Below are 72,089 nucleotides of genomic sequence, written 5' to 3'. Positions count from 1 at the left end.
CCTGCCTAACTGTCAGTTGATCCAGAGGAAGGCAAAAAACCACATCTGAAGTCTCTCCAATTTGTCTCAGAGGGGGAAAAATTCCTTCCTGACTCCAAAATGTAATGGGACCAGTCCCTGGATCAACTTGTACTATGAGCTCTCTCCCATATCCCTGTATTCCCTCACTTGCTAAACACCATCCAACCCCTTCTTATACCTATCTAATGTATCAGCCTGTACCCCTGATTCACTTCCCAGCTCTCCCTGTAACACCCCTTTCCCTCCTCTAATCTCATTGGCTCCCTCCTGTCTGCTGGGAGGAGCTACTGGTGAATAAAGCATCCGACCCTTCCTTGTACCTATCTAATGTATCAGCCTGTACCCCTGATTCACTTCCCAGCTCTCCCTGTAACACCCCTTTCCCTCCTCTAATCTCATTGGCTCCCTCCTGTCTGCTGGGAGGAGCTACTGTTGAATAAAGCATCCGACCCTTCCTTGTACCTATCTAATGTTTCAGCCTGTACCCCCGATTCACTTCCCAGCTCTCCCTGTAACACCCCTTTCCCTCCTCTAATCTCATTGGCTCCCTCCTGTCTGCTGGGAGGAGCTACTGGTGAATAAAGCATCCGACCCTTCCTTGTACCTATCTAATGTATCAGCCTGTACCCCTGATTCACTTCCCAGCTCTCCCTGTAACACCCCTTTCCACCTCCTCTAATCTCATTGGCTCCCTCCTGTCTGCTGGGAGGAGCTACTGGTGAATAAAGCATCCGACCCTTCCTTGTACCTATCTAATGTATCAGCCTGTACCCCTGATTCACTTCCCAGCTCTCCCTGTAACACCCCTTTCCACCTCCTCTAATCTCATTGGCTCCCTCCTGTCTGCTGGGAGGAGCTACTGGTGAATAAAGCATCCGACCCTTCCTTGTACCTATCTAATGTATCAGCCTGTACCCCTGATTCACTTCCCAGCTCTCCCTGTAACACCCCTTTCCCTCCTCTAATCTCATTGGCTCCCTCCTGTCTGCTGGGAGGAGCTACTGGTGAATAAAGCATCCGACCCTTCCTTGTACCTATCTAATGTATCAGCCTGTACCCCTGATTCACTTCCCAGCTCTCCCTGTAACACCCCTTTCCCTCCTCTAATCTCATTGGCTCCCTCCTGTCTGCTGGGAGGAGCTACTGGTGAATAAAGCATCCGACCCTTCCTTGTACCTATCTAATGTATCAGCCTGTAGCACTGATTCACTTCCCAGCTCTCCCTGTAACACCCCTTTCCCTCCTCTAATCTCATTGGCTCTCTCCTGTCTGCTGGGAGGAGCTACTGGTGAATAAATCATTAGAGAGATTATTATATGATACCCTTATATATTTATACATACAGCGCCGATTCGGACCTAAGCGCCGCCTGAGGCGGCTCCTGCAATGCCGCCCCCCCCTCGCCGACCGGAAATCCGGCTCTTAAAGGTGCAGGGGCGGCTTTTTGCCTCCCCTGGAAACCGCTTCGGCGTTGCCGCCTGAGGCGAGCGTCTCAGCTCGCCTCATTGGCGGCGCGCCCCTGTATACATAGTTATGATATCACCCCTTAAGCGCCTCTTCTCCAGAGTGAACATCCCCAATTTGGCCAGTCTTTCCTCATAGCTAAGATTTTCCCTTTACCAGCTTAGTTGCCCTTCTCTGTCCCCTCTCTAATACAATAATGTCCTGTTTGAGTGATGGAGACCAAAACTGTAGGGCATATTCTAGATGGGGCCTTACCAGTGCTCTATACAGTGGGACCCCCTCCTCCCGTGACTCTCTGCCCCATTTAATACAAGTCAAGACCTTATTTGCCCTTGATGCTGCTGACTGGCATTACTTGCTACAGACAAGTTTATTATCTACAAGGACTCCAAGCTCCGTCTCCATTATGGATTTGCCTAGTGCAGTCCCATTAAGGGTATAAGTGGATATTGTTACATCCCAGGTGCAGGACTTTACATTTATCAACATTGAATCTCATTTGCCACTTAGCTGCCCAGATTGCCAGTTAGTCAAGATCCTGTTGCAAGTGCCACATCCTGGATGGAATTAATAGGGCTGATAGTTTTGTCTCATCTGCAAATACTTTGGCAAAATCCAAATAGATCTACTGCCCCCCCACTGTCCAGAATCTTACTTACCTCATCATAAAATGCAATCAAATTAGTCTGACATGACCTATTCTCCATAAAGCCATACTGATTGCTGCTGGACAAAATTTTGAATGTGATCCCTTAATAAGCCTTCAAATAATTTGCCCACCACAGATGTCAGACTTACTGGCCTATAATTGCCAGGCTGAGATCGTAATCCCTTTTTAATATTGGAATAACATCAGCTTTTCTCCAATCCATAGGCACCATACCAGATGAAAGTGAATCTGAGAAAATCAGAAATAGGGGCTGGTCTAAAACTGAACTAAGCTCTCTTAGAACCCGGGGGTGTATGCCATCAGGCCCTGGAGCCTTGTTTACATTAATTTGTATTAAAGCTTTTTGAATCATATCCTGAGTCAGCCACTGACTAGATTGAGCTGAGCCATTAGTGCAGCTATAAAGTGAGCCTGGGAACTCACACTCCTCTATTGTATACACTGAAGAAAAGAACTGATTTAACACATTTGCCTTATCTGTATCTGTTACAACCATACTGGTACCATTTATTACAGTGTTTATATTCATTAAATGCAGCTTCTGTCCTCACAGATTTGTAGTTATTAAATTCCTTTCTCTTCTTTCCTATTAATTTCTTTACTTCTATATTAAGCCACAAAGGGTGATTCTTAGTTCTTCTACATTTACTCCTTAAAGGAATAGTTCAGTGTGAAAATAAAAACTGGGTAAATAAATAGTCTGTGTAAAATAAAAAATGTATCTAATATAGTTAGTTAGGTAAAAATGTAATGTATAAAGGCTGGAGTGACTGGATGTGTAACATAATAGCCAGAACACTACTTCCTGCTTTCCCCTAATAAAGGGGAAGTGACTAACGCGGGCAAAAATTCACCAGCGTGACGTCATTTCGGTACTTTGCTGATTTACTAACTGTCGCTGTTGTAACTTCGTTAGTGAAGGAGATAGACTCTAGCTGTACTTCGCTCCCTAACGCCTGGCGAATTTGCGCACTGCTGAATGGACGTAACTACGCAAATGCAGATTTTACTGAACGTTACCTCTTGCGCCAGACTTGCCTTCACCACCTCAGACCAGGCGAAGTGCAATAGAGTAAATGGGAGTTCCTAAAAAATTAGTTGAAAATTTTTCTAAGTCACAGAAAACGTTAGCGTCATTTCCTTTTTCAGAGTGATAGGCTGAAAAAGAGCGTACATTTTTTTGGGGTAACCGCTTCCCCCTACATTTCCTAACATATGGCACATAAACTATACACTGGGCACATGTGTAGGGCAATATAACAACTTTATTTTATTTTATTAAGGTTTCCCTGGGCTTGTGTAATGTAATGTATTTGCTGCAACATATACGTCCATTGAAATGTAACTTTCCCTTGTATGCAAATTAGCCAACGCTAGTGTAACTTCACTTGGTGCAGCGGGCAGACAATTACTGTCACTTTCCATTCAGCACTTCCTACATGTCACTGCTCTCCCCACATTCCCCCCAATCTCTTCACCATTTAATTGTGTAACCAGGACATGGGGATGGACATCAGGTCCCCCATTCTGGTGCACAAACAAGATTCTGAGATGATACAAGTCTTGTCTTAATAACAGTGTCCCACAATATGTCTCCTGCCTGCTTGTTATAATTATGAATTCCCAGACTGAAGGAAACAAGATTCATATAATTTATATAGTGTAATTAAAGTTCATTTGCTTGACTGATGTGATAAAAAATAGGATTATTAATCATTTTTTTGGGTGACGGGTCCCCTTTAAGGGAATAAATAGAGAACAGTAACAATTTAATATCATTTTAAATGACAACTATTTCTGTTCTGTGTTTTTAGATGAAAACATAATGATCCAATCTATGCCATTGAGAAATCAGCCCAGTTCTCCAAAAACCCAAAACCCTCCTCCCTACACCAATCTCTCAGCCATGTATTCATCTCCCTAAACTCCCGCTGTCTCCTTAGTGTTGCTCGTGGCTCAGGGAATATCTCAGAGAAAATTACCTTGGAAGTCCTCGACCTCAACTTCACACCTAGTTTTTCAAAATCGTTCTTGAGGACTTCACCCCCTCCTCTAACTTTGTCATTGGTACCTATGTGTACCCCAACTCCCAGGTCTCCCCCAGCCCCCCAATAATCTGTCCACTCGTTCCACCACATGCAGAACCGTAGCACCAGGCAAGCAGCAGACTGTTCCACCACATGCAGAACCCTAGCACCAGGCAAGCAGCAGACTGTTCCACCACATGCAGAACCCAGAATTTACCTGATTAACGCCTCCACCTTAATTAGCAGGCAGAGGGAAAGAGAGAATTTATTATTAACTTTAAAAAATGTTCCCCTTAGAAACTATATCCCAGACTAAATAAATGCACTAAATGTATATACCAGCTTACCCCAAAAAGAGAGGTAAGGTAGGACTATCTAATATGAAGACTATCTCCTGTAATAACTCACTCTAGGAGTGACAGATAGGATTAGGCAGGAGGTCTCAATAGGACAAGATAAATAAGGTAGGACTAATTAATGTGAGGGCTAGCTCCTGTAATAATTCACTCTAAGGGTTACAGATAGGATTTGGCAGGAGGTCTCAGTAGGAGAAGAAGATCAGTAAGGTAGGACTAGTTAATGTGAGGGCTAGCTCCTGTAATAACTCACTCTAGGAGTGACAGATAGAATTAGACAGGAGGTCTCAGTAGGAGAAGATCAGTAAGGCAGGACTAGCTAAAGTGAGGGCTAGCTCATGTAAAAAAAAAAATTCTTACCCTCTAAACAAAACAGGGATTGTTTGTCCATATATTGCAATATATGGACAAACAATCCCTGTGTTGTTTAAAGGGTAAGGTATTTTTCAGTAGCAGTAGCACAAAATGTCTCTGTCTTAAATATATTGATAATGGGTTGAGTGCAGAGGACTCTTGTATTTGACTATATGTATTTTGTGGTCACAACCTCATTGCACCCCCGCCTAATGGTTTTAAAAACTAGTGGTGAGCACAACTTTCCCTTGTTTGTTGTAGTTATACAGGAGCAGTGACCAGCTCCATGTTGTAGCTCCCACCCCTCCCAGCTATAGTCAGGTGATCCCACTGGTGTCTAATAAAAGGGCAGCCAAGTTTGGGAGTTTTACTTTGAAAGCAGCAAGTAAGTTGCAGGTAAAACTTAGTCCCTTTGTAAAATGTATAATAAAGCAATAGAATTCTTAATGAATCAGATGAAATTAAGCATAGGACTGGCCAGATATGGGATGAGTGTGACGTAGTTGTTCAGCTTAAATATATTGTAATATATGGACAAAGAATCCCTGTGTTGTTTAAAGGGTAAGTCATTTTTCAGTAGCAGTAGAACAAAATGTCTCTGTCTTAAATATATTGATAATGGGTTGAGTGCTGAGGATCTTGTATTTGTTCAGTAAGGTAGGACTAGTTAATGTGAGTGCTAGCTCCTGTAATAACTCACTCTAGGAGTGACAGATAGGATTGGGCCGGAGGTTTCAGTAGCAGAAGTTCAATAAGGTAAGACTAGTTAAATGAAAGTTAACTAGTTGACTAGTTAAAATGAATGTAGGAAGTCAAGACTCTGCCATTGATCTCCTTTCTGTGAGAAGTCCTGATCTCCCCAGCAGACACACCACCGCCTCAGGTTACTAGCAGTATAGGTATTCCCCTGTACTAAGCACAATTCAGCAGGAACAGTCCCCTAAGTTTGCTCATAGTCTGTACAGAGAGATCCCATAAAACTATGGCAGCATAGGTATTCCCTGTACTAAGCACAATTCAGCAGGAACAGTCCCCTAAGTTTGCTCATAGTCTGTACAGAGAGATCCCATAAAACTATGGCAGCATAGGTATTCCTCTGTACTAAGCACAATTCAGCAGGAACAGTCCCTAAATTTGCTCATAGCCTGTACAGAGAGATCCTATAAAACTATGGTATATAGGTATTCCCTTGTACTAAGCACAATTCAGCAGGAACAGTCCCTAAGTTTGCTCATAGTCTGTACAGAGAGATCCCATAAAACTATGGCAGCATAGGTATTCCTCTGTACTAAGCACAATTCAGCAGGAACAGTCCCCTAAGTTTGCTCATAGTCTGTACAGAGAGATCCCATAAAACTATGGCACAAAGGTATTCCTCTGTACTAAGCACAATTCAGCAGGAACAGTCCCCTAAGTTTGCTCATAGTCTGTACAGAGAGATCCCATAAAACTATGGCAGCATAGGTATTCCCTGTACTAAGCACAATTCAGCAGGAACAGTCCCCTAAGTTTGCTCATAGTCTGTACAGAGAGATCCCATAAAACTATGGCAGCATAGGTATTCCCTGTACTAAGCACAATTCAGCAGGAACAGTCCCCTAAGTTTGCTCATAGTCTGTACAGAGAGATCCCATAAAACTATGGCACATAGGTATTCCCCTGTACTAAGCACAATTCAGCAGGAACAGTCCCCTAAGTTTGCTCATAGTCTGTACAGAGAGATCCCATAAAACTATGGTACATAGGTATTCCCTGTACTAAGCACAATTCAGCAGGAACAGTCCCTAAGTTTGCTCATAGTCTGTACAGAGAGATCCCATAAAACTATGGCAGCATAGGTATTCCCTGTACTAAGCACAATTCAGCAGGAACAGTCCCCTAAGTTTGCTCATAGTCTGTACAGAGAGATCCCATAAAACTATGGCAGCATAGGTATTCCCTGTACTAAGCACAATTCAGCAGGAACAGTCCCCTAAGTTTGCTCATAGTCTGTACAGAGAGATCCCATAAAACTATGGCAGCATAGGTATTCCCTGTACTAAGCACAATTCAGCAGGAACAGTCCCCTAAGTTTGCTCATAGTCTGTACAGAGAGATCCCATAAAACTATGGCAGCATAGGTATTCTACTTCCCCGGTTTGAGGGTAGATTTTATAATGAGCATAAAAAGTTTGGCAAACCCCATTCAAAATACCACAGGGTCCTGCCTTCTCTGTCACTAAGGTCTCCTGTCTGCCCTTTATATTTATCCTCTTCCACAGTGAAGTGAGTGGAGTCCAAAAAGCAGGAACTCTGGGGTACCTTCCCTTTTACAGACTAAGGATTACCCATAACACCACTGGACCAATAGGAACACAGGGCATAGGTTATACTGCTCACAGTACAGGGAGATAATCCCAGTTCATAGACATGAATATATAATAACTCTGCCATTGGAAAGCTTTGAGCATTGTCCCTCACACACTGGCAGATTAGGGCAGAGAAAGGAACATTGGGGCTTGTCCAGGGGAACAATGGGCTGTGGCTGCACCTGAGATATAAAGGCCCAGGTTGACATTGTCTTTATCCCATTTTACTCATTTTATGTTAAAGTTACTTGCAGGGTCGGACTGGCCCGGCGGTAAACCGGGAAAAAACCCGGTGGGTCCCGACCCGTCATGGGCCCCCGCCGGGCCAGACCCCAATCGTGTTATTTAAAATAAAAAAAAAGCCGGAGCGCCGCGCCGTCTGCGCATGCGCACCAGCACCGCACAGAAGGAAGGGAGCGCACTGCACGGTAAGGTGCGCAGCAAGGGGGGCCCTGGACAGAAGTCCCGGTGGGACCTGGGCCCCCCAGTCCGACACTGGTTACTTGTGCCCAATGTGTAACCAACACACACTCAACTCTAATGAATTATTCTTTGTTTTGTTGTAGATGATAGGAATGGGACTTTTCATCTTGGCTCTCATTGTCTATTGGATGTGTAAGGAGTGCAGTAATAATTGCTGTAATGAATGCTGTAAGGAGGTCTGTAATCAGAAGGACGAACTACAGGATGACTTTCTTATAGAAGTTAAAGAGAAAATCTGGAAAAAGGCAAAGGAACAAAACAGAGAGTCTGCAAAGATATTTGTAAAGGAATTTTTACCTACGATGGGCAAAAATTATTTACACAGAGAAAGAGATTCATTCTTTTGTTTCTATTGCTGAAAGACGCTTTTACTAAAACATCCCCAACTAAAACCCCAGTGAATTCACCGACATCTGATCAACACAAGTCAACAATGACAATTATTTCACTGAAAAAATGTATATGTGCAGACCAACCAGATGATGGCTCCAATGAGAGTCTTATAGAGGAATCTGTTGAAGATTATGGTACGACCCAGTCAGTCAGTCAAATAGAAGCATGAAGAACACTGCAGAGTAACCATGTGGCTTTCTATTGGCAATTTCACTGTAATATCCCTGGAGAACAAAAGGTCTGTTCCAATGTCCCACAAAACTTTATCTCCAGCCCAAAGGGCAGTGAAACAGTAGATCTGATGTGTCTCTCTTCCCTCTCCTTGTGACTCTTTTTAATGCTTTTATAAGTCCCATCGCCATTCTCTGTAATTTCTCTATTTTAACAGAGAAGGGACCAAGTGATTACAGGACCTCAAATTCTTCCTTTGAATATTGTGCAAGGAATGTCTCTCAATAAGACTAGAAATTAGGGCCCATCTGATCTACTTGTCCAGCCAATTGTCTTGTGGGGCTGAGACTATAAAACATTATAAAAGGGGAGTCTAAAGTAAAGACTAAAGTTCAGTTTTGGGAAACAGATCTCTGTGTACAGGGACTATCTCTAAATAGGATTCTGCAGACCCCGAGACTCAAGTTAAATGATTGGGAAGTATCTCAGTGTCTCTTTGTCATTGATAATTGTTACTTGTCAGTGTGATTATATATATATATATATATGTAGGGGAAGTTACAGTTATTGCTTGTAATGAATTCTTGTAACCTTTGTTTGTGGTTAGAGTTTTACATCATTATTTGTCTTAATCTGTTGAATTCTTTGGCTACTCACTGCTCATAATCTGTGATCATCACTTTGAACTATACATTTGTCATTTACTTTTGCTTACATACATATGAGACGGTTCATTCTTTTTCTGAGTGTTTTTATTCCTGCATAATTAATATTATAATAAATACAGAGATTTAAACTTTATTTGCATGACCTCCATTTTAGAACCTACGATAATAATATTATTATAGACAAATATTAATGTTTAATTTTAATATTGATCCTAAAATATTTGAGCCCATCCATTCCCTTTATCAGCATAGTCGCTTCTCTATGTGATTTCTCTATTTCATTATGTGCTATAATGGGCATATTGCTGACACTCACACTGCATGCTGACATCACTCCTCTAAGGTTAACCCTTACACCAGTCATTCTTAAAAACAAATGAACCTCTTTATTGATAGAAAAGCTTCCCAATCTTTGGTAGGTGCTGAGTGGATGGTACAAACACAGTCACTTTACAGTTACTTCAGATTCTTTCATCCCCAGATGTTACTATTACTTTTCACAGAGGTAGAACTCACTGGCACAGCTCACCAGCAATCCCTGAGCCTGAGCCCTAGAGTCCCTATACTGGCAGCACTGACACTGCCTCTCATTCATACGCTGACTATTACAGATTTTCCTGACTTTATTTAATCAACTTCTACCTACATTTCTTCCTTACATAGTTACATAGTTACATACCCTGCTATTTGTCTATAATGTCCTCTAATGTACTTGTAAAGTCTAATCATGTCCCCTCACAAGCGCCTTTTTTCCCCCAGAGAAAACAACCCCAACCTTGACAGTCTCCCCTCATAATTTAACTCTTCCCTCCCTCTAACCAGTTTAGTTGCACTTAGTCTCTGCACTCTCTCCAGCTCATTTATATCCCTCTTAAGGACTGGAGTCCAAAACTGCCCCCATACTCCAGATGAGGCCTCACCAGGGACCTATAAAGAGACACAATTAGGTTTCATCCCTTGAGTTAATGCCCTTTTTTATACAAGAACTTTATTTGCTTTAGTAGCCACAGAATGACACTGCCCAGAATTAGACAACTTGTTATCTACAAAGACCCCAAGATCCTTCTCATTTAAGGAAACTCCCAACACACTGCCATTTAGTGTATAACTTGCATTTATATTATTTTTGCCAAAGTGCATAACCTGCATTTATCAACATTGAACTTCATTTTCCAGTTTGCTGCCCAGTTTTCCAGTTTAGACAAATCACTGTGCAAAGTGGCAGCATCCTGCATGGAACCTATAGTTCTGCACAATTTAGTCTCATCTGCACAAATAGAAACAGTACTTTCAATGGCCACCTCCAGGTCATTAATAAACAAGTTGAAAAGCAAGGGACCTAGTACAGAGCCCTGCGGTACTCCACTAACAACACTGGTCCAATTAGAAAATGTTCCATTTACCACCACTCTTTGTAGTCTATCTTTTAGCCAGTTCTCTATCCAGGTACAAATACTATGTTCCAGGCCAACATTCCTTGATTTAACCAGTAACCTTTTGTGTGGCACTGTATCAAATGCTTTAGCAAAGTCTAAGTAAATCACATCCACTGCCATCCCAGAATCAAGGTCCCTGCTCACCTTCTCATAAAAAGAAATTAAGTTAGTCTGGCAAGATCTATTACACATAAAACCATGCTGGCACAAACTCATAGTATTATGATTTGCTATGAAGTCCAGTATCTTATCCTTTATTAACCCTTCGAAAAGCTTTCCTACCACTGATGTCAGACTAACTGGCCTATAGTTTTAAGGCTGAGAATTTGATATCCAATATGAAACAATGCAAGATTCTGTATGCGACTCAATGTGGTGCTCTATCTGGAAACTCTGCTGCCTCCAGTCTCGACAATCCATGTATTTACAAAAAATCAGATGGCAGACACTCCAGCAATTGTGCTAAATCGTTTGTGTGGTTTATTTCAGATCTCCACACAGAGGTAGAACCTCCTTTCTCAAGTGATCTCACATGTGTAACTGAGCTCACAGGTATATTAGCATAAAGACATTGATCACTCCGACCCTCTAAGTGACATCACAACGTGCATATATATATATATATATTAGAGGCAATATTAAACAATATTACATCGATACCTGTGTACTGACTCAAAGTGCTTAATGATTATGTCCATTTGTGATTCAAATATTAAGATGAAAATAGTCTGTGTACTTCTGTAAGACAACAAGGCTTTTTTTGTGACTGTGAAACGAAAATAAAATGAAGTATTTATATTCCTGCAAAGGGTTAATAAAAAGTCACATATAAATTACATTAGAAAAAGGCATTACAAATTCAGAAGAAGCAGAAATAAGAAATAAGATGTTCATTCAGTCCCATAGGGGCCCTGGTGTTTAGTTTGTCAATCCACATCATTTCTTTCTGGAGTAACATTCAATTATAGTCACTGCCTCTAGAGGGCACACACACTATTTGTAGGACCAACCAAATCAATTGGTTACTATTATGACCCTGTTCTTGTAAATGGCTACTTACTGGAGTTACATTCTTTTGTTTATCCAAATCACAATTATTATTTGTCCTTTTATGTTCTCCCACCCTTACTCTAAGTTTACACTTAGTTTTAGCCACATCTGCATTTCCGCAAGGGCACTTTAGTATATAAATAACCCCTGTAGTGGTGCAAGTGGCACAATCTTTTAACTTCATGACATTTCCCTTATTAGAGGGGTGATTAAAACTTTCACCCACAGGACCAGCAAGGGAACGTTCCTACTCTTGGATTGCCAAATACACATTGGTGGCCTGCTTCTGGGTTGTAACAGATCAGCTTTCATTAAAACATCATTGCGAAATCTCTTGTATGAGAACAAGGGTATGTCAATGCCAAATTCCTCATTCTTTTGTAAAATTTCCCAATGGTTATACACAATGGATTTAATACGATTCAAGATGTTATAAGTAGTGACAAACGGGACCCTGCTTTTATTTCTGTTTAGTGTTTTATTCTTAAGTAGATTCCTCTCTGGTGATGGGCAAATAAATTTGCCTGGCACAAATTCTCATCGAATTTTCGCGTTTCGCCACCGGCGAACAAATTCGCAAATCTCCTGCAAAAATTCACCAGCAAAATTTTGCCAGTTTCAAAAATTCTGGCGTCAAAATCACCGCGCATCAACACTATTTGGACACCCATTGACTTTAACACCAAGGTCAAAATTGACGCAATCGACTTTTTCGGCAATTTCCGGTTTTCACTATTTTTTGGTGAAACTTTCTGATTTATACAATTATTCTGTGAATTTTTGCAATTTTGCGGGAAATTCACTCATTTTTCGGAGAAGCGAATAGGCAGAAATTTGCCCACCACTACTCCTCCCTTTTAATAGTCATTATTTTTCTCTCTGTGATCCTACCAGGGACTTATCATACCCCCTCTCCATAAAGAATTGAGCCATTTCTTTCAGTGCTACATAATTCATCATCAGATACAATCCTTTTCACTCTCGGTAGCTGACTATAGGGTAAACCTTTTTTAGTATTAACTGGATGAAAGCTACTATATAACAATAGATTGTTTTTATCAGTTGATTTCCTGTATAAATCTGATTTTAAGGTACCCTCCTGTTTAATTACCGTCACATCTAGAAATTGTATTCTAAGGGGATGATACTGCAGGGTAAATTTTAGGGATGCACTGAATCGAGGATTCGGTTCAGGATTCGGCCAGGATTCGGCCTTTTTCAGCAGGATTCGGATTTGGCTGAATCCAATGGCTAATTTACATATGCAAATTAGGCGTGGGGAGGAAAATCACGTGACTTTTTGTCACAAAACAAGGAAGTAAAAACTGTTTTCCCCTTCCCACCCCTAATTTGCATATGTAAATTAGGATTCAGATTCGGTTCGGTATTTGGCCAAATCTTTCACAAAGGATTTGGGGGTTCAGCTGAATCAAAAATAGTGGATTCGGTACATCCCTAGTAAATTTTAAGGTGGGGTGCAGCATGTTGACCAATTCACCCATTTCCAACAATTCCTGCTCGCTACCAGGCCACATAAAGAAAACATCATCCACATACCCAAAATAGTTCTTGATATGTTTAGAGAATGCCTGTTCAAAAAAAACTTGCTGTTCAATGGAGGAAACAAATATATTTGCATTGCTGGGAGCTACGTTACTTCCCATGCTTTTCTGTAAATAAAAATCTTTATAAAAATGATATAAATCATTTTTGTCAAACTCTTTTTTGTGGACAAAAAGATATTGATTTGTGGATGGGAATGTTGGCAACCAATCCGTCATTTCCATCCACTGCACATCCCGTACCAACCAAGCCCAATACATGCCGGGCATTTAACGAAATAGTGTACAAATGGCAGAACACATGTAGATACAATCACTCTCACTGTGCAGGGAATCACCAGCATTTTGTTGCGTCTGCAAATTCACCACAGGACTTAAGCCCAATGCCAAGGAACAGGTGGCAAAAAAGCAACAACACAAGTGAACTGGCAAAAAATGTTGCCTTGGCTAAAGACATATCCAAACAAACTGGAGACAGACCTAATAAGGTTCAGATTTCAGTATGGATTTTGGATCCCGACAGAAAATTTCAAGGTCTCACCATTAGGTGTAGTTCTGAAAAAGGAACCTGGATCATTTCGTTTGATACATCACTTGTCATTCCAACTTGTTAAATGAAGATATTGAGCTCAGTACAGTTTCTTATTCATCATTAGATGAGGCAGTAAAGCTACTTTGAGTATGTGGACAAGGAGCTTTAATGTCCAAATGTGACATCCAGTCAGCCTTTCTCCTTCTTCCTATACACCCTGATTGTTTTCATTTATAAGCCTTTCATTCTGATGGAATGTTTTATTTAGACAAGTGTCTGCACATTGGCTGCTCTCTTATATGTTTTTATTGTGAAGCTTTTTCTACTTTTATTAAATGGGCATTGAGATTTGAGTCTGGTTCCCATTTTGTCATTCATTATCTTGATGACTTTTTATTTTTGGGGCCTCAGGGAACTAACACCTGTAAAATACTTCTTAATACATTTTAATGGCTAACGCATCAGTTTGGAGTTCCATTGGCTCCAGAGAAAACAGTAAAGCCTACTAATATAATTCATTTCTGGGAATAGAGTTAGATTCAATGCTCATGGAATTCAGATCACCACCTGACAAAGTAGAACAATTGGGCCTATTGTCAGCTAATGCTTTATCAGCTTCAAGGTTAAAACTCAAACAATTGCAGAGGCTCTTGGGACATTTGGCCTTTGCCACAAGGATTGTTCCTATAGGTTGAGTTTTCTTGAGACGACTGTCCTCATTGACATCGAAACCAAATTGGCCCAATCATGTTACAGCAGCTCTCAAGGATTTGCTCATTTGGCACGACTTTTTGGAACATTACAATGGCAGAACTTGTTGGAAGTTGATAGTTGTTAGTGATATTTATTTTGGATTGTTTCCAGTCAGGACAAACAGTTAATACTATCAAAAAGAAGTTAGCTGGAATTCGATTTTGGGTGAAACTGCTGATACCAACGAATGTAACAGAAAACCTATTGGCACAGCAAATTGTAAAAGGTTTAGCCCTGACCCATGTCAAGCCAAACACTAGACCTATTCCAATAACTGTATTACACAACCTAATGACTGTGCTGCCACAGATCTGTTTGAATGATTATGAAACATTACTCTTTAGAGCAGCCTTTGTAATTATCAATTTTGCAGCATTGTAGTTAAGTGAAGCAGTGTCCCCAACCAAAATCAGACCTCAGAGGACATACAGCTCATAGGGGGTAGACTCCATATTACTATTTGGGCTTCTTAAAGAGACAAAGAAGCCAATGGAGGCCTAATTTGGATTGGTGAATGTAGAGATCCATGTCTATGTCCAGTGAATAACTACAACGTTTTTCTTAAGAGAAGGATTCCAAGGAAAGGGCCTCTTTTAATACACGAAAACTCGGAGTTTCCTTCAAAATTCCAATTCAATAGGGTTCTTAGTTTATGTTTGGATAAGCTCACAAACTGTATGTCAGACCTTCATTGGTTTCAAGTTAAGTTCTTATAATTTAATTCATTGTTTTACAGATGTTATTCAACACATTTGGATTGTAGGACACTCTTATGTACATTGGGCACAGAAAAGAGCAGAGATTCACAAAGGAAGGGTTAAATCTGTATCTCTCTGATAAGAAATATAAAGTGATTTGGGAAGGTAATATCATGAGATGGGATTGACTCATCTAGACTTTAACTTTAATGTTAACACATGGTTACCCCAAAGTGACTTGGGGGGTAATGATATAGGTTTCCAAAAAACAATTGATTTAATTAAATCTGTTAAACAGGATTTGTGTGAGATTTCTTTACTAATTCCTCATCTGCTATTGGTTTGCTCCGAGGTGATCCCGCGGCTGTGCTGCCAATCGGAGCAGTTCAAACCAATTCCATTTCCAAATTTGTAAAGCCATTGAACATTACTGTCTATAGACATTTCAATTTGGAAAGTTCTGACCAAGGTTTGTTCAGAGATGATAAAGTACATTTATCTCCAATAGGTTTTGGATGCGGTTGAGAAGACATTAGTTGTGTGGAGGGAGCCAAGCTCAAATTTAGGAGTTAACTGATCTTGACGTTGGCGAATGTTAAAGTTTAATGGGAATTCTGGTCGGTTCATGGCAGAACTTGCGCCTCTCAATGGTGGGCTCTGTGAATAAACACAACTCGACTATGAGCCTATAAGTTACAGGTATATATATGGATTTGAGAACATAGAATGTTTTATATATATGTAATATATCATTAAATATCGGCTGTGGCCTCTCTCCACACAATTGATGGTGTCGGTGGGTTTTATTTATGTAGTCATTTATAGAACTGTTAAGGTGTTTGTGGTTACCTGTCTCATGACCCCATTCTTGTTGGCATGGGATGGGGGCAGGACACCATTGTTTAAATTGCCCCCCTTAATCAGCGGCGGTATCAACTAGAGCGGTGGTATCCTCTCGCCCCCCGGGGAGGTTATAAATAGGTCCCGGTACCTGTTCTCGGTCAGTGCAGCCTGAGGAACTACGCGGAAAATTCTTCACGTGAAGAAACCGGCGCAATATGGCAGCTCCAGAGCTCAGGCTGCAGGAGAAGCAGCAACTGATGAGGAGCATTTGTTGTGGGAGTTGTAATGGCAGCCAATGAGAGAGGAGGCGGCAACTCCAGATTCTGAAGACACCCCTAGTGTAGAAGCAAACGTTGCGGGGGATTCCTCCATACATTAGTGGAGAAGGGGTAGGGAATGAGCGGATTTTAGGTCTGCCCTGTTAGTGGATAGGAATAAACTGATCAGGGACAGTGAAGTCCACAAACATAATGGGGTGAATTCCTCCACACAGTCTGTAACCCTTAGTATGGGATATAGTAGACAATTTGATTGAATAAAGGGGATACTTAACAAATACTTGCCAGTCCTGCATGCAGATAAGGAGTTTAAAGAGATTCTTGATTCTGGATACTGGATTGTAGCTGGGAAAGCACCAACAATAGAATCTATTTTGGCCCTGAGTTTTAACCATGGAGGATCTAAATCAGGAAGATGGTAGTACAGGTATAGGATCCCTTATCCAGAAACCTGATATCCAGAAAGCTCCGAATTACGGAATGGCTATATAAATAAATGATGATGAAATGATGATGATGGCTGTCTCCCATAGACTCCATTTTATCCAAATAATCCAAATTTTTAAAAATAATTTCCTTTTTCTGTGTAATAATAAAACAGTCGCTTGTACTGGATCCCAACTAAGATATAATTAATCCTTATTGGAAGCAAAACCAGCCTATTGGGTTTATTTCATGTTTATATGAATTTCTAGTAGACTTAAGGTATGAAGATCCAAATTATGGAAAGATCCATTATCCAGAACACCCCAGATCCCATACCTGTATCTCTATACAGGTATGGGATCTATTATCAGGAATTCTGTTATCCAGAAAAGCTCAGAAATACAGGATGGTCATCTCCCATAGACTCTATTATAATTAAATAATCCAGTTGTTAAAAATGATTTCCTTTTTCTGTGTAATAATAAAACAGTAACTTGTACTTGATCCCAACTAAGATATAATTAATCCTTATTGGAGGCAAAACCAGCCTATTGGCTTTATTTCATGTTTATATGATTTTCTACTAGACTTAGGGGCACATTTACTTAGCTCTAGTGATGGGCGAATTTATTCGCCAGGCGCGAATTTGCTGTGAATTTGCGCGATTCGCCGCCAGCGAATAAATTTCACAAATTCGCCCATCACTACTTAGCTCGAGTGAAGGATTAGAATGAAAAAAACTTCGAATTTCGACGGTTTTTTTTTGGCTACTTCGACCTTCAACTACGACTTTGACTTCAAATCGAACGATTCAAACTAAAAATCGAACGATTATTGGAGCATTCGATAGTCGAAGTACTGTCTCTTTAAAAAAAACTTCGACTACCTACTTCGCCAGCTAAAACCTACGGAGCACCAATGGGGACCTTCCCCATAAGCTTTCTAACTAATTTCTGATCGAAGGAAAATCGCTCGATCGATGGATTAAAATACTTTGATGGTCGAATATCGAGGGTTAATTAACTCTCAATATTCGACCCATAGTAAATGTGCCCCTTAAGGTATGAAGATCAAAATTACAGAAAGATCTGTTATCCGGAAAACCCCAGGTCCCGAACATTCTGGATAACAGGTCCCATACCTGTACAGAGCCAGGGCATGTTCAAGTGTGGCTCAAAAAGGTGCATCAAGTGTTCAGTGATCCAGATATCAAACAGCTTTGAGTGTCGCATAACAAGAAAGATTCAGGATTAATGAATTTATTAACTGTAACACAAAGTCAGTTGTTCATCTTTTAACATGAACAATTTGCTACAAACAATATGTTGGTTGCACCATTAGATCTTTAAAGGAGAGAGTGAGGGAGCACCTCAATCCGATTAAATCTGGGAGTGAGTCCACGGTGGTGTCGAGACAATTCAAAGAGTTTAATGACAGCAACATGGAGGCTCTTAAAGTTCAGGGAATTAAGCATGGAACTTTAGGACCGAGGGGTGAATACTAGTGATGGGCGAATTTGCACCGTTTAGTTTCGCCGAAAAATTTGCAAATTTGCAGCGAAATTCGCGAATCGGCAAAAAAAACGCGAAACGGCGCCGGCGTCTCCTTTTTGAATCACTCAAAATCGCGCCTGGCGAAAAAATTCGCCCATCACAAGTGGGAACCTACAATCAAAACTTTTAGGAGCAGAGGTTAAATGGATGTATAAATTATGGATGAGACAACCTCAAGGATTAAACTCTGTGTTTGACGTCAGCTGTTACTTTTAATGTTTAGCGAATGGAATAGGGATCACAATTAAAGGTTGGAATGAATAGTAGGGATGTCGCGGACTGTTCACCGGCGAACTTGTTCGCGCGAACATCGGCTGTTCGCGTCCGCCGCAAGTTCGCGAACGTCGCGCGACGTTCGCCATTTTGGGTTCGCCTTACCTGGCGCTTTTTTTTGACCTCTCACCCCAGACCAGCAGATACATGGCAGCCAATCAGGAAGCTCTCCCTCCTGGACCACCCCCACACCCCCTGGACCACTCCCCTTCCATATATAAACTGAAGCCCTGCAGCGTTTTTTCATTCTGCCTGTGTGTGCTTGGAAGAGCTAGTGTAGGGAGAGAGCTGCTAGTGATTTCACTGATTTGAGGGACAGTTGATAGTAAGTTTGCTGGCTAGTAATCTACTTGATACTGCTCTGTATTGGAGGGACAGAAGTCTGCAGGGATTTGAGGGACATTTTAGGGTAGCTGTGCTGGCTAGTAATCTACCTTCTACTGCAGTGCTCTGTATGTAGCTGCTGTGGGCACTGATCTCTTCTGATCTCATCTGCTGACTGCTGTAATAACCCAATAGTCCTTGTAAGGACTGCTTTTATTTTCTTTTTTGTTGTTTTACTTTGCTACTTTAACAGCCAAGTGCTATTAGTCTAGCAGTGTTGGGGAGTGGGACTGGTGTGCTACTGTGCTGCTCCTAGTAGTTCAGCAGCACCAACCCGAGAATATTTTTTTTTTTAATATACATATAATTTTTTTTTTTATTTTACTTATCTTACTGTTCTTTAAGGTGTCCAGTGCTGTTTGCTGTTCTTCATAGTAGTGCACCAATAGTAGTGAACTTGCAGGCATTATTTGCCCAGTGGCCATCTAGCTGTGTGAGCTTGTTCACATTCTGTCTAAATATCAATAATAATACCGTCTCCAGAAACACCACCTGAGTGACGTTTTTCAAGCAGCAATAATATATTCCGTATCCACCACTGCTGTAGTGTATACGTTGACCTTGTAGGCATTATTTGCCCAGTGTGTTCTTCATTTTCAAACCACTGCCACTTAGCTGTGTGAGCTTGTTCACATTCTGTCTAAATATCAATAATAATACCGTCTCCAGAAACACCACCTGAGTGACGTTTTTCAAGCAGCAATAATATATTCCGTATCCACCACTGCTGTAGTGTATACGTTGACCTTGTAGGCATTATTTGCCCAGTGTGTTCTTCATTTTCAAACCACTGCCACTTAGCTGTGTGAGCTTTTTCACATTCTGTCTAAATATCAATAATAATACCGTCTCCAGAAACACCACCTGAGTGACGTTTTTCAAGCAGCAATAATATATTCCGTATCCACCACTGCTGTAGTGTATACGTTGACCTTGTAGGCATTATTTGCCCAGTGTGTTCTTCATTTTCAAACCACTGCCACTTAGCTGTGTGAGCTTGTTCACATTCTGTCTAAATATCAATAATAATACCGTCTCCAGAAACACCACCTGAGTGACGTTTTTCAAGCAGCAATAATATATTCCGTATCCACCACTGCTGTAGTGTATACGTTGACCTTGTAGGCATTATTTGCCCAGTGTGTTCTTCATTTTCAAACCACTGCCACTTAGCTGTGTGAGCTTTTTCACATTCTGTCTAAATATCAATAATAATACCGTCTCCAGAAACACCACCTGAGTGACGTTTTTCAAGCAGCAATAATATATTCCGTATCCACCACTGCTGTAGTGTATACGTTGACCTTGTAGGCATTATTTGCCCAGTGTGTTCTTCATTTTCAAACCACTGCCACTTAGCTGTGTGAGCTTGTTCACATTCTGTCTAAATATCAATAATAATACCGTCTCCAGAAACACCACCTGAGTGACGTTTTTCAAGCAGCAATAATATATTCCGTATCCACCACTGCTGTAGTGTATACGTTGACCTTGTAGGCATTATTTGCCCAGTGTGTTCTTCATTTTCAAACCACTGCCACTTAGCTGTGTGAGCTTGTTCACATTCTGTCTAAATATCAATAATAATACCGTCTCCAGAAACACCACCTGAGTGACGTTTTTCAAGCAGCAATAATATATTCCGTATCCACCACTGCTGTAGTGTATACGTTGACCTTGTAGGCATTATTTGCCCAGTGTGTTCTTCATTTTCAAACCACTGCCACTTAGCTGTGTGAGCTTTTTCACATTCTGTCTAAATATCAATAATAATACCGTCTCCAGAAACACCACCTGAGTGACGTTTTTCAAGCAGCAATAATATATTCCGTATCCACTGCTGTAGTAGTGTATACGTTGACCTTGTAGGCCTTGTTTGCCCAGTGTGTTCTTCATCTTCATTTTCAAACAACTCCCATCTAGCTCTGTGAGCTTGTTCACATTCTGTCTAAATATCAATAATAATACCGTCTCCAGAAACACCACCCGAGTGACGTTTTTCAGGCAGCAATAATATATTCCGTATCCACTGCTGTAGTAGTGTATACGTTGACCTTGTAGGCCTTGTTTGCCCAGTGTGTTCTTCTTCTTCTTCATTTTCAAACAACTCCCATCTAGCTCTGTGAGCTTGTTCACATTCTGTCTAAATATCAATAATAATACCGTCTCCAGAAACACCACCTGAGTTGTTGTTGTTTTTGTTTTAAAAATAATGCCAGGCAAAGGCAGGCCGCCGAGCAGAGGCACTAGGGGCCGTGCTGCTATGCTATCCTGTGGCCCTAGGAAATTGCCCAGTTTTAAAAAGGCAATGACCCTGAACTCCCAAAATGCTGAAGAGGTAGTTGACTGGCTTACACAGCACACCCCATCCTCTACCGTTTCTAACTTTACCACAACATCCTCATCCTCCACTGCTATGGGCACCCCACGTAACACTTCCTCCACCACCGGCGCCCCTTCTTCACTGGAGTCAGAGGAGTTATTTTCACATGAGTTTCTTGAACTGAGTGATGCGCAACCATTATTGGCAGAATAAGATGAAGGAGATGAGGACGTTACACCAGATTTATTTCTGGCAGAGAACACAACAGAGATGGACATAATGAGTGATGACGAGGAGGTCCCCGCTGCTGCTTCCTTCTGTGAGCTGTTAGAAGAAATTGATGCATCTGAGGAGAATGATGATGAGGAGATTGATGTTTTGTGGGTGCCCAGTAGAAGAGAGCAAGAGGAGGATAGTTCAGATGGAGAGACGGAGAGTCAGAGAGGCAGGAGGAGAATAAGACTTAGAAGAAGCAGGGAGGACAGCTCGCAGGGAACAGTAGGGCAACAACATGTATCGGCACCTGTGGTCAGCCGGCCAACGCACCCGCCATTGCCGCCAACGCCGCCGACTTCTACTTTTACCCCCAGATTGCCAGCCTCAAAAAGGTCAGCAGTGTGGGATTTTTTTAATGTGTGTGCCTCTGACAAAAGCGTTGTAATTTGCAATGAGTGCAGTCAGAAACTGAGTCTTGGGAAGCCCAACAGCCACATAGGTACAACTTCTATGCGAAGGCACATGAACGGCAAGCACAAAGCACTTTGGGAGCAACACCTCAAAGGCAACAGGCAAACTAAAAGCCACCCTCCTTCTGGTCCAGCATCTTACTGCTCTACCTCTGCTGTCCTTGACCCGTCTGAACCACCCTCCACTCCGCCTTCCACCTTGACCACCAGTTCCCATTCCCAGTCATCTGCCCCCAGCCAAGTTTCTGTGAGGGCCATGTTTGAGCGTAAGAAGCCAATGTCTGCGAGTCACCCCCTTGCCCGACGTCTGACAGCTGGCTTGTCTGCACTCTTAGCCCGCCAGCTTTTACCATACCAGCTGGTGGACTCTGAGGCCTTCCGCAAATTTGTAGCAATTGGGACACCGCAGTGGAAGGTACCCAGCCGCAATTTTTTTCAAAAAAGGGAATACCACACCTGTACCACCATGTGCAGAGCCAAGTCACCGCATCTCTGTCACTTAGTGTTGGGCCAAAGGTCCATATGACTACTGACGCATGGTCCTCCAAGCATGGTCAGGGCAGGTATGTCACCTACACTGCCCACTGGGTGAACTTGGTCATGGCTGGGAAGCAGGAAATGTGTGGCTCAACAACGACAGTGGAGTTGGTGTCACCGCCACGGATTGCACGCGGTTCTGCCACCACCTCTACTCCTCCTTCGCTCTCTACCTCGTCTTCTTCCTCTTCTTCGTCCTCTGCTGCTGGGTCCTCCTCCTCCTCCACACCTGTGCACCCCCAGCTCCCCCTAGGCTATTCGACGTGCCAGGTACGCCGTTGTCATGCTGTCTTGGGGATGACGTGCCTGGAAAGCAAAAACCATACCGGATCTGTACTCCTGTCATCTCTGCAGTCACAGGCCGATCGGTGGCTGACCCCACACCAACTGAAGATCGGAAAAGTGGTGTGTGACAATGGAAGCAATCTGTTGGCAGCACTGAGACTGGGCAATTTAACACATGTGCCCTGCATGGCACATGTTCTGAATTTAATAGTACAACGTTTTGTCTCAAAGTACCCAGGATTCCAGGATGTTCTCAGGCAGTCCAGGAAGGTGTCGGCCCATTTCAGACGTTCCTATACAGCCATGGCACGCCTTGCTGACATTCAGCAGCGGTACAACATGCCAGTCAGGCGTTTGATTTGCGACAGCCAGACTCGCTGGAATTCAACGCTCCTCATGTTGGAACGTCTGCTGCAACAACAAAGAGCCGTCAACGAATACCTGTTTGAACTGGGTGGTAGGACTGGATCTGCAGAGCTGGGGATTTTTTTCCCCCGTTACTGGGTGCTTATGCGCGATGCCTGCAGGCTCATGCGACCTTTTGAAGAGGTTACAAATATGGTCAGTCGCACCGAAGGCACCATCAGCGACCTAATACCCTTTGCTTTCTTCCTGGAGCGTGCCGTGCGACGAGTGACAGATGAGGCTGTAGACCAGTGTGACGAGGAGCAGGAAGCGCACGATTTCTGGTCGGAATCACTAGAACGAGCCCAGGCACCTACTGCAACGCAGGGAGAGGTGTCAGAAGTGGAGTCAGAGGAGGAAGGTGGCTTTGTGGAGGAGGAGGACCAACAGGAGCAGGCTTCCCAGGGGGCTGGTGGTGACCTTTTGGGGACCCCTGGTCTTGTACGTGGCTGGGGGGAGGAGACCGTGGATGATGCAGTCCTTGATAACGAGGAAGCGGAGATGGATACCTCTGCATCCAACCTTGTGAGAATGGGGTCTTTCATGCTGTCATGCCTGTTGAAGGACCCCCGTATCAAGAGGCTTAAGGAGAAGGACCTGTACTGGGTCGCGACTCTACTAGACCCTCGGTACAAGCATAAAGTGGCAGAAATGTTACCAACATACCACAAGTCTGAAAGGATGCTGCATTTACAAACCAGCCTGCAAAACATGTTGTACAATGCTTTTAAGGGTGATGTCACTTCAGGAACTCATCAACATTCCAGGGGCAGAGGTGCCAGTAATCCTGCCACGAGCACACCTGCAAGGACAAAGCCCTTTGGCCAGTCTGTAACGTCAGACATGCAAATGTTTTTCTGTCCAAGGCAGCGCCACAACCCTTCTGGATCCACCCTCAAAGAACGCCTCGACCGGCAGGTAGCGGACTACCTGGCATTAACTGCAGATATCGACACTCTGAGGAGCGATGAACCCCTGGACTACTGGGTGCGCAGGCTTGATCTGTGGCCAGAGCTGTCACAATTTGCCATGAACCTCTTGTCTTGCCCCGCCTCAAGTGTCCTCTCAGAAAGGACCTTCAGTGCAGCAGGAGGGATTGTAACTGAGAAGAGAACTCGCCTAGGTCACAAAAGTGTGGATTACCTGACCTTTATTAAAATGAATGAGGGGTGGATCTCGGAGGGTTACTGCACGCCGGAAGACTTGTTCTGAGTTTCTGATTCTGACTCCCCATGCAGCTGTCCTTCTCTGCACGCCTCATGACTCCACATACAGCTGTCCTTTAGCGTCCTCCTCCCTCCACCACCGTTACAAACTAGGGTGCAAACCCTACTGGTTTAATTTGAATCCAGGTAAATCCTGAGTTTTTCTGGCCTCTGTGCTTCAGTGGCTGCGACCAAAAAAACAGAATATTTTCAGCATTTATATGGCATATTTTTTCTGGCCTCTGTGCTTCAGTGGCTGCGACTAAAAAAAACAGAATATTTTCAGCATTTATATGGCATATTTTTCCTGGCCTCTGTGCTTCAGTGGCTGCGACCAAAAAAATTGAATATTTTCAGCATTTATATGGCATATTTTTTCTGGCCTCTGTGCTTCAGTGGCTGCGACTAAAAAAAACAGAATATTTTCAGCATTTATATGGCATATTTTTCCTGGCCTCTGTGCTTCAGTGGCTGCGACCAAAAAAATTGAATATTTTCAGCATTTATATGGCATATTTTTTCTGGCCTCTGTGCTTCAGTGGCTGCGACCAAAAAAACAGAATATTTTCAGCATTTATATGGCATATTTTTCCTGGCCTCTGTGCTTCAGTGGCTGCGACCAAAAAAATTGAATATTTTCAGCATTTATATGGCATATTTTTTCTGGCCTCTGTGCTTTAGTGGCTGCGACAACAATAAATGAATATTTTCAGCATTTATATGGCATATTTTTTCTGGCCTCTGTGCTTCAGTGGCTGTGACAAAAAAATGAATATTTTCAGCATTTATATGGCATATTTTTTCTGGCCTCTGTGCTTCAGTGGCTGCGACTAAAAAAAACAGAATATTTTCAGCATTTATATGGCATATTTTTTCTGGCCTCTGTGCTGCAGTGGCTGCGACTAAAAAAAACAGAATATTTTCAGCATTTATATGGCATATTTTTCCTGGCCTCTGTGCTTCAGTGGCTGCGACCAAAAAAATTGAATATTTTCAGCATTTATATGGCATATTTTTTCTGGCCTCTGTGCTTCAGTGGCTGCGACCAAAAAAACTGAATATTTTCAGCATTTATATGGCATATTTTTCCTGGCCTCTGTGCTTCAGTGGCTGCGACCAAAAAAATTGAATATTTTCAGCATTTATATGGCATATTTTTTCTGGCCTCTGTGCTTCAGTGGCTGCGACAAAAATAAATGAATATTTTCAGCATTTATATGGCATATTTTTTCTGGCCTCTGTGCTTCAGTGGCTGTGACAAAAAAATGAATATTTTCAGCATTTATATGGCATATTTTTTCTGGCCTCTGTGCTTTAGTGGCTGCGACTAAAAAAAACAGAATATTTTCAGCATTTATATGGCATATTTTTTCTGGCCTCTGTGCTTCAGTGGCTGTGACAAAAAAATGAATATTTTCAGCATTTATATGGCATATTGTTTCTGGCCTCTGTGCTTCAGTGGCTGCGACTAAAAAAAACAGAATATTTTCAGCATTTATATGGCATATTTTTTCTGGCCTCTGTGCTGCAGTGGCTGCGACCAAAAAAAACAGAATATTTTAAGCATTTATATGGCATATTTTTTCTGGCCTCTGTGCTTCAGTGGCTGCGACTAAAAAAAACAGAATATTTTCAGCATTTATATGGCATATTTTTCCTGGCCTCTGTGCTTCAGTGGCTGCGACCAAAAAAATGGAATATTTTCAGCATTTATATGGCATATTTTTTTCTGGCCTCTGTGCTTCAGTGTCCGCGACAAAAAAAATTTATATTGTTAGCATTTATATGGCATATTTTTTCTGGCCTCTGTGCTGCAGTGGCTGCGACCAAAAAAAATTAATAATGTTTGCATTTACATGGCATATTTTTTCTGGCCTCTGTGCTGCAGTGGCTGCAACAAAAAAAAATTTATATTTTCAGCATTTATATGGCATATTGTTTCTGGACTTCTGGTTCAGTGGCTGCGACAAAAAAAACATAATTTTTCAGGAAAGTACACATGCCTAATTTTTCAGGGTTCTGCAACAGTGGCAAAATCGCATCTTTTATGGTCACCGCAGGTGATCAATAAAGTAGACCAAAACTGGGCCCACACTGCAGAATCAGTGTTTTTTGGTTCACTTCACTGTACATTGAATTACCTCTGCCTGACCGTGCACGTGCGCACAAGCACGGTGACTGCTAAACACACCACTACAGAAATATTGCCACCAACAGGACGAACATCCTGGAGGTGACAAGCAACTAGTAATTAAAAACTATTATTTGCTCACTTGACGGTATCATTCATTAAAGCTCTTTGCGTCTTTTTGCGTTGCAGTAAGCACCGCGTTTCGTCTTTGCGTGTGAACAGGCTGTAACTTTTACACGACTTGATTGGCATGTAGACGCCGGACGTTTTAAAGCATTTTATTACACAGGTTTAGAAATGTAGTGTGATTTCTGCCCTTTACAGCACAAAACGCAGCGCTGTGTCAACAATGGATTTTTTAGAAACATTTTTGCCCTTGATCCCCCTCTGGCATGCCACTGTCCAGGTCGTTGCACCCTTTAAACAACTTTAAAATCATTTTTCTGGCCAGAAATGTCTTTTCTAGCTTTTAAAATTCGCCTTCCCATTGAAGTCTATGGGGTTCGCGACGTTCGCGAACCGTTCGCATTTTTGACGCAAGTTCGCGAATATGTTCGCGAACTTTTTTTCCGACGTTCGCTACATCCCTAATGAATAGATATCAAGTTGTCTGTAACCGTCTTTGTACTTATTTATAGATCTACTGATTTAACTCAACTTTCTACCTACTGTTTCCAAATCAATTTGTAACATTATGAAACTATGGATTTAAAGCCTAATGAATTGAAATATTTTGTGTTTTATTGTAAATAATACAGTAGCAATTATAGCAACTGATAGAAAAGATTATATATATATATATATATATATATATATATATATATATATATATTTATTTCTCAAACTTCTTTGAAACTTCAAGATACATTTGATTAATTTGTTATCCTTTCCCTATTTTCCTTTTATTGTAATGTTTTGAGATGATCTGCTCACATGTTACTAATTAGTCTATTGAAGGGAATAACGAAACATGTAGGAACAGGGAGAGTTACTTCTATGGGTATAAATTGTGGGATTGAATAATGTTTGCACAGGTCTCAGAGGAAGTAAGTTGTTACGAAACGCGTCAGACCTTGGGCTGTTTTGTCCTTTTAATTGAATGTAACAAATAAAGACGGATGTTTTAACTTCACATTGAACTGAGTGATCTTTGGCCTTTTGAGTGCTCCGCAACCTTTGGTTCTTCTTTGCACAAGTTGCCTCCTGTAAGAAACTTACCCTGGTGGTCTAGTGGGTAGCGGGGTCCATGGCGCGTCCTTGGTGTGGACACCCGCTGCGCCGCTCCTGTCCTGCCCTTGCCGGCAACATCTGTGATTCCTAGGGCGCGCCTGCGCGTCTCTTAAAGGCGCAGGCGTAATTGCGCACATTTTGGCGCCAATTGGATCCCTATTTAAGGCCCATTCAGACCTGTAGCCAGTGCCCGTTATAGGATCTTATCCTGAGGTTTCCTGAGCTTTGTGCTACCTGTTCCTGAATTTGCTATTCTGACTGATTATCTGTGTTTGACTCCTGCCTGTTCCTGACTATTCTGCATTCTGTATCCTGACCCTTGCCTGCCTACGACAACTCTTCCTGCTTAACCCCTTGATTGACAACCCGGTTTGACCCTCGCCTGCCTGACGATTCTGTTATCCGCCTGCCTTGACCCAGCCTGTCCGACCAACCTTCTGCCTTATCCAGTCTGTCTGATTATCTGGTTTTGACCCCTTGCCTGACGATTCTGTTATCTGCCTGTCCAAAGACTCTTGCTATCCGCTCGTGCCCCTTCGCCAGCCAGAACATCTCGCCTTGTACCCCTCGTTAAGTCCAGGTGGCACCCAAGTAAGCTGAGGGCTCCTCCTCCCGAAGCCCAACGGTGGTCACACTACTGGTGAAGCCGAGCCGAGACCAGGGTGCTTGGCATTTGTTTTGGTATTGGGTGACGGCCGTGACACCTCCTTAGCGACACACTTGGGGCGGCAGCACCCAGGTCACACCAGGAAGCGGGTAAAAATTTCCATATATGACTGTTAATGGGAGATTAAAAATTGGGATAACATTTACCATGGATGGATTTGCCTAACATAATAAGAGCAGGATTTGGGCATAGTTCACCCGAACCACTTTGTTTAAATGGTGAGTGGACATTGAATTTAGAAAGCTCCCTAGCGATGTGGGTTGTGGTGATTAAGTATTTACTAGGAAACCCTGAAAAGTGTGCTGGACTTTTTTGTATGAAAAATAAAAGCACTTTTAAGCACTCAGCATTACAAAATACAGCTAGAATGAGAGTAAAGGGGAAGTTAAGGCTTTAGCCAGTAGAAGATTGTGGCCTCCTATGTGTCCCCCTATAGTCAGTAGCAGCAGAGCATTGCAGGAGGAGTTATCCCAGCAGCTAATATTGAGTCATTGTATATATATATATATATATATATATATATATATACATATATACGTGTTTTATTCTCTCCCTCACTGTCTCTACAGCAGGTACAGAGTGATACTGAGACACCACTAGAGGGCAGCACAAAACACCTATTCAGTAAGTGGGTAATGAAGCTGCAGCACATGAATTAGACACAATTAAAGTGGGTTTGGCATCATTATCAGGAATGGTTAATAAGTTCTTAAAGATAACGATGCTGCAAAAGAAAGTGTATTGTCAAATGCGGTGTCTGAGAGAAGCTTAAAAGATGTAATTACATGTGAATCTACTTTGGGTATACACTTATCATCAGCAGTTAAAGATAAGATAAGCAAAGGGGAACTTTCTTTACTACCTGCATATAAGGAATTTCCGAGAACAGATAAAAAAGGGGATGGTGAAGAAAGCTTTTCTTTTGGATCCCGACAGATAGAGTGAGAGCATCAATAACAGAACCAGATAAGTTGTGGTCTGTTTACAAACACCCACAAGTTGTTAGGGATAAATTTGCCAAAGAATTATCATTAAGTAGAGTTATGGGCCCGTTCCCCAAGTTCCCATATGAAAATTTCAAGGAATCACCATTAGGTGTAGTTCCGAAAAAGGAACCTGGATCATTTCGTTTGATACATCACTTGTCATTCCAACTCGTTAAATGAAGATATTGATGTTGATCTCAGTACAGTTTCTTATTCATCATTAGATGAGGCAGTAAAGCTGCTTTGAGTATGTGGACAAGGAGCTTTATGGGCCGATTTATCAAGGGTCGAATTTCAAGGGTTAATAAACCCTCAAATTCGACCCTCGAAGTAAAATCCTTCAAATTCGAATATCGAATTCAAAGGATTTTAGCGCAAATACTTTGATCGATTAAAAATCGTTCAAAGGATTTTAATCGATCAATCGAGCGATTTTTATTCGATCAAAAAAAACTTTTGTGCTGGGGAAGGTCCCCACAGGCTAACATTGAACCGCTGTAGGTTTAAACTGCCGAAGCATGTAGTCAAAGTATTTTTTAAAGAGACAGTACTTCGACTATCGAACGGTCGAACGAAAACAGTAGAGCCTACTAATATAATTCATTTCTGGGGAATAGAGTTAGATTCAATGCTCATGGAATTCAGATCACCACCTGACAAAGTAGAACAATTGGGCCTATTGTCAGCTAATGCTTTATCAGCTTCAAGGTTAAAACTCAAACAATTGCAGAGGCTTTTGGGACATTTGGCCTTTGCCACAAGGATTGTTCCTATAGGTCGAGTTTGAGACGACTGTCCTCATCGACAGCTTTTGTATGGGAACTAAATTGGCCAAACCAAATCGTGTTACAGCAGCTGTCAAGGAGCATTTGCTAATTTGGCATGAATTTTTGGAACATTGCAATGGCAGAACTTGTTGGCGGGAGGATTTTGTTGACAATGAGGCCTAACAGTTATATTCGGATGCTGCGGCATCGGCTGGTTTTGGTGCATTTTTCCAAAACCAGTGGTGTGCGGGTACATGGTGGGAACAGTGGATGGTGACAGGTCTCACAAAATATATGATTTTGCTGGAATTATTTCCCTATATTAGCATCTTTAGACATTTGGTGACCCATCCTACAGAACAAGAAGATCATGTTAAATTATGACAATTTAGGAGAGGTGCATGTTATAAACAATTTGACAACATCATCAACCCCCGTAGTGAACTTGTTACGGCAAAAGAGCTTTGAAATATAATATCGTCATATACCAGGTACAGCTGATCGAACTGCTGATTCTTTATCTCGTCTGCAGTTCGATATTTTCTGGAAAATAGAGGATCAAGGGAGCAGAGTGGGGATCCCTTGCCCAAGCTTTCTGGGGGACTTGATATACCCAGTCTAATGGCCATTTTACAAGGTGCAGTGACATGTAAAACATGGGTGAATTATAAATCAACATGGACGGAATGGCAGAAATTTAAAATGCACAATTGCCTTGATTTGGAAGATGATGACATGTTGGTGATATTTATTTTGGATTGTTTCCAGTCAGGACAAACAGTTAATACTATCAAAAAGAAGTTAGCTGGAATTTCATTTTGGGTCGAAACTGCTGTTACCAACGAATGTAACAGAAAACCTATTGGCACAGCAAATTGTAAAAGGTTTGGCCCTGACCCATGTCAAGCCAAACACTAGACCCATTCCAATAACTGTATTACACAACCTAATGACTGTTCTGCCACAGATCTGTTTGAATGATTATGAAACATTTCTTTATCTCCAATAGATTTAGACATATTTAATGTCGGCTTACAGAATACGGTTGAGAAAGGCATTTGTTGTGTGGAGGGAGCCAAGGTCAAATTTAGGAGTTAACTGATCTTGACGTGGCCGATGTTAAAGTTTAATGGGAATTCTGGTCGGTTCATGGCAGAACTTGCGCCTCTCAATGGTGGGCTCTGTGAATAAACACAACTCAACTATGAGCCTATAAGTTACAGGTTATATATATGGATTTGAGAAAATAGAATGTTTTATATATATGTAATATATCATTAAATATCGGCTGTGGCCTCTCTCCACACAATTGATGGTGTCAGTGGGTTTTATTTATGTAGTCATTTATAGAACTGTTAAGGTGTTTGTGGTTACCTGTCCCATGATAAATTCTGTGCTGCAAGTCCAGACTGTCAGTTAACCAGTCAAATAAATCCAAAACCTGCCCCTTTAATACCTTTACATTTAATAGATGTTCCCTTTGAGAGAGTGGGGGGTAGATCTTGTTGGCCCTTTAGCACCCTCTGCAAAAGACCAAAAGTTCATTTTAGTAGTAGTCAACTCACTATTCCCTTTGACAACAGCTTCTGCTAAGCAAGTGGCTGCTAAACTTTTTGAGCTGTTCTCAAGGGTGGGGCTCGCCAAAGAAATACTTACTGATCACGGGACCATTTTCTTGTCCAAACTTATGAAAGAGATCATGCAACTCCCAAAGGTACAGTCGGTATAAACCTCAGTGTATCACCCACAAACTGATGGGTTGGTTGAGCAGTTCAACTTGACTTTAAAGAGCACATTAAGAAAGTTTGTAGACTGTGAAAAGGAAAAGTGGGAAGGATTGCTCCCTTTTCTGCTCTTTGCAGTCTGGGAAGCCCCACGAGCCTCAACGGGCTTCTCTCCTTTTGAGCTATTATATGGGAGGCAGCCATATGGGATACTGGATTTGTTAAAGTAGTCTTGGGAAGAGCAACCCTGCACTTAAAAATACTGCGCAGTATGTCATGGATCTGAGAGATCGGTTAGATCTACTGGGTCATTTTGCCAGAGAAAATTTGAGGAAGGTATAACAAAGTCAGCACTTTAATATTAATGCTCATCTCTGAACATTTCAGCCAAGTGATAAAGTGTTGTTACTTCTCCCTTCTTCAGACAGTAAACTCTTAGCTAAATGGCAGGGTCTCTTTGAGGTATTGAGCAGAACATGGAAAGTGAATTACAAAATTTCTCACACAGATTCCAGAAAAGGTGAACACATATACCATTTTAATCTCTTAAAGCCTTGGAAAACTGAGGGCACCATGTTTATTCATCCTGTCCCCGATAGCCTGGAATAGGGACCACATCTACCCACTGATAAATGTGCTAGAAGTCCCCAGATACCCATGGGTCAGCAGCTCACGATAACTCAGAAACATGATCTGCTGTCACTAGTTTTGCAATTTACAGATGTATTCTCAGAACTCCCTGGTTAGACACATCTCATCACTCATAAAGTGGAAACAGACCCAGGGGTAAAAGTTAGGTCTCATCCTTATCGCCTCCCTCACAGTAGGAAAGGTCTTGTGAGGATGAAGCTGACATTAAGAAATGCTTAAGCTGGGGGTGATTGAGGAGTCTAGTAGTGACTGGTGCAGCCCCATAGTTATGGTTCCCAAGCCAGAAGGGTCAACAAGATTTTGTGTTGACCTCCTGAAGGTCAATGCAGTGTCTAAGTTTGATGCCTACCCAATGCCCGGGTTGATGAATTGCTAGACTTGGGTGAGGCATCTTATGTATCTACCTTAGACCTGATAAAGGGTTATTGGCAGATTCCCCTTGAAGAAAATTCTAAACCAAAAACTTCCTTTGTGGCTTCTTATGACTTATACCAATTCACCAAAATGCCATTTGGTCTACATGGGGCCCCTGCAACCATTCCAATGGCTTATTAATAAGGTGTTGCGCCCTCATGCTGGTTATGATGCAGCCTATTTGGATGAAGTGGTAATTTAAAACAAAATCTGGCAAGGCCATCTGGACTGCTTAAGGGCTGCCTTACACTCCCTAAGACTAGCTGGCTTGACATCAAATCCCAAGAAGTGATCATTGGGTAAAACTGAAACCAAGTACCCAGGATATATAGTGGGAAATTAGGCCTATAGTGGATAAGGTAGCAGCACTCAGACAGACCCCAGTACCAGTAAACTGATGTAAGGTCTTTTTTGGGGTTCACTGGATACTATCGCTGCTTTATTTCCCACTACTCTACAATTACATGTCCACTCACAGACTTGACAAAGAAAAATGCCTTATAAATGATTTGGCTGTCCCAGCTAACGTGAAAGCCTTAAAAGCACTTATTTTCTTAACCACCTCAACACCAACACTTCTATTGAACCAAAAAGGCTTTGCTTTGCAACGACATTCCTTTCTTACAAGGGGAATATACTGACATGTAGATTTATTATCACGCACCGTTAAAATGGCTTAATGCCATGAAAGACACAAACTCCAGGTTGATGCAGTGGTACATGGCCCTCCAACCCCTTTCCTTTAGGGTCAAACACAGGCCTGCAAAGGAAAATCAAAATACAGATTTCCTTTCTAGACAAGGGTTGGAGAGTCGGGCTTCAGCTGCAGAAGTCAGGGCCTTTCGGAAACAGGGGAGGTATGTAGCAGAGTGAGGTGCTACTGACTGGCCAGCTGGATCAGGTGGCTAATCAAGACCCCTTAAACCCCAGGCTGGTCAATCTCTAAAGATCTCTAACTGGAAAAGACAAATAGAGAGTGTCTGGGATTTTGACGCAAAGGATCCTATGTGCCAGTTCACACACAGTTATTATTACTTATACTGCTGCTGAAAGACATTTCTGTTGTTTTTTGAAAGATGGATGTTCATTCTTCCTGATGTTCTAATCTGAACTGCATTCCCTTGTAACCCCATCATTCCTCCCAGTCAGCAGATCCCTGTTTCTCCTGGTTCTTTATTATCATATGGAATGTCAACTAATTCAGTCTTTTTTATTCCAGATGATACAAAAATAAGAACTTTGATGAAGACATGCCAAAGAAATGTGTTGAGCAATTCAAAGAAAACTTATGGGAGATCTCTCAGGGTATCACAGTGAGTAGTACGACCAAGAGACTGGGTATATACTATGTTCTACATAACCATTTAACATGTGGGAATTGTGTCCATTATGTGTTCAGGTCCAAGTTTACTCCATCGACAGGTTATGCTCCAGACATCACTGGAAGTGGTGAGAAGTGATTTTGGGCATTTTGACTAAACTGTTTTTTAAAAGAGAAATATGTGTCATATCCACAATTATCAGCCTTCTCATCATTGGACAGCTCAGCAATTGCTCTGCTTTTAAGTGATGACCTGTGTGTCCCCTCCTGGTGCCTCTGCTCCATATTCTGGAAGAAAGTTCAGTTCTTGTTTCAGTTTGTGCAGCTTCTCAGCCAGGGAAACAATTTCTTTTTGGCTGGGCCAGACTGTATACCCTTGCTCATATCTCTTGCTCTTCATCAAGGACTTTAAAGTAGACATCTCTGCTTTCTTTTCTGTGTACCTCTGTTTTTCCTGGAATCCTGGGTCACTCGCCTGCAGATAAGGGTTAAATCTGACCTCCCGCTCTGAAGACTTCACATGGAAAACCTCTCCTATTGCAGAAGCACCCCAATTCCTAGAGTTACTGGTTTTAGCTATGGGTTACTAATTTATTGCATGGGTAAAAATGTGGGTGCCTCGATAAACCAAACACAACGGCAAGTGGGTCACTTTAAGTAAATTGCATCTAAATTTGATCCTTGTACTTTTTTTTCAATCATGATTCAGATTGAGAAGCCAGAAATAAGAAGAAGTTTATCAAGATGACCATTGATACATTTTCAGATATACCTCTATTATTTTCCTGGGAGGATGAGCGTCTTTGATGGTTTGTTTCAGTTGGTGGTAGACCTTGGCAATTGATATGGGTGGGAGGTAGTGGGATAGTCACTTGTGTAAAATGGCTTTCCTTGCTGCCACTGCTAGTCGTTCTGCTAAAGCTTTTTCTGGTCGTGAAATATTTGTGCTGGGAGAGGATTTACTAAATATGGCCCATGCCACAGTGACATGTATTGTTTTCTCGGCTAGGTCTGTCCAATATCTGGCAATTTACTCCCAAAATTTGTGGGCATAGCCATAGCCAATGTGACAGGTTTGCCCTAGGTGTTCCTCAACAGCTGTCTGAGATGGCCGTCCCTACATGAAATCTTTTCAGTGGTGTTATGTACAATTTGTAAAGCCATTTCTTGATATGTGCTTGTCAGTACATTTTTTTATGATGAGGGTGTGGTATTGAAGAATGTCTTTGTTTTCAGATTGTGAGATTATAGATGTCCATTTTGTAAGATTGCTAGTGGGTTCCTCTATGTCTGTTGTTGTTCTAATCTGTTTGTGAATTTGAGCGGTTGATCTGATTGCGTCATGCCGTAACCATAAAGAGTTAATGAGGTTGTTTTTGTCTCTATCCGTAAGTTTAGTTAATTGTTGTTTGATAAAGTGTGTTAGTTGGTTTAGGGAGAATTGATGGTTTAGTAAAAATGGGTATTTTTGTGGATAATTGTAATGTGCGTTTATCCGTAATCATGTCTCTTAGGTTTTGTAGACCTTGTGTTTGACACGTTTGAAAAATGGCGTTTGTTAAACCTGGGATAAAGTTTTTATTCCCTATCCATGTTAAGTGTATTGAGTTATAAGGAGTTAGATCTGCTTTCTTACTGGCTAAATGCCAAGCGTTTTATGTGTGGATGAATAGTGGGTGTTCTTGCATGTTTTTTGGAATATTATTTAATGGTGTATGCAGGAGGGAGTTTAATGATATTCCTTCTGTTAGTGTTTTGTCTAAGGATATTGTGGTATATTTGTCTCTGTGGTGGAGCCAATCTCCTGCGTATCTTAGAAGGGCTGCCTCATTGCTTTCTATGATGTTTGGGAGATTATGTCCACCTTCATGGTTTTTGTGTTGTAGCGTGATAGTGCTAATTCTAGAGCGTTTTTTGTTCCATATGAATGTTTTTAAAATATGTTGTAGTCTTTTACTGTCTTTTGTTGTGATGCAGTTTGGGAGCATTTGAGTTTTGTATAGTTGCTTTGGGAATAACAGTATTTTTATTAGGTGGATTCTTCCAGAGAATGTTAGATTTGTGTTGGACCATTTACAGGTTTCTTGTTCTATGTAATCAATAGAGTGTCTTATATTTAGTTTGTAAATGTCTTTATAGTGTTGTGATAGTTGGATTCTAAGATATTTGATATGTGTGTTGGCTTTCTTGATTTGTAAGGAATTCTTCCAGTCAGATGGGTTAGTGTGTTGTAATCGTAGTGCGTCTGACTTCCTTAAGTTGATTTTAAATCCTGCTATAGTACCACATTTTTCTATCTTATCTAGAATTATCTGCAACATTTTTATTTTGCCGCGACCCCCAACAGAGGGGGTCGTGGCACTAAGAAGCAGATCTGCCGGCCCAGTCCAACACTGCTTGGGTTTTGATGAAGTCGGGTTGGTCGTTGTAGCGTTTCAGTGCGTGGTCGGACAGGTTCAGGTCAGTCCGGGTCTGCGGCCTGCAATCTGTGTGCTGGCTTCTGGGGTCGCAGAATGAGGGAGAGTCGGAGTTCTCGGTTCCCTGTTTGCCCTCTGGTGTTCCGCTACTGATCCCACTCATTGTAATGTCTGCTGAGTGGACTTTATGCAGGTTCATTTGCAAAATGTCCCAACTGAGAGCGGAGCTCTGTTAAAATGCGTCCGTCTCTTCAGGCACACTCCCCGGACCTACCTTGTACTTTCTTCTGTACTTCTCTACTTATACTGTTCTGCCTTTTCTGCTGAACTATATGCTGGTTCCACTGTTGATGCAATTACACTGGAATTATTGCAGAAAATTCTGCATTGTGGGTAGAAATGGCAATTTGTATCAAAAAGTTAATTTTGCACATGAACTGTTTGTTCAATGTGACATCGTAGCGTTCTGTTTAGTTATTGATTTAATGACAGTTGGCTCCATTATGGCTTATAGATCATTAAAATAACAACATATGCAGCGCTATTTAAAGGAGAAGTAAATTGATTTTAAAATATTTTAATTTTTTAAATATTTATTTGATTTTACATAAACAAGAAAATCAACATGACAGCATATATCAAGCAGACTTGGAGAATGTGCTGCAAATAACATGATTTTAAAATCATAGTTCTCCAGCAGGATTCCCCTAAACTAAATACCCATCTGATCCCCATGTTCCTTTATGAAAGGGCTGCCATATTTGTTCAGGAAGAGTCCAATAGCATTAGAAACTCTGACAGTTTGAAATGGGACAGTGAGGTTGGCAGAACAGTCAGGTTTAGGAACTCCAATTAACAATTACAGATAAAAACCAACAACATGACCTATAGAGAACTTATAATGTACATTAACCTTTTGAAGAATATTTTTTTAGTGTCAATATCACTTTAAGCACAAACCAAAGGAAAGTTTTATCATCTTCAAACACAGACTTTGAACTCCCAAAATAAATAATATGCATGTATCAATAAAACAGGGCACATAATTCACACACACCTCTTCCACTAATGGGTTGGGCTTCTGAACAAATTCTCTCTTTAAAGGAACTTGCAAAAGTTGAAGGTCTCACAAACACATTGAGTTCTGTGGCTTTCCTCCAAGTACCATTGAGACATCACAAACTCCTCTCCGTGAGGAAGAAGAAAGATCCACTGAAGGTTACGGACACAGGTAATTGGGAAATGTTCTTTTCTAAAGACCGTGGGAAAGATTAAGAGATAAAGGGAGTTGGACATTTATTTACAGGTATATAAATCAATTTCCTTCCAATCTCCCACAGTCAACCCAAGTCAAATAAGCACTCACCCCAAATCTCCCCCTAACTGACCTTCAGACTGGGCCCCCTTAGCTCATAACAAGGTTACAGATATATAGAAACATTGGAGTATCACCCTGCTATAGTTCCAGGGGTACCCAGGGTACAAATAAGCACTCACCCCAAATCTCCCCCTAACTGACCTTCAGACTGGGCTCCCTTAACTCATAACAAGGTTACAGATATATAGAAACATTGGGGTGTCACCCTGCTATAGTTCCAGGGGTACCCAGGGTACAAATAAGCACTCACCCCAAATCTCCCCCTAACTGACCTTCAGACTGGGCCCCCTTAGCTCATAACAAGGTTGCAGATATATAGAAACATTGGGGTGTCACCCTGCTATAGTTCCAGGGGTACCCAGGGCACAAATAAGCACTCACCCCAAATCTCCCCCTAACTGACCTTCAGACTGGGCCCCCTTAGCTCATAACAAGGTTACAGATATATAGAAACATTGGGGTAACAGTCACCCTGCTATAGTTCCAGGGGTACCCAGGGTACAAATAAGCACTCACCCCAAATCTCCCCCTAACTGACCTTCAGACTGGGCTCCCTTAACTCATAACAAGGTTACAGATATATAGAAACATTGGGGTGTCACCCTGCTATAGTTCCAGGGGTACCCAGGGTACAAATAAGCACTCACCCCAAATCTCCCCCTAACTGACCTTCAGACTGGGCCCCCTTAGCTCATAACAAGGTTACAGATATATAGAAACATTGGGGTGTCACCCTGCTATAGTTCCAGGGGTACCCAGGGTACAAATAAACACTCACCCCAAATCTCCCCCTAACTGACCTTCAGACTGGGCCCCCTTAGCACATAACAAGGTTACCAATATATATAAACATTGGGGTAACATAGTTCCAGGGGTACCCAGGTCATTACATGCACAAGGCTATTCTGAGGGGAAATTGCACAATTAATACTGTGCAGGGAAATTGCCAATTGTATTGAATACACAGAAAGTGTTTGATTCAGGTTCCAATGACACTTCATATTATAAAAAAAAACATATTTTCCAACTCTTGATTTGGGAGGTTTGTGTTCATGTTACAGAGGGATCGTTATGAAGTTAATTCTAAGGAAGATCTTGGGGAGATCCTGGTGGTGCGACTCTACAAAGAATCATTTGGCAGTTTCCCAGAGAGCGCCTGGTTCTGCAACTCCATTAAAGTGACCTGCCCAAGTGGAGAAATATATGAATTTCCATTTCATTTGTGGATCTCAGGATATGGAACCTTTGAAATTCAGCAGGGAAAGGGTAAGTTCCACCTTGGACCTTAAAAGGAGCAAGTCGCCAACCCCCATCAGTTTACTTGATTTTCAAAAGAGCAACAATTATTGCAGACAAAATTATATAGGAAACACAATCCTTCTTTGGGTACACAGTAGATTATGTTTTAGGGGTTCAGGTACTACTGTTGGGGGTTTGTTTCCCCTATAATATTGCACAGAAGCCTGAATATAGATGTTGGTCGTCTGTGTCACATCTAGTAAAATTGTGTCCAGTGAGTTCTATGAAATTGTATAACTATTATAGTAACACACACACTAGTGGGTTTAAAAAACTACTTAACAACCAATTTTCAACCAATGTTCAACAACCATGTTCAGACTAGGGATGTAGCGAACGTCGGAAAAAAAGTTCGCGAACATATTCGCGAACTTGCGCAAAAATGCGAGCGGTTCGCGAACGGTTCGCGAACCCCATAGACTTCAATGGGAAGGCGAACTTTAACATCTAGAAAAGACATTTCTGGCCAGAAAAATGATTTTAAAGTTGTTTAAAGGGTGCAACGACCTGGACAGTGGCATGCCAGAGGGGGATCAAGGGCAAAAATGTATCTGAAAAATCTGCCTGTGTGTGCTTGGAAGAGATAGTGTAGGGGGAGAGCTGTTAGTGATTTCAGGGACAGATGATAGTAAGTTTGCTGGCTAGTAATCTGCTTGATACTGCTCTGTATTGGAGGGACAGAAGTCTGCAGGGATTTGAGGGACATTTTAGCTTAGGTAGCTTTGCTGGCTAGTAATCTACTGTTCTCTTTAAACAACTGCCATACGTTGACCTTGTAGGCATTGTTTGCCCAGTTTTTTTGGACGCAGCCACTGAAGCACAGTTGCCAGAAAAAATATGCCATATAAATGCTGAAAATAGTAATTTTTCGCCATACGTTGACCTTGTAGACATTGTTTGCCCAGTTTTTTTGGACGCAGCCACTGAAGCACAGTTGCCAGAAAAATTATGCCATATAAATGCTGAAAATATAAATTTTTTTGGTTGCAGCCACTGAAGCACAGAGGCCAGAAAAATTATGCCATATAAATGCAGAAAATATGCATTTTTTTGGTCGCAGCCACTGAAGCACAGTTGCCAGAAAAAATATGCCATATAAATGCTGAAAATAGTCATTTTTTGCCATATACGTTGAGTCAACGTATGGCAAAAAATTACTATTTTCAGCATTTATATGGCATATTTTTTCTGGCCTCTGTGCTTCAGTGGCTGCGGCCAAAAAAACTGGGCAAACAATGCCTACAAGGTCAACGTCGTTGACCTTGTAGGCATTGTTTGCCCAGTTTTTTTGGCCGCAGCCACTGAAGCACAGAGGCCAGAAAAAATATGCCATATAAATGCTGAAAATAGTAATTTTTTTGGTCGCAGCCACTGAAGCACAGTTGCCAGAAAAATTATGCCATATAAATGCTGAAAATATAAATTTTTTTGGTTGCAGCCACTGAAGCACAGAGGCCAGAAAAATTATGCCATATAAATGCTGAAAATATAAATTTTTTGGTTGCAGCCACTGAAGCACAGAGGCCAGAAAAATTATGCCATATAAATGCAGAAAATATGCATTTTTTTGGTCGCAGCCACTGAAGCACAGTTGCCAGAAAAATTATGCCATATAAATGCAGAAAATATGCATTTTTTTGGACGCAGCCACTGAAGCACAGTTGCCAGAAAAAATATGCCATATAAATGCTGAAAATAGTCATTTTTTGCCATACGTTGACCTTGTAGACATTGTTTGCCCAGTTTTTTTGGTTGCAGCCACTGAAGCACAGAGGCCAGAAAAAATTAAACCAGTAGGGTTTGCACCCTAGTTTGTAACGGTGGCGGAGGGAGGAGGAGGACGCTAAAGGACAGCTGTGTGTGGAGTCATGAGGCTTGAAGAGAAGGACAGCTGCATAGAAGTCAGAACAAGTCTTCCGGCGTGCAGTAACCCTCCGAGATCCACCCCTCATTCATTTTAATAAAGGTCAGGTAATCGACACTTTTGTGACCTAGGCGAGTTCTCTTCTCAGTTACAATCCCTCCTGCTGCACTGAAGGTCCTTTCTGAGAGCACACTTGAGGCTGGGCAAGACAAGAGGTTCATGGCAAATTGTGACAGCTCTGGCCACAGATCAAGCCTGCGCACCCAGTAGTCCAGGGGTTCATCGCTCCTCAGAGTGTCGATATCTGCAGTTAATGCCAGGTAGTCCGCTACCTGCCGGTCGAGGCGTTCTTTGAGGGTGGATCCAGAAGGGTTGTGGCGCTGCCTTGGACAGAAAAACATTTGCATGTCTGACGTTACAGACTGGCCAAAGGGCTTTGTCCTTGCAGGTGTGCTCGTGGCAGGATTACTGGCACCTCTGCCCCTGGAATGTTGATGAGTTCCTGAAGTGACATCACCCTTAAAAGCATTGTACAACATGTTTTGCAGGCTGGTTTGTAAATGCCGCATCTTTTCGGACTTGTGGTATGTTGGTAACATTTCTGACACTTTATGCTTGTACCGAGGGTCTAGTAGCGTTGCGACCCAGTACAGGTCCTTCTCCTTAAGCCTCTTGATACGGGGGTCCTTCAACAGGCATGACAGCATGAAAGACCCCATTCTCACAAGGTTGGATGCAGAGCTATCCATCTCCGCTTCCTCATTATCAAGGACTGCATCATCCACGGTCTCCTCCCCCCAGCCACGTACAAGACCAGGGGTCCCCAAAAGGTCACCACTAGCCCCCTGGGAAGCCTGCTCCTGTTGGTCCTCCTCCTCCTCCTCCACAAAGCCACCTTCCTCCTCTGACTCCACTTCTGGCACCTCTCCCTGCGTTGCAGCAGGTGCCTGGGTTCGTTCTGGTGATTCCGACCAGAAATCGTGCGCTTCCAGCTCCTCGTCACGCTGGTCTACAGCCTCATCTGTCACTCGTCGCACGGCACGCTCCAGGAAGAAAGCGAAGGGTATTAGGTCGCTGATGGTGCCTTCGGTGCGACTGACCATATTTGTCACCTCTTCAAAAGGTCGCATGAGCCTGCAGGCATCGCGCATAAGCACCCAGTAACGGGGGAAAAAAATCCCCAGCTGTGCAGATCCAGTCCTACCACCCAGTTCAAAAAGGTACTCGTTGACGGCCCTTTGTTGTTGCAGCAGACGTTCCAACATAAGGAGCGTTGAATTCCAGCGAGTCTGGCTGTCAGAAATCAAACGCCTGACTGGCATGTTGTAGCGCTGCTGAATGTCAGCAAGGCGTGCCATGGCTGTGTAGGAACGTCTGAAATGGGCCGACACCTTTCTGGACTGGGTGAGAACGTCCTGGAATCCTGGGTACTTGGAGACAAAACGTTGGACTATTAAATTTAACACATGTGCCATGCAGGGCACATGTGTTAAATTGCCTAGTCTCAACGCTGCCAACAGATTGCTTCCATTGTCACACACCACTTTTCCGATCTGCAGTTGGTGTGGGGTCAGCCACCGATCGGCCTGTGACTGCAGAGATGACAGGAGTACAGATCCGGTATGGTTTTTGCTTTCCAGGCACGTCATCCCCAAGACAGCGTGACAACGGCGTACCTGGCACGTCGAATAGCCTAGGGGGAGCTGGGGGTGCACAGGTGTGGAGGAGGAGAAGGAGGACCCAGCAGCAGAGTAAGAAGAAGAAGAAGACGAGGTAGAGAGCGATGGAGGAGTAGAGGTGGTGGCAGAACCGCGTGCAATCCGTGGCGGTGACACCAACTCCACTGTTGTTGTTGAGCTACCCATTCCCTGCTTCCCAGCCATTACCAAGTTCACCCAGTGGGCAGTGTAGGTGACATACCTGCCCTGACCATGCTTGGAGGACCATGCGTCAGTAGTCATATGGACCTTTGGCCCAACACTAAGTGACAGAGATGCGGTAACTTGGCTCTGCACATGTTGGTACAGGTGTGGTATTCCCTTTTTAGAAAAAAAATTGCGGCTGGGTACCTTCCACTGCGGTGTCCCAATTGCTACAAATTTGCGGAAGGCCTCAGAGTCCACCAGCTGGTATGGTAAAAGCTGGCGGGCTAAGAGTGCAGACAAGCCAGCTGTCAGACGCCGGGCAAGGGGGTGACAGTCAGACATTGGCTTCTTACGCTCAAACATGGCCTTCACAGAAACTTGGCTGGTGGCAGATGACTGGGAATGGGAACAGGTGGTCAAGGTGGAAGGCGGAGTGGAGGGTGGTTCAGACGGGTCAAGGAGAGCAGAGGTAGAGCAGTAAGATGCTGGACCAGAAGGAGTGTGGCTTTTAGTTTGCCTGTTGCCTTTGAGGTGTTGCTCCCAAAGTGCTTTGTGCTTGCCGCTCATGTGCCTTCGCATAGAAGTTGTACCTATGTGGCTGTTGGGCTTACCAAGGCTCAGTTTCTGACTGCACTCATTGCAAATTACAATGCTTTTGTCAGAGGCACACACATTAAAAAAATCCCACACTGCTGACTTTTTGGAAGTGTGCGATCTGGCGGTAACAGTAGAAGTTGGCGGAGTTGGCGGTATTGGCGGCAATGGCGGGTGCGTTGGCCGGCTGAACACAGGTGCCGATACATGTTGTTGCCCTGCTGATCCCTGCGGGCTGTCCTCCCTGCTTCTTCTAAGTCTTATTCTCCTACTGCCTCTCTGACTCTCCGTCTCTCCATCTGAACTACCCTCCTCTTGCTCTCTTCTACTAGGCACCCACAAAACATCAATCTCCTCATCATCATTCTCCTCAGATGCATCAATTTCTTCTGACACATCACAGAAGGAAGCAGCAGCGGGGACCTCCTCCTCATCACTCATTATGTCCATCTCTATCGTGTTCTCTGCCAGAATTAAATCTGGTGTAAGGTCCTCATCTCCTTCATCTTCTTCTGGCAATAATGGTTGCGCATTACTCAGTTCAAGAAACTCATTGGAAAATAACTCCTCTGACCCCAGTGAAGAAGGGGCACCGGTGGTGGAGGAAGTGTTACGTGGGGTGGCCATAGCAGTGGAGGATGAGGAGGATGTTGTGGTAAAGTTAGAAACGGTAGAGGATGGGGTGTGCTGTGTAAGCCAGTCAACTACCTCTTCAGCATTTTGGGAGTTCAGGGTCATTGGCTTTTTAAAACTGGGAAATTTGCTAGGGCCACAGGATTGCATAGCAGCACGGCCCCTAGCACGGCCTCTGCGTGGCGGCCTGCCTTTGCCTGGCATTATTTTTAAAAAACAACAACAACAACAAAAACTCAGTTGGTTTTTCTGGAAACGATAATACACACAGCTAGATGGCGGGTTGAAGAAAACACTGTGCAAATAATGCCTACAAAGTCAACGTATACACTACTACAGCGGTGGATACGGATTACGTAAAATATATGAATGCTGCTTGAAAAAAAGTAACTCAAGTGGTTTTTCTAGAGACGATAATATTATCAATATTTAGACAAAATGTGAACAAGGTCACACAGCTCGATGGCGGGTTGAAGAAAACAGTGTGCAAATAATGCCTACAAGGTCAACGTATACACTACTACAGCGGTGGATACGGATTACGTAAAATATATGAATGCTGCTTGAAAAAAAGTAACTCAAGTGGTTTTTCTAGAGACGATAATATTATCAATATTTAGACAAAATGTGAACAAGCTCACACAGCTCGATGGCGGGTTGAAGAAAACAGTGTGTAAATAATGCCTACAAGGTCAACGTATACACTACTACAGCGGTGGATACGGATTACGTAAAATATATGAATGCTGCTTGAAAAAAAGTAACTCAAGTGGTTTTTCTAGAGACGATAATATTATCAATATTTAGACAAAATGTGAACAAGCTCACACAGCTCGATGGCGGGTTGAAGAAAACACTGTGCAAATAATGCCTACAAGGTCAACGTATACACTACTACAGCGGTGGATACGGATTACGTAAAATATATGAATGCTGCTTGAAAAAAAGTAACTCAAGTGGTTTTTCTAGAGACGATAATATTATCAATATTTAGACAAAATGTGAACAAGCTCACACAGCTCGATGGCGGGTTGAAGAAAACAGTGTGCAAATAATGCCTACAAGGTCAACGTATACACTACTACAGCGGTGGATACGGATTACGTAAAATATATGAATGCTGCTTGAAAAAAAGTAACTCAAGTGGTTTTTCTAGAGACGATAATATTATCAATATTTAGACAAAATGTGAACAAGCTCACACAGCTCGATGGCGGGTTGAAGAAAACAGTGTGCAAATAATGCCTACAAGGTCAACGTATACACTACTACAGCGGTGGATACGGATTACGTAAAATATATGAATGCTGCTTGAAAAAAAGTAACTCAAGTGGTTTTTCTAGAGACGATAATATTATCAATATTTAGACAAAATGTGAACAAGCTCACACAGCTCGATGGCGGGTTGAAGAAAACACTGTGCAAATAATGCCTACAAGGCCAACGTATACACTACTACAGCGGTGGATACGGATTACGTAAAATATATGAATGCTGCTTGAAAAAAGTGACTCCGGTGTTTTTTCTGGAGACGGTAATATTATGGATATTTAGACAGAATGGGAACAAGGTCACACAGCTCGATGGCGGGTTGAAGAAAACAGTGTGCAAATAATGCCTACAAGGCCAACGTATACACTACTACAGCGGTGGATACGGATTACGTAAAATATATGAATGCTGCTTGAAAAAAGTGACTCCGGTGTTTTTTCTGGAGACGGTAATATTATGGATATTTAGACAGAATGGGAACAAGGTCACACAGCTCGATGGCGGGTTGAAGAAAACAGTGTGCAAATAATGCCTACAAGGCCAACGTATACACTACTACAGCGGTGGATACGGATTACGTAAAATATATGAATGCTGCTTGAAAAAAGTGACTCCGGTGTTTTTTCTGGAGACGGTAATATTATGGATATTTAGACAGAATGGGAACAAGGTCACACAGCTCGATGGCGGGTTGAAGAAAACAGTGTGCAAATAATGCCTACAAGGCCAACGTATACACTACTACAGCGGTGGATACGGATTACGTAAAATATATTATGGCTGCTTGAAAAAAGTGACTCCGGTGTTTTTTCTGGAGACGGTAATATTATGGATATTTAGACAGAATGTGAACAAGGTCACACAGCTCGATGGCGGGTTGAAGAAAACAGTGTGCAAATAATGCCTACAGGGCAAATAATGCCTAAAAGGTCAACTTATACACTACTACAGCGGTAGTAAAATAAAAAAAAGTAAAATAAAAAAAAAATGAATATTAAAAAAAAAAATTAAAGTTGGTGCTGCTGAACTACTAGGAGCAGCAGATTAGCACACCAGTCCCACTCCCCAACACTGCTAGACTAATAGCACTGGGCTCTTATAGTAGTAGTAGTAGTAGTAGTAGTAAAACAACAAAAAAATAAATAAAAGCAGTCCTTACAAGGACTACTGTTATTGCAGCAGTCAGCAGATGAGATCAGAAGCAGGACAGCTGCCCACTGCAGCTACATACAGAGCACTGCAGTAGAAGGTAGATTACTAGCCAGCAAAGCTACCTAAGCTTAAATGTCCCTCAAACCCCTGCAGACTTCTGTCCCTCCAATAACAGAGCAGTATCAAAACGATTACTAGCCAGCAAACTTTCAACTGTCCCTGAAATCACTAACAGGCAGCAGCTCTCTCCCTACACTATCTCTTCAGCACACACAGGCAGAGTGAAAAAACGCTGCAGGGCTTCGGTTTTTATAGGGAAGGGGAGTGGTCCAGGGGAGAGCTTCCTGATTGGCTGCCATGTACCTGCTGGTCTGGGGTGAGAGGGCAAAAAAAAGCGCCAACAATGGCGAACCCAAAATGGCGAACGTCGCGCGACGTTCGCGAACTTCCGGCGAGCGCGAACACCCGATGTTCGCGCGAACAAGTTCGCCGGCGAACAGTTCGCGACATCTCTAGTTCAGACCAATGGGCACAGGTACACACCAGGATTACACCAATGGGAGCATAAGTTCAAACCCATGCACACAAGTTTAAAACAATAAGCACAGGTACAATCTAATGGACACAAGTTCAGAGCAATGACAGATGGAGTGGAGCTTAGCTAGAAAACTGGCATAGGGAGGTTGGCAGTCAATAGGAGGCCATATTGGATGGAACCTCATTGCTAGCTGGCTGTGCTTGCTCCACCCGTATGCTTAGAGATTGGTCAGGGTCATCTGGGGTAAGTAGAGGATAGTAGGGTATAAAGTAAAAGAGGATGGTGCTCTCAAAGGCGACGGTGAGCTCTTCACCCAGAAGCAAACGGCAGTGAAGAGAAGACATTGGCGAATATCCTGCAGATATTAGGCAGGGACCTCAGATCACTTCTACTCAAGTGCCAGAAGACATTGGAGCACCCCAAAGAGATTTTGAGGGGGAGGAGTCAGAAGAGAGGGCCAGTCCACAGGGTGCCTCTAAGAAAGGCTGCTCCTCTCTCTCCATCAGCAGTGAAGAGGACAGTGACCAGAGCCATAAAGCTCAACATTAAAGAGCCACAGAAGAGAAGGACTAGTGAGGTCTTCTGGCCTGCTATGTCCCCACCAGGTTCAGACATTGCTCCAGTCACGGAGCAGTTGTCAGTAGTTATAAATAGGCTGACCCAAAAGGGCAGCCAAGTAAAAGACCTGTCAATCACTACAGGGACCAGTGCAGTCGGGACCAGGGCAGGAGAGCCCGGCAGCCAGAGAGAGAGCGAATAGCGCAGAGAATGAACAAAGTGACCAACTGCACTCTGCAGGTAGTATTCCTATTGCCTAATTTAAATACACTATTAAACACTCTGTCTAGATTTTTAAATAGAGAAACATCACACTCCTATAAGTATGGGGTACCACTACCTGAGCAATGTTTATAAGAGAACTGCTCCATTGGGGGTTTACCTGTCCGATTCCATTAAAGAAAAGATTTGGAGGGGGGAGAATGTGGACTTATTGTCGCTGACTCCTTCCTTTAAACAGAGAGACTCCAAAATGAAAATAGCGCTGGCTGCTTCAAAATCAAGGCATTTTTGCATTTTATGTGTGGGAAAAGCCACAAAAAGTAAGTTGCCCCCAGAAAATAATGTATATTTTGGAAATTGTGCATATTATGCCAAATTCAGAATTGCTATTTCTACCTCAGAATGCAAACCTTTTCTAAGGTTATAGTAGTTTATATTTTCTTATAATCACCTCAGATTTCCTCTCATTAACTACTAACTAAACTAACTTAAATTAACTAAAACATCATAAATAAGAATTCACGGGGTCATCTCAACAGGCTTATGCCCAAAATATGTGACATGCAGAGTCTAAAATTGACCTAAAAATTTGTGTTTTATCACCTTATCTCCCCACATCCCTATGGACAGAGACAGAACATCTTAAATACAAACACTACTTTGTAACGGTTTAATACTATGTAGGCTGTACAGACAATGAAATTCATGAACCCTATTTTTTATGGGCAAAAGTTAGTAATACAGAGCAAAGATATAAGAGAAATATTTTCAAAATAAAACCGATCAAAATAAGCCCACAGATTTTGCTCCAATGAAGGGAGACAGTGATTCTTGTATCAAATGACAGTTTATTAACAGAGAGCAGGAAAGAATTCTCAGTATTCCAGGGTCAGTGACACAACATAAATCATATTTTGTTCAGTTATACTCACACCCCACGGGTCTCCTAGTGTTTAAGGCTGCCTCAAGGTGTTACACACAGACTTAACTGGTTCCCTACACTTATGGTGAGTACCACCTGGGGAACTACTGACACTTGATCTTCTTGGTGGAGCCCATGGCTGCTCTTTCTACATACTATGTCTCTTCTAACAGGGAACTATTACAGGATCTGCTACTCACTGAACCTCATACACGGGGCCCTTTCTTCCCATTATACAGCCTTGTGAAAGGAACACCTCACTCTACTCTTGGGTCTCTGCCAGGACATATGTTACAACTACCGGCATTTCCTAAACCTACAGGGAAATTAATCCCATTACAACTCCTACATACGTGTTCTTTTCTATGTTACAGGTACAATACTAACAGAGAGTGTCAGTCCAGCCATAAAGAAGCAGAGAGAATCAGAACTGAACACAAAGAGACAGACACATGAGTAAGAGACTGTGAAAGAGACTCACAAACAAAACAATTATTTTTAAAAATCAGTTTTCTAGAATGATTATTTTTTCATTTAGGTGGAAAAGATATGCTAAAGGGGCCCCTCACTGTATCAGTGCCGAAGCTGTTACTGATCTGTCCCCAAACGATCGATTCTCTTACAAGAAAACAATCAGCTTTGGCTTCAATTTCTTGTCTAGGTATGTGTGTACCATGCAAGAAACCTTTTCAGAGACCAAAAATACATTGCACTTACCTATATGTATTGTATTTCTATACCATTACCTTATAACCTCTTCGGGGTAACAGTTTCATTCATGGGCAGGTAAACTTTATCAGTAAACACCTGCAAAAGAAAGTACAAGTTAGAAATACTGCATTTCAAACACATCAGTATTCTAGTCCATCAAATAGTCGAACCCACAGTCCTTTTCAAATGCACTTAGGAGGGTAAAGGGAAAAATTGGATGAACCTACCAACGGGCAGGTGTTAACTTAACAGTCCTTGGACCTAACTCCAAGAGGAGCAAAAGAAGAAAAATCCTTCCCTGAAGAAAGTTCAGTCACTTTAGAGGGACAGGAAAATGATACTGGAAACAAACTCCCAATGGAGCATCATCAGTGGAAAAACAAACCACCACCCACCAGTAGACTCAGATCATGTGAAGAAACCTGGCCTTGGTGTCTTCGTAGGGGATGTAGTATTTGGGATGGGGTTTGTCCACCCATTGTCCATCTCCCAAATAGACTTCCAAATTAAAGTACTTTGTAGGATTGTACTTCCCACAGCTCTTGACAGCATTTTGAAGAATGGTGTGGCCATACCACCACTCTTTCTCTATGGAGCGCAGGTACTGCCAATCCTGCTCACGCCTCACCTTGTCGGGGTTTGTGAGGCAACTGTGGTGAATCTTCTCCTTTCGTAGGATCTCGTCGATCAACCAGTTCTCGTAAGATGCAGCCACCTTTTCGTACACCCACAGAGGAGCATAGGGCATAAAGTAACCCCAAGTTCGGTGCACATGGAAATTTATCACTCTCTGTACTCTGGACACAGAGGTGAAGACGTTGGGATCTGCCCATCCTGGCAGCACACAGAAATCTTTTTCCTCCTCGGGGGCTATGATAGGAGGAGCAATAAAGCTGTGAGGCACTTCTGTAGGAGGGCCTGGACCATGCTCAGCTTCTGGAGTCTCCTCATATTCTTCCCATCCTGGAGCTGGTCCTAAGAGATTGTCTTCCTTAGGCTTGGGAATAGCAGCAAGTAAATTCTTTTCCCTCTCCAGGGATATCTTTCCCCACTCGTAGTGGTACAATTTGGCCACTTGAGTGCTCTCTCCTGGCTCACTAGGAGTTTGAGGCACAATCACTTTGGGGCATACAGATTTGGTTGGCTCACTCACCACAGACCTTTTACTTTGGCACCGAATCTGTGCTGGAACTTCCAGTATGGATTCATCAGCACTGTTCACACTGGAGGACATCAACTTCTCCAGCAGATCCTCATCATCCTCCAATATTGGAGGGTCTCGAATGGAGGGGGCTATGGGTGCAATCGGCCCCAATCGGTTAAATGAAAACTTTCTCCAATCCACATCATGGCCTAAGACCGGAGTTGGAGTAGGAACAGCAAGGGCTGTATATATGGTGACAGTCAAATCCCCACAAGGCTTTGAATCACTGAGCAACACTTTGCGGGATGAAGACTTTGCCTCCGAAGAATTAGACCTCACATGAGGAGCAGCATCTCCTGCAACAACCATAGGAGTTTTGGAAACTTGAGATTCAACCAACGGGTTCTCTGTTCCAGAAACATGCTGAAAGTATTCCTCCTCCGTGGATACAAGAACAGCGTCAGGCCTGCAGGCCGCATCAACTTCAGGCGCGTGCCACGCCCTTTCCAGACAGTCCTCTAGTAGCGGTTCTAGTGCAGGGACACAATAAACGGGGGCCCCTATAGCAGAAGGGGTACACACTTCTCCCCCTGGTGCATCCGACACTGTTGTAGATACAACCAAAGGTGTAGGCATCACGGCCGCCAAAACATCACACAAGCCCTCAGGCTTCAACGAAGGGGTAGTGGAGCACACATCTGCCATCCAGCCGGACGGGGTTGTTTCACTGGCCGCAGCCGCGGTCACGGGCACATCTCCCTCAAGCGGAGCCACTTCGTTTGGGGAGGCACAAGCTAAAGTTCAGCTATAGGTTCGTCACCACAACTCTCTGACTCAGCCGAGTCCAACAGCATGGAACGTCGCGCCATGGCTCGGGTAACACCTCCTTGGGATAACCTGGTACGCCCTTTTCTACTTTTTCGCACGTTTCCCTTCTTAACCCATGCAGGGCAGGGCATTGACACTGGAGGTTGCGCAACACAAAATTCCTTCACAGCAACTTTTCCTACACGAGGGGGTATAGGTGGCGGTGAAGGTGGTGGTGTCGCAGGGCAACTGTCCACAATGGTTCTATGTCCAGGGCCAAACCAACATGTTCCTTAGCTAGCAGGAAGTCATTAAAGTCTATGGCATCAGCAGCTAGGAATGGATTTAGCCCAGGGGTAGACATTTTAATTTCAGCGTAGTCTGAATCCTTGATGCTACAGTCCTTTTTCTCTTCCCATAACCTGGAGCGATAATAAGATTCATCTACCATTGGATCCTCACACTCAGAAGTCAGACTAAGCAATGATATAGGAGGACTGCACATGAGCTGGGCAGACTTAGGCAGGCTCTGATACCGGCACGGACACCCCTCTGCAGAGACTCCCCTAGGGTATACCTTGGAAGGCCATGTATCACTGTGAGGTACAGCAGGGACCCAATACAAGAACCGGACAAGTCCTTTCTCATCGGAAGGTTCTTGCGCAACATACTCAAAAGCATTAAACAGGGGGTTGCCCATTAAGGAGTGATTCACAACATCTATGGGGCACCCCTCTGGGACATTATCCACTACAAACGTGTAGTCAGGATCCGCTCCCATTTCTAAGGACCAGTCCCACAATGCCGCTTCAGACAGTGGAGCCATTATGCTTTTGCTGTGACCAAAATGTGTGAGAGATACACGCTCACAATATAATCAGTAGGCACACCGCTCGGGAAATAAGAACTACAGACTTTCCCCGCCTAGGTGCCTTTTTCCTACTGAGTCCACACACGCAGCGCCTGTCACACTAGGCCGCGTGCGATGTTACAGTTAAACCCTTAAAGGGCCCCACGTTGGGCACCAAAATGTAGCGCTATAGTAAACTGACTTGTGCTAGGGCAGTTTAAGCTACTTTCCTTGGTGGGCTGAGACCACACATGAACTCTCTTTCTCAGGGGTAAGCCCTCGCAATGGTGTGGAGGCAGGGTGTAGTGTAACTGTAACCTGGTGCGATAGCACAATGATGGGCGCCAGTAGTTCTTTAACAGTTGAACATAGAACAGTATTTATTGAACAATAGCACATAGATCATTCAGCACATTGATCCACAATGGGGTATAGAACATACACAGCAGCATAAAGGAAGCATATACTCACAGCACGTATAGGCTGAATCCCCACAGGCTAGGGAATATACAGCAGAGAGTAAGTTGACAGCATGTGATGGGTATTGCCCAGTTTTCAGGATATCTTCCAGTGGCAGACTAGGGGAACTCCTGACATCCCTATCTCAACACTTGGTTCCTTACTCTGGGTCAGTAATACCCTGGGATCTTAATCCCTCTAATCTCCTCGGCGGAGCCTTGAGCTGCTCAACTAAACAACCTCTCTATCACTCCTAGAGCGATCTATAAAACGAGTATAGCTGTCTAATTACAAGGGCCAAGGCGCCTAGGGTCAGCACTACCCATTCCCTTCCAACCTGCTTGGTTGGGCTAAAGCAATGGACCCAGAGCACATGGTTCCTAAACATTTTATACTCTGGCACAGTGCCATCTGGTGTACACTGTGTGAACTACAGGGGTTACATAAGCACAAGGTCCCCATAAGGACCCTGTAAGAGACTTACCCAGGGGACAGCAGGGACGCCTGCCGCCCCCTCGACGGGGACGCCCGTCTCGCCCGTCTCGCACCGCCGATGCGGTTAGGCCCCAGGCGCCAGCTCCTATGGAGCGCGCGGCGGCGTCCAATGGCGCCAAATTCAAATGTTTAAAGGGCCATCAGTCCTTTTGTGCTTTGCCCAACGTAGGTTCTCTATATGGTTCCTGGGTGTGATTTATTCTGTGATTCTTGTTGGGACCTTGACTATCCCTGATTCCTGTTTGATTTCCGCCTGCCCTGACCCTTTGGCTTGTTCCTGACTACTCTTTGGATTCCTTGCTGACCCGGCTTGTGACCTCGATTACTCTGCTGCTTGCCGATTTTGTACTGCATTCCCGATTGGTTTTGACTCGGCCCGTTCCTGGACTTTGATAAACTTTACGTTACGTTCCCTTGCTCGCCCAGAGTTCTTCCCTCAGTCTCCTCACTATTAAGTCCTGGCGGCATCCAAGTAGCGGAGGGCTCCTCCCGACGTGAAAGGCGGCGGTTATAGGCCGAAGCGTGAGCCGAGCCCGGGACATTGGGGTTTACTCTGGGTTGTGGGATACTGTACGTTACATTACGTTGGGCCCAAAAAAACTAAGAAGATGGAGCCAGCTGAAGCTACTGCTTCCACCACTCCTTCGGAAGCGATTCTGGCGAATCTTCTACAGAGGCTTGGTGAACAAAAGGACTGATGGCCCTTTAAACATTTGAATTTGGCGCCATTGGACGCTGGCGAATCAGCGCCAGCACCTGTGCAAACACGCCAACGCAATTGCGTCAGCGTGCCTGCGCCTTTAATTGTCGCGCAGTAGTGAGACTCCAGTAGTGAGTAGGACAGAGGGGTATCAGTTGTATCTCCTGTATAGACTCCAGAAGTGAGTGGGACAGAGTGGTATCAGTTGTATCTCCTGTATAGACTCCAGCAGTGAGTAGGACAGAGGGGTATCAGTTGTATCTCCTGTACAGACTCCAGCAGTGAGTAGGACAGAGTAGTATCAGCTGTATCTCCTGTATAGACTCCAGCAGTGAGTGGGACAGAGGGGTATCTGTTGTATCTCCTGTATAGACTCCAGCAGTGAGTAGGACAGAGGGGTATCAGTTGTATCTCCTGTATAGACTCCAGCAGTGAGTGGGACAGAGGGGTATCTGTTGTATCTCCTGTATAGACTCCAGCAGTGAGTAGGACAGAGGGGTATCAGTTGTATCTCCTGTATAGACTCCAGCAGTGAGTAGGACAGAGGGGTATCTGTTGTATCTCCTGTATAGACTCCAGCAGTGAGTAGGACAGAGGGGTATCAGTTGTATCTCCTGTATAGACTCCAGCAGTGAGTAGGACAGAGGGGTATCAGTTGTATCTCCTGTATAGACTCCAGTAGTGAGTAGGACAGAGGGGTATCAGTTGTATCTCCTGTATAGACTCCAGCAGTGAGTGGGACAGAGGGGTATCTGTTGTATCTCCTGTATAGACTCCAGAAGTGAGTAGGACAGAGGGGTATCAGTTGTATCTCCTGTATAGACTCCAGTAGTGAGTAGGACAGAGGGGTATCAGTTGTATCTCCTGTATAGACTCCAGCAGTGAGTAGGACAGAGGGGTATCAGTTGTATCTCCTGTATAGACTCCAGAAGTGAGTAGGACAGAGGGGTATCAGTTGTATCTCCTGTATAGACTCCAGCAGTGAGTGGGACAGAGGGGTATCTGTTGTATCTCCTGTATAGACTCCAGCAGTGAGTAGGACAGAGGGGTATCAGTTGTATCTCCTGTATAGACTCCAGCAGTGAGTAGGACAGAGGGGTATCTGTTGTATCTCCTGTATAGACTCCAGCAGTGAGTAGGACAGAGGGGTATCAGTTGTATCTCCTGTATAGACTCCAGCAGTGAGTAGGACAGAGGGGTATCAGTTGTATCTCCTGTATAGACTCCAGTAGTGAGTAGGACAGAGGGGTATCAGTTGTATCTCCTGTATAATTCAGGACATGCAGTAACTTACTTGGGCTTCTCAGTATAAATATAAATGTCCTTACCCTCTGTTTCTCTCTCAGTTCTCTCGGACCTGTGTTGAAAGGTTTCCTACTGAACTGCAACTCCTGGAAAGATCTCAATGACATCAAGAAAGTCTTTTCTATTCAATGGACAAAAATTTCAGGTTTGCTGCTCATTGTTTTGGAATCAGCGAATAAACAGAATCATGAATCCCCCCCCTCTCTATCAGCCCCTGTAGCAGGAATTATCCCCAGTCCAGCAAGATTAACCCCCAGTCCCACATCTGTCCCTCTTTATCAGTCTCTGCAGCAGGAATTTTATTTGGTTCTTGTGGAGTTTTTATCAGCTGGAAGAACTGTGCTGAATTTTATTACTTTAATGTTTTGTCATTTTTTGGTGTTACTGTTCCTTTATTCCTCACCACACTCATCGCTTTCCCAACTATTACCACCTCACTCCACCCCTCCATCGCTTATTCTATCACTAGTGCAAAATAATTTCCCACTTGCTGATGTACTAATGTCTGAACCTGCATGAGGCCAGATCTTGGGGTAATTAGGTACATGTCTAGTGCCCCCCTAACCGTAATTCCCTAAGCACATGCCTCTTTTGCATAACGCTGGTCCCAAATTAAGTATCTGTTGGTAAATCAGCAGATCCCTTTCTGAAAGGATGTATTCTAGGCTGAAGATAAAGAGAATATTGCTGATTTTTCTCTAGATCTGGTGTCTGAGCTGTGGAACGAGGACACTTTCTTTGGGTACCAGTATCTAAATGGGTTAAACCCATTGATGATCCAGAAATGTCTCAGGATTCCTGATAATTTCCCTGTTGATGATGTGACAGTGTCTACAACTCTAGGGACATCCACAACCCTCCAGAAGGAACTACAGGTAGGTGCCTCCTCCTTCACTGCTCTGATCTGCCTTTCTATTGCTAGCTGCATCTGAGCAACCTGCACTGATTCCTACCTGCTCTCCTCTCAACTTGCTCCCTACACTGATCTCCTGGTTGCTTGAACATTGGGGTGCAGTGCCCTCTGGTACAATGGTGATCTGTTCTTACCCTCAGTATTAAAACCAGAGCAAGTACGGGGCTCCACTTGCACATTGCACCAGCGTATCTTTGATGTTGCACCAGTTGCATTGCATGTGTTTGAGGGCCTTGTAAATGCAAGCCTAAATCCCACTAGAGTTGCCCCTGCAGTATCAGATGAAAAATGTTATTCTTGCCTACTATGAGTGCTCTAACCCTATCCCCTAACTTGAGTAGACTCACCCAGACTTGCACTTTGACCCTTTAAGGCTGCACCCACTGGCCATATTCCTGGTGACTCCTCACAGACTGACAGGGTCACTGTTAAAGGACATTTTGTCTTGTGGGGATTAAAATGCCAACTCGTTGACCAAAAAATGAAGTACAATCACCATTATACATTGTAGTGCAAAATTTAACCTAGAAATTTCCCAGACTTGGTGTAACCCTTTTATAAATATAGTCTTCCTGCCCCACACTCTTTATATATATGGGCTAAAGGGATAAATGGGAAAAGTGCTGCTCTCAAGCTGATTTAAATTGGTCTTGTTTGTGCTGACGACATGAAACCAGAGCACAGGGGTCGTTTCTCAAGCTTTGGGCCAGGTGCAAAGTGCAAAAATAGTCTCAAAAGTGTTATAGTTTTATGTATAGTAATAAGTCAAATCAACTGGACTTGTGTATTTTCTTTTTCCTTGAAGACGTTTTGCTGTTCATCCAACTGGTTTCCTGGGACTTCAGGCTTTGATGCCAGGAGTGCTCCAAGCTCTAAGACCAGGGAGGATTCCATGATCTGATGCTAGAGAGACTCCAGACACTGTTACTAGGGGAACTTCAGGTTCTGATACCAGTGGGAATCCAAGCTCTGATACCTGGGGCGATTTAGGTTCTGATACCAGGAGCATTTCAGGTAAGTGTGCATGATATTTGTGTCATTATAAAGTAATCTAAAGTCTCAGATTCAGGGAAATGGGACACTGACCATATTCAATATATATTTGCTGTTTGTCTTATCCATGCCGCTGGCTATTCTTTTACTGATTGTTCCCCAAAGTGCCTAATCCCCAATAAAGTGAATGCAAACATTATGGCATCTCTCATTTGTGCACTAATCTTACTCTAGGATTCTCTGTGTTCTATAATGGATGAGCCAATGTATATATTTATTATCTGTGGTCCAATGTTTCCCCTGTGCTGTTCCTTAAATCTTTAATATGGGGTACAGCTCAGCCTTGAAAGTGTCCATAACTACTTCTGGCCTGTATAGATGAGACTCCTGAAAGAATATCCATCCTGTCTAGATACTAAGGGGCAGATTTATCAACGATCGAATTGAAAATTTGAATTTGAAATTCGAATTTTAATTTTTTTATTGTCAAAACTATCATATTAGACTAGGGAGTTATTCAAATTCGATTCGCGTTTTTCAAAAAATTCAAATTCGATTTTTGAAATTTATCCTTTAAGAACTCGAATTCGACTATTTGCCACCTAAAAACTGTTTAAGTCAATGAGAGAAGTCCTGGGATCAATTTGAAGTTGTTTGCAGCCATCCTGACATTCGAGTTTTTTTGGAGAAAAAAACTCGAATTGAGTTTTTAAAATTCGAATCGAATTTGATTTTTATAATAAATTTCAATTTATTAGATATTGTTTGCTCTGCTCCAGCCAAAACGTCTAATCTCTCCCACTATCCTCCGCTAGCGACTCTATAGAGTGTCAGTATAAGACTTTGTATTTGCTGCACTCACTGATGTTCCTGGATTTGTATTGTAATTCTAAATGAATCATTTATACCTATATAACTTGTATATATATAACCAGCTGGAAAACCTATGCAGAAGGGGCCCCTCGCTGTATCAACGTAGACTCTACTGCAGAGCTGCCTCCCGATGAACAATTCTCCTTCATGAAAGACTGCAGTTTTTACTTTTCTGCCATTTGTGGGTAGGTATATTCCTAACGTTCCTATAACGTTAGGCTTTATAAGAATAGAGATGTGCCTCTTGGGTTTTCTCATCTTTAGTGCAATGCTGTCTAAATGTTTTCCAAGCAGTAGGCCGATCAGAACCAAAACATGCTTTGGAGGAATGTATCCAACCAATGGACCTACAAGTAGTGCCAGACTGGTTTAATTTAATGGGAAAGGAACCACTCCCAGTCCTTTGTATTAAGTGTCCTAACCTGTTCTTGGTTTTTTTTCTTTGATAGAATGGTTGGGGTGAATTTCCTTGGGCTCTTGGACTGCACAGAATCTTGGAAAGACCTAAATGATATCAAGAAAGTCTTTTTCTTTGAAAGAACAGAAAATTCAGGTTTGTGTCCATGCCAATATGGGTGTCACATGGGCTTGGCTTGGACCTACCAACAGGCCTGCTGGCTGATATCTGTCCATAAAGCATCCACTTATCACTTGGGCAGGTTTTAAAATCCCCTCAGACAATGACCTCATCTCTACAGGAACCTCTGTTTGATGACCAATTTGGCACGGCATTTGCATAGCAAAATCTGACCAGATGCATTCATTTGGTGATCTTACCAAGTGAGCAGATCATGCTGTGATTTGCTTTACAGAAATACTAATTGTTTTCTGCAGATTTGGCATCTCAACTGTGGATGGAGGACACATTCTTTGGTTACCAGTTTTTAAATGGATTAAACCCCGTCATGATCAAGAAATGTCTCAGAATTCCTGATAATTTTCCTGTTGATGATGTCACTGTGTCTATGACCCTAGGGCCATCAACCAATCTCCAGACAGAACTGCAGGTAGGTGCCTCCTTGTTTCAGTATCTCACCAATGTAAAGCTCCATTTGCAGCTCTGAAACGTATCTCCTTACTACCATCTGCTTGTCATATTCTTTGTTCTCTGTTCCAACAGAATGGAAACATCTACCTGGCAGATTACAAGATCCTTGAGGGAATCCCTTCAAATGTTATTAATGGAGAACCCCAATATCTTGCTGCCCCAATGTGTCTGCTCTGGAAATCCCCTCAGGATAAAATTGTCCCTATAGCAATTCAGGTAATGTTTGCTGAGCTGGAGGTGGCAGACTCTCTAAATGGGGGGGGGGATCTAAGTGTCTCTGCAGATATTCTATATACTAGTCACCACAAACAGCAGCATTTAGCTGGAAAATTAGCTGGAAAACAGGCAGTGGAATGGCTTCTTTATGTAAAATATTTTTCAGGAAAACACTATACTATATGCATTCAATAGTAGGTAGGTATTCTGAAGTGGAGCCCCTGTGCATATGGACCCTCAGAAATAAGCTGTTTGGCACATTGGATGGACTCCTAAGCGATTTAAATGCATCAACGATATATTTGTATAGTAGTTTTCACCAGAGATCTCTTACACCTTCTGATAATTTCTATCACAGCTAAATCAAACTCCAGGGGAGGAGAACCCAATATTTCTGCCCAATGACCCAGAGTGGGACTGGCATTTGGCCAAGATCTGGGTGTGCAACTCTGAATGTCATGTTCATCAGATTGTAGTACATTTTCTCTCCACTCATCTTTTCGCTGAGGTCTTCAACATCGCAACCAACCGGCAACTCCCAATGGGTCACCCCATCTACAAGGTAAGCATTGACCCAGCCTGTTCAAAGAAACTTCTACACTTCTGACTGGGACAATTTTATGTCAATATTGTGTTGACTTGAGAAAATCAAGTACTCAATATTGTTGATGGAGATCTTTAAGGTTTATGGTGACATAACAGGGGAAATAGAAATGGTTACTGGAAATTCCAGGCCATTAAATGGGTGGCTCACCTTTAACTTAACTTTTACTATGTTATAGATTAGCTAATTCTGAGCAACTTTTCAATTGTCCTTTATTATTTAATTTTAAAGTTAATTTGCCTTTTTCTACTGACTCTTTTCAGCTTTCAAAAGGTGGTCACTGACCCATCTAATAAACAAATGCTTTGTAAGGCCACAAATGTATTGTGATCATTTTTCTATTCAGATCCTCTCCTATTCATATTCCAGTCTTTTATGTAAATCAATGCATAGTTGCTCTGGTAATTTGGTCCCTAGCAACCAGATTGCTGAACTGAAAAATGGAGAGCTGCTGAATAAAGAGCTAAATAAGTCAAAAACCACAAATTATAAAAATCGAAAACCAATTGCAAGTTGTCTCAGAATTTCACTCTCTACATCATACTAAAAGTGCATTTTTAGTTGAACAACCTCTTTAAAGAAGATCACCCACAATTTTTTCTGTACCGATTGCTACAGGTAGCTGCACTGGCATGGCTGATGATTAAAGTACTGATGATTAAAATAAGTCAAAGACTTTCACTTACATACTGTATATCACCTCATCATTTAGCTAGGTCAGCAAGTTACCCACATTCTATAAGAAACAGTAGCTGTGGAAAGTCAGTGTGGATGGGAATTATGTCTATAACATCAGTCTTTCTCGTTTCCAGCTCCTTCTCCCACATCTTCGTTTCACATTGGAGATCAATACACTCGCCAGGGCCAACCTAATTGGTCCAGGAGGTCACTTTGATCAGGTGAGAACCTACATCTTAAGGCTGTTGGGGAAGATCCATGGACTGGCTGAGTCTCTCTTGTTAACCAAACCAAAGTAACAGCGGTCTAAAACAGAACTGCCCAACTACAGGCCTAAGTGCAACAAATATCCCTCAAAGCATTTATGGTGCCCAGGCTAAATAACTGTCAGACAAAATAACTAGTACCAACATTTTTTGCCAGGTACCTTGTTGTGTACTCTAAACAAACAAATCAGCTAATAGGTAGGTAGGTTTTGCTAGGACAAAATGTTCATGGAAAAAGTAAATGGATCCCAATAGAAACATGTGACTCTATAATAACCAGTCATTCCCACTGCTGGAAAGTTCATGTAGGAGAGACTCATATCATTCAGTAAATAGATCCCAATAGAAACATGTGACTCTATAATAACCAGTCCATTCCCACTGCTGGGAAGTTCATGTAGGAGACTCATATCATTCAGTAAATAGATCCCAATAGAAACATGTGACTCTATAATAACCAGTCCATTCCCACTGCTGGGAAGTTCATGTAGGAGAGACTCATATCATTCAGTAAATAGATCCCAATAGAAATATGTGACTCTATAATAACCAGTCCATTCCCACTGCTGGGAAGTTCATGTAGGAGACTCATATCATTCAGTAAATAGATTCCAATAGAAACATGTGACTCTATAATAACCAGTCATTCCCACTGCTGGAAAGTTCATGTAGGAGAGACTCATATCATTCAGTAAATAGATCCCAATAGAAACATGTGACTCTATAATAACCAGTCATTCCCACTGCTGGAAAGTTCATGTAGGAGAGACTCATATCATTCAGTAAATAGATCCCAATAGAAACATGTGACTCTATAATAACCAGTCCATTCCCACTGCTGGGAAGTTCATGTAGGAGACTCATATCATTCAGTAAATAGATTCCAATAGAAACATGTGACTCTATAATAACCAGTCATTCCCACTGCTGGAAAGTTCATGTAGGAGACTCATATCATTCAGTAAATAGATCCCAATAGAAACATGTGACTCTATAATAACCAGTCATTCCCACTGCTGGAAAGTTCATGTAGGAGACTCATATCATTCAGTAAATAGATCCCAATAGAAACATGTGACTCTATAATAACCAGTCATTCCCACTGCTGGAAAGTTCATGTAGGAGAGACTCATATCATTCAGTAAATAGATCCCAATAGAAACATGTGACTCTATAATAACCAGTCATTCCCACTGCTGGAAAGTTCATGTAGGAGACTCATATCATTCAGTAAATAGATCCCAATAGAAACATGTGACTCTATAATAACCAGTCATTCCCACTGCTGGAAAGTTCATGTAGGAGACTCATATCATTCAGTAAATAGATCCCAATAGAAACATGTGACTCTATAATAACCAGTCATTCCCACTGCTGGAAAGTTCATGTAGGAGAGACTCATATCATTTAGTAAATAGATCCCAATAGAAACATGTGACTCTATAATAACCAGTTATTCCCACTGCTGGAAAGTTCATGTAGGAGACTCATATCATTCAGTAAATAGATCCCAATAGAAACATGTGACTCTATAATAACCAGTCATTCCCACTGCTGGAAAGTTCATGTAGGAGAGACTCATATCATTCAGTAAATAGATCCCAATAGAAACATGTGACTCTAGTCATTCCCACTGCTGGAAAGTTCATGTAGGGGAGACTCATTTCATTCAGTAAATAGATCCCAATAGAAACATGTGACTCTATAATAACCAGTCATTCCCACTGCTGGAAAGTTCATGTAGGAGACTCATATCATTCAGTAAATAGATCCCAATAGAAACATGTGACTCTATAATAACCAGTCATTCCCACTGCTGGAAAGTTCATGTAGGAGACTCATATCATTCAGTAAATAGATCCCAATAGAAACATGTGACTCTATAATAACCAGTCATTCCCACTGCTGGAAAGTTCATGTAGGAGAGACTCATATCATTCAGTAAATAGATCCCAATAGAAACATGTGACTCTATAATAACCAGTCATTCCCACTGCTGGAAAGTTCATGTAGGAGAGACTCATATCATTTAGTAAATAGATCCCAATAGAAGCATGTGACTCTATAATAACCAGTTATTCCCACTGCTGGAAAGTTCATGTAGGAGACTCATATCATTCAGTAAATAGATCCCAATAGAAACATGTGACTCTATAATAACCAGTCATTCCCACTGCTGGAAAGTTCATGTAGGAGAGACTCATATCATTCAGTAAATAGATCCCAATAGAAACATGTGACTCTAGTCATTCCCACTGCTGGAAAGTTCATGTAGGGGAGACTCATTTCATTCAGTAAATAGATCCCAATAGAAACATGTGACTCTATAATAACCAGTCATTCCCACTGCTGGAAAGTTCATGTAGGAGACTCATATCATTCAGTAAATAGATCCCAATAGAAACATTTGACTCTATAATAACCAGTCATTCTCACTGCTGGAAAGTTCATGTAGGGGAGACTCATATCATTCAGTAAATAGATCCCAATAGAAACATGTGACTCTATAATAACCAGTCATTCCCACTGCTGGAAAGTTCATGTAGGAGAGACTCATATCATTTAGTAAATAGATCCCAATAGAAACATGTGACTCTATAATAACCAGTCATTCCCACTGCTGGAAAGTTCATGTAGGAGAGACTCATATCATTCAGTAAATAGATCCCAATAGAAACATGTGACTCTATAATAACCAGTCATTCCCACTGCTGGAAAGTTCATGTAGGAGAGACTCATATCATTCAGTAAATAGATCCCAATAGAAACATGTGACTCTATAATAACCAGTCATTCCCACTGCTGGAAAGTTCATGTAGGAGAGACTCATATCATTCAGTAAATAGATCCCAATAGAAACATGTGACTCTATAATAACCAGTCATTCCCACTGCTGGAAAGTTCATGTAGGAGAGACTCATCTCATTCAGTAAATAGATCCCAATAGAAACATGTGACTCTATAATAACCAGTCATTCCCACTGCTGGAAAGTTCATGTAGGAGACTCATATCATTCAGTAAATAGATCCCAATAGAAACAGCTGTTGTGACTTTATAATAAGCAGTTCATATAAGTAGATAAAATGGTGAATTCATGTGCTAAGAATTCAGTCAGTTCATTTTGGATTGATGGACTTTGCTGCTGGCCCTTCTCACTATATTCTATATTCTATATTCTCACTGTATTGTCATTGCCTTCTTTATAAGACTCTTTGGTGTCTATTCACAGTACATACGTATTTAGGAAGTTACTTAAACTGCATAAGCTTTAACTAAACTTTATACATAACTTACACAATTTACTCACTAATGGAATTAGCATCACAGCATCACCCGGCAGTGCATTCCCCAACCTCACTGTGCTCCGAACCGCCTACTCTATTCCTTTAGATTAAATTCGAAAAAAGACATCCACTATCTGTCTATAATGTCCTCTAATGTACATATAAAGGGCAATCATGTCCCCTCACAAGCGTCTTGTCTCCAGAGAAAACAACCCCAGTTTAGTTGCACTTAGTCTCTGCACTCTCTCCAGCTCATAATTAAGGACTGGAGTCCAAAACCAGATGAGGCCTCACCAGGGACCTATAAAGGGGAAAAATTCTCTTGAGTTAATGTCATTTTTTATACAAGACAGAACTTTATTTGCTTTAGTGGCCACAGAATGGCACTGCCTAGAGACGCAAAGTCTTTTGTCCACAAATACCTCAAAAAACATTTTGATTTTCAATTAATAAGGTTTTTTCTATGTTTGGGAGCAGTTTATTGTGACTGGAAAAGGGGGAGTCCCACTGGTCATTGCAAAAGCCATGAAGATCTTGACCTACAGTTCCCTCTGCCTCCCTGATAATATAGAAAGCCGAGGAGTGGAATCCCTTCCCAATTACTTCTACCGAGATGATGGGATGAAGATTTGGCAGGCAATAGAGAGGTACAAATGATTGGAGTAGAGATGGGATATGGTCTTGAACATGCTGCTGAACAACAGAATCTTTACCTTATTGATGTGTACAGCCATCAGACTCTTGTCTTTTTCTATTTTTCTAATGGGGCTAATACAGTTTTAAGGGGAAGACACACAGAACTACTAGTAGCAGCTACAGTACTTGTTGTGGCTACAAAATACCCTGGATAGACAATACTGAGAATTGCTTCTGCTAAAACGCATCTTAGTATATCTTAGCAAAGGCAATTATCACTATTGTCTATTTTGTGACGGTGACAAGTAGCTGCTACTTGTTGATCTGTGTGTCTTCACCCTTAGGTAAGTAGCCCAATCTTGTATCTTCCTGAAATCACAGCTTTGATTTGTGTTTATATTGTTTGGGATTTTTGTGGCATTCAGTCAGGCTGTGCCGCTCATTATATTGTAAATCCAAGAATATTGTTTTATACATGCGACTTTGTAATGTAATTCTTGTAAAGATTCTTGCAAAATGGGCAGTTTTCTGTCGGTTATCTTTTGTATAACTATTGTATGTGGATCTGTTGAATGATTTTGCTTATTTTGTTATGTTATTTCTTAAACATTTGTTGTATTAGGATGCAAGAAGTCAATAAATAAGAATCTGCCCGGTACTAAGCACAATTCAGCAGGAACATTCACTGCAAATGTATCATTAACGTTTAAATAAACTGGAAGTTATGGGGCAGAGTGTGTAGAGAAAGGCAGAATGTTGCATCTGATGAGGGTTGATAAAGGTTCTGTATAATTGGAATTGAGGGGAATGGGTTTAAAGATGTTGATTTATGTTAATACCCCACTCATATATTGATACATTTTGTTCCCCAGCTTTGTGTCTAACATTGTCCATTACTATTACCCAAGTGATGAATCTGTCTATAAGGACCCAGAACTTCAGGCTTGGGTGGCAGAGATATATAAGGAAGGGTTCCTCTCTATCCAATCCTCAGGTAGGACCGATAACTTGCTGCACTCTACAGAGGGAAAATTGGGGGGACCCTGACAGCAATATATTCTCTCATTCTATGCAGACTGATTGTAAACAAACCTTGTATACAATGGCGTAACTAGGGGACCACGCAAAAACTGCTCCTGGCACCCCAAGTCTGCCCCCCAACACACAACACAGAAACTCTCTTACCAAATGATCTCAATCACTCCGGCGGGTCCTACTGGGGTACAGTCCCAGGTGCTTTCCTGTTAGTTACCCAAAAACTTGTATGTGCAAAGCTATAAGACAGGTCCAACCCAACAGTGAATTAAGAGTAATGAGTAATGGGGTGCAAAATAACTAATGAACCCATTAGAGAATACACCATCATTACAAGGAATAGACGAGTAGTTGAACACTTAGGGGGAAATGTCATTCACAAAGAGAACAAATTTGCACACAGATAAGTAAAACAATTCGCATTTCAATGTAATGTTCTTCGTTAATTTAATTGCAAATGCAAATGTAACAACTTTTTCATGAAGAAGTTTTATTACATACACTGCGCACTGGCGCAAATTATAAAATTCCCAAACTGTCCTGTGAGGGGATAAGTGTTTGCAAAATGATCGTTACATTTCGGCAAAATTGTTCACAATGTGAATATTGATCCTCTGAGTCCCCAGAGTGGTGCACATGCATTAGTTACTAGTCACTAGTCACTAGTGAAGCTTCTCCAGTTGTTCATACAAATTCTAATAATACTATTGTAATCTGAGAGTTAAATGGAAATGCTGAGCTCTAGAAATCATCAGTTTGGTCAATGACACTCAATGACATTATAAAAAATCACTCCCGTAGGTGACAAATGTCCATCCCCATGTATAGGTCCTGCAAGTGGAATCTAGGCAGAATACCTTTGCCCCTAAATTTGTAGACTTGAGCCCCTACTCTGCAAGTAGCACAGCCAGAACTGCTACTCCTACTACTTTCCTTGTCAAAAGTTCAGGCTTCTCACTCGTTACCCCAATCTTAACCCTCATTCTGGATTGATCTGTCACAGATCTAGCCTCATGCCTAATATTACATACTATTCTGTCCTATTCATCTGTCTCCTCATCTAGGAATCCCATCATCCTTTGCAACCCGGGCTGAACTCATCAAATACCTGACCATGGTGATTTTCACATGTTCTGCTCAGCATGCGGCTGTCAATAGTGGCCAGGTGAGTACCATTTAGTACTCTTTCTATCTCATGTATTATAAGGGATATTGTACCCCCTACTGTAAATGATAAGGATATTAGAAGTCACTGAGGGGTTGTTCTGTGACCATATAAAGACACAAGGCTGCAGGATGAGTTATACAGGGAACTCTGAGTATCACTCATGTATTATAAGGGATAATGTACCCCCTACTGTAAATGATAAGGATATTAGAAGTCACTGAGGGGTTGTTCTGTGACCATATAAAGACACAAGGCTGCAGGCTGAGTTATACAGGGAACTCTGAGTATCACTCATGTATTATAAGAGATAATGTACCCCCTACTGTAAATGATAAGGATATTAGAAGTCACTGAGGGGTTGTTCTGTGACCATATAAAGGCACAAGGCTGCAGGCTGAGTTATACAGGGAACTCTGAGTATCACTCATGTATTATAAGGGATAATATACCCCCTACTGTAAATGATAAGGATATTAGAAGTCACTGAGGGGTTGTTCTGTGACCATATAAAGGCACAAGGCTGCAGGCTGAGTTATACAGGGAACTCTGAGTATCACTCATGTATTATAAGGGATAATGTACCCCCTACTGTAAATGATAAGGATATTAGAAGTCACTGAGGGGTTGTTCTGTGACCATATAAAGGCACAAGGCTGCAGGCTGAGTTATACAGGGAACTCTGAGTATCACTCATGTATTATAAGGGATAATGTACCCCCTACTGTAAATGATAAGGAAATTAGACGTCACTGAGGGGTTGTTCTGTGACCATATAAAGGCACAAGGCTGCAGGCTGAGTTATACAGGGAACTCTGAGTATCACTCATGTATTATAAGGGATAATGTACCCCTACTGTAAATGATAAGGATATTAGAAGTCACTGAGGGGTTGTTCTGTGACCATATAAAGGCACAAGGCTGCAGGCTGAGTTATACAGGGAACTCTGAGTATCACTCATGTATTATAAGGGATAATGTACCCCCTACTGTAAATGATAAGGATATTAGACGTCACTGAGGGGTTGTTCTGTGACCATATAAAGGCACAAGGCTGCAGGCTGAGTTATACAGGGAACTCTGAGTATCACTCATGTATTATAAGGGATAATGTACCCCCTACTGTAAATGATAAGGATATTAGAAGTCACTGAGGGGTTGTTCTGTGACCATATAAAGGCACAAGGCTGCAGGCTGAGTTATACAGGGAACTCTGAGTATCACTCATGTATTATAAGGGATAATGTACCCCCTACTGTAAATGATAAGGATATTAGAAGTCACTGAGGGGTTGTTCTGTGACCATATAAAGGCACAAGGCTGCAGGCTGAGTTATACAGGGAACTCTGAGTATCACTCATGTATTATAAGGGATAATGTACCCCCTACTGTAAATGATAAGGATATTAGAAGTCACTGAGGGGTTGTTCTGTGACCATATAAAGACACAAGGCTGCAGGCTGAGTTATACAGGGAACTCTGAGTATCACTCATGTATTATAAGGGATAATGTACCCCCTACTGTAAATGATAAGGATATTAGAAGTCACTGAGGGGTTGTTCTGTGACCATATAAAGGCACAAGGCTGCAGGCTGAGTTATACAGGGAACTCTGAGTATCACTCATGTATTATAAGGGATAATGTACCCCCTACTGTAAATGATAAGGATATTAGAAGTCACTGAGGGGTTGTTCTGTGACCATATAAAGACACAAGTCTGCAGGCTGAGTTATACAGGGAACTCTGAGTATCACTCATGTATTATAAGAGATAATGTACCCCCTACTGTAAATGATAAGGATATTAGAAGTCACTGAGACGATCTATGACCTTATCAAAGCACAAGTTTGAGTGACGACTGTAGTATAAGGGATAATAACCTCCCGCACACACTCCACTTGCTCTGAGCACTAATGTGCCTGTCCAGTTTGCTGTAGTGAATAGAGAAAAGTGTGTCTCGTGACTAGGGATTGTTTCCCAGCCTGTTTCAGAAGGATTCAACTAAATCAAAGTGCTTGGCCAAATCATGTGACTGTTGTTACAGGAATAAGAACAACACAATTCTTATTGCATGCACAGCATGTGGTCCTTTTTAACCCATTCCTTGTCCCTACTTGCATATGCAAATTAGTGTTTGGATTCAGCTTGGCATTCCATTAAATCATTCATGAAAGAAACGATGGAATCATCTCCACCCTAAACATGATGGTAAGTCATAATAATCCCAAGAGACTTGTGCCAAGCTCTTCTTATCTGACCTCTTGTCTCGACACACTCATAACTCAGGGAACAGTGTTGTGCCAGTGTGTGTGTGTGAGAAACCAAAGTGTTGCACCAAGTTCTCTGCAATTCTGTGACAATAACACAACACAGTCTGGTATTTGAGGTTTCAGAGACACACACGAGCCTGGTGATATTTCGTTTCTATGTCATTGGTATGGGACCCTCTAGCAGTGTTTATCCTTACTGCCATGACACAGGGGGTCACCATCTCTTTTATTTGTCTGTTTTGCAGTTTGATTTCTTCTCTTGGATGCCCAATGGTCCAGCCTCCATGAGGAAACCTCCCCCTACCAGAAAGGGAACCACCACCTACCAGAGTATCCTGGAGACTTTACCAACTATTAACTCAACTGCCTTAGCTGCATCTGTTGTGCGTTTGCTCAGCACAGAACCACTTGACCGAGTGAGTATCAGTGCTCATGTGAGTGGATACTTCTATATCCGTAGCTACATGTAAATCAGTAATTGTACAACTCCAGAATACCCAGTACAAATTAAATTCCATAATACTCCTTATTGCCACAAGTTCCCATGCACCTGCCTGCCCACCATCTCATTCCCAAACCAAGTTGTCCCTCCCTCAGATCATTGCTTTTGTTTTCTAACTTATAGATGGCTGTTTAAATCTAATTGCTGACTGGTTACTATGGGCAACATCTCCAGAAATCTCTCCAGATCTTTATCTCCAATGTTAGTAAACATGTCCCATTGTTGTTAGCATTTGCTTGCAGCCACTGGGGAGTCTCAAAACTCATGCTGCCTGCCCTGCCTGCCCTGCATAGAGCCCTGACCTCAACTCAACTGGATGTCATGGGATGAGCAGGAACCCCAACTGTGAGCCTGATCCCCAACATCAGTACCAACCTCCCTAATGCTCTTGAGTCTGAATGGAAACAACTCCCAGCTACAATGTTCCAATATCTAGAGGGAACCTTCCCAGATGAGTAGGGGCAGTTATAGCATCAAGGAGGTGTTAGTCAGGCAGGTGTTAAGGCTCTTTTAGCCATACCATGTATTAAGGTAACTGCAAGAGACCTTACAGACATATTGGAAGAGTTTTTGTGGCTCTGACACTGAGTTCATGAATTGATGGTGTCTCCAAACAATGTGGAACATGTCCTCTAATGTGATCTTGTTTGTGTCCATTACAGAGACCATTGGGAACGTACCCAGATGAGCACTTTACTGAAGAAATGCCAAGGAAGTTCATCAAGGAATTCCAGGAAAAACTGGTGGAGATTTCCAAGGATATCAAGGAAAGGAACCTGCGCACTTTTGAATGATCCACCATTGGTGGATGGACACTAATTGACTTTATTTGCATATCTAATGCTTTATATTCACCTTTTGCACTGTGTTCCTCATGCTTGAGAAAGGGGCTTAACCCCGAAATGTTGCATTTCGCAATAAACACGCAAGGCAGCTTACTTGCATTGACCCTGTGCCTTTGGATTCTTTCTGCTAAGACTGTTTGTGAGGCGGCCGATCCTCTACCTTTGTGCACCAGGTATCGTTCTACTAATTAACAGAGGGTGTGCGGGAGCCAAAGTTGAATTAGAAGAGATTTTTCACCACATTTCGCTAGATGATGATGATGATGATGATGAGAGAAATCAGATCAGAGTCACTATAACTGAATTTCTGTGAAAATAACACTAACTTGCCCTTTACATAACGATGATCTTGTTGCCATTGTATTTTGTTTGTGGGAAAAACGTTTCCAGTTTACAATTAACTTCTTTTGTTTTCTGATACAAACTACTAACACTACTGCTACTCTCCCATACCCAGAAATCTCCCCCTAACTCGTTGTGCGACTTTCCTTTCCACCTTGTAATGATCCCCAATGCTGAACTGTGTTAGTGTTTCTTCCCTCACATAATCGAGGGGTGACTTGGAGAATGAATATATAAGGGAGAGGAGACAAATACACAAGTACAGGGCTTGGTAATGGGCGGAAGAGAGAAACCATCTGCAGTACTTGTATATGTGATAAAAAAAGTTTGGAAACTGAAGCACATTTAGTTAAAAGTATTATATTATAAATATTATATTCTTAATTAAACAGGTCGGCACTATCCTCTATAATCCATAGAATTAAACCTACAGAAGACCAATGTAAAGTGAATGGGGTTTCATGCACAGTTTATTATAGGGAGACAATGCTTTAGTCACTTTGTTTATGCAAAACAGTCCATCTGGGAAGGAATTTCCCCACTGCAAAAGTTCCTCTAAATGTAATATAATTATCTCCATGAAGTCGGACTTCATCAAAATTCTTGGAGTGGGATTTAGTGGTGAGGGCGCTGCCCTGAGGTGCTGGGATGAAAGACTTGCAAAGGTTTGACAGAAAATTGGCCTCTGGAGCCTCAGAAACCTCACCATAGAAGGGAAAACACTTTGCTGCGGAACGAGATTCTTCCAGTCCTGCAATACATGGCCCAGGCATGGCCACCTCTGTCTATTGTCTGCAGGGTCATCACAAGGACAGTGTTTCACTCCATCTGGGGCTCCAAGATGGACAGAGTAAAGTGGGCAATTATGTACAAGGAGCCCTGCAAAGGTAGAAAAGTTGTTCCAAATATCTGCACCCTGCTGAGGAGCTTCTTCATGTGCAACTGCATCTGAAAGACAATTACATGCAAAGACAAGGACCCTGCTGACAGCTCCATATCCCGCTTCTTTCTTTTACCACTGTGGCACGTGCTGGGGTGGAACAAATGGGACAGTTCCTACCCTTACAACTGGAACAACCCTTGGTTTTACCTGGATGTCACAAAGTTTGGGAACACCAACTGGAGGGAGTCAAGCCCGACTTGAGGAAACCTAAAA

At 42.4% G+C, this 72,089-nt stretch overlaps 2 protein-coding genes across 2 annotated transcripts in view; both read left to right on the top strand.

Annotated features, from left to right (window-relative positions):
• The window catches only part of LOC121399687, a 10,390-nt gene extending 2,075 nt beyond the window's left edge, over positions 1-8,315 (top strand). Inside the window, exon 2 of the mRNA XM_041581220.1 lies at positions 7,807-8,315. Within this exon, the coding sequence (XP_041437154.1) occupies positions 7,807-8,082 (276 nt within the window). The 3' untranslated portion in view covers positions 8,083-8,315. The remainder of the gene's footprint in view (positions 1-7,806) is intronic.
• Positions 8,316-37,635: 29,320 nt separating this feature from the next.
• On the top strand, positions 37,636-70,701 carry LOC108707611 (hydroperoxide isomerase ALOXE3). Its single transcript, XM_041582882.1, has 16 exons — positions 37,636-37,723; positions 38,932-39,136; positions 55,302-55,405; positions 55,963-56,135; positions 56,979-57,187; positions 58,102-58,224; positions 58,489-58,592; positions 58,874-59,046; positions 59,160-59,303; positions 59,662-59,865; positions 60,720-60,806; positions 64,614-64,783; positions 65,645-65,766; positions 66,872-66,972; positions 69,490-69,660; positions 70,409-70,701. Exons 6-16 carry the CDS (start codon positions 58,187-58,189, stop codon positions 70,538-70,540), a joined length of 1,446 nt encoding a protein of 481 aa, XP_041438816.1. The 5' UTR covers positions 37,636-37,723; positions 38,932-39,136; positions 55,302-55,405; positions 55,963-56,135; positions 56,979-57,187; positions 58,102-58,186; the 3' UTR covers positions 70,541-70,701.
• Positions 70,702-72,089: the final 1,388 nt, after the last annotated feature.

This window comes from Xenopus laevis, chromosome 2L (assembly GCF_017654675.1).
Source record: "Xenopus laevis strain J_2021 chromosome 2L, Xenopus_laevis_v10.1, whole genome shotgun sequence".
Taxonomy (NCBI): Eukaryota; Metazoa; Chordata; class Amphibia; order Anura; family Pipidae; genus Xenopus; species Xenopus laevis.
Note: the sequence above shows the minus strand (reverse complement) of the source record. Positions and strands in the feature narration are given on the sequence as shown.

What these genes read in the sequence shown, in the direction of transcription:
- LOC108707611 (XM_041582882.1), top strand. Translation starts at nt 58,187, where the DNA reads ATGAAAGACTGCAGTTTTTACTTTTCTGCCATTTGTGG. An exon ending in TGAAAGAACAGAAAATTCAG is followed by an intron (nt 58,593 to 58,873) that starts GTTTGTGTCCAT and finishes TGTTTTCTGCAG; the next exon opens with ATTTGGCATCTCAACTGTGG. An exon ending in CCTCTCTATCCAATCCTCAG is followed by an intron (nt 65,767 to 66,871) that starts GTAGGACCGATA and finishes CTCCTCATCTAG; the next exon opens with GAATCCCATCATCCTTTGCA.